The sequence below is a fragment of the Cannabis sativa genome, chromosome 6 (genome assembly GCF_029168945.1).
Source record: "Cannabis sativa cultivar Pink pepper isolate KNU-18-1 chromosome 6, ASM2916894v1, whole genome shotgun sequence".
NCBI classification, from domain to species: domain Eukaryota; kingdom Viridiplantae; phylum Streptophyta; class Magnoliopsida; order Rosales; family Cannabaceae; genus Cannabis; species Cannabis sativa.
Window position 1 is genome coordinate 49,323,168 of NC_083606.1, and position 72,089 is coordinate 49,395,256.

At 35.8% G+C, this 72,089-nt stretch overlaps 2 protein-coding genes across 2 annotated transcripts; both read left to right on the plus strand.

Annotated features, from left to right (window-relative positions):
* The first annotated feature begins 22,951 nt into the window (after positions 1 to 22,951).
* On the plus strand, positions 22,952 to 23,905 carry LOC115695300 (uncharacterized). The gene has a single exon (XM_030622375.1). The coding sequence runs from the start codon at positions 22,952 to 22,954 to the stop codon at positions 23,903 to 23,905; it is 954 nt and encodes a 317-aa protein (XP_030478235.1).
* Positions 23,906 to 24,188: 283 nt separating this feature from the next.
* Positions 24,189 to 25,190, plus strand: LOC133039280 (uncharacterized). Its single transcript, XM_061118138.1, has one exon. It carries the CDS (start codon positions 24,189 to 24,191, stop codon positions 25,188 to 25,190), a length of 1,002 nt encoding a protein of 333 aa, XP_060974121.1.
* The last annotated feature ends 46,899 nt before the right edge of the window (positions 25,191 to 72,089 follow it).

Here is a 72,089-nt window from a genome sequence, read left to right on the forward strand (position 1 = left end):
TGAGTTATTAAATGGAATTAATATTTATTTTAATTGATTTTTGGCTGAAATGAAATATTAAAAGTGACTTTATTTCTATTTTATTCATTTTCACAAAAAACACAAAGTTAGAAATTTTGAAGGAAAAACACTCTCTTTTTCTCTCTATTTTCGGCTGTGCATGGGGGTGCTTGGAGCTGGATTTTTGTGGTGATTCAAGCATTGGTTTGCAAACTCTAGTGATTTCTTGATTGTGGTAGGTGATTTCTAGCTTTTTCTCTTATTTTTCTTAGAATAAGTTTGATTAATTGGTGATGCATGCATGAGTTTGGTTGTTGTTGCTGCTGTATTTTGTGGTTATTTTCTGAGGTTAAAAGCATGATTTTTAGTTGGTAATTAAGCTATTTGTGAAGTATGATTCCTAGGTTGAGCATGCTAGAGTTTTATTATGCAAAAGTTTGGTTTTCAACATGAAAATTGTGTAATCTGTTTCTGTGATGTTGCTGTTGTTTTTAATAGTATTCAGAGATGATTTTATGCTAGTTTAAGTAGAATTAAGCTAGTGGAATGCATGATTAGGTGGTTTTGCTCAAGTTTGAGTTTAGAACTCAAAGCTTGAGCTCCAATGGCATTTTTCGTGTTTGAGGTTTCTGGGTTGTTTTGATGCCTTGGATATGTTCTAGGGAAGGTATAGAACAGGTCTGGAAAGTTTGAGGTGATTTGAGCAAAATATGAAAATTTGATGTTGCTGCCTGCAAGGAACCGGAATTCTGGTTGTGCATCCGGAATTCCGGATGGGGGTCCTGAATTTCCCAGAACCGGAATTCCGGTTGGGCAACCGGTCTACCGGTTGGGGAATTTTCAGAACCCGTGTTTTTCCTCGTTTTTATGTTTTAAGGGGTATTGCCATGTTTTTTATCGATAGGGAAACTTTTAGTTCCTAGTTTTAGTCCCCGGGAAGTGATTTAGCGTATCACTTATAGTGTTGTGATTTTTATGGTTTAGGAGCCTGTAATCCGCCGCTCAGCTAAAAGTTCCAGTCAGGTTGACCGGCACACCTGAATTCGGAATCCAGGTAAGATTAGTATAACAGTATGCATATGTAGATTACATGTTTAGCGTGCATGTAGGAAGCCTATTAGATTACATTAGTTATGTATGTTGGCTTCGAACCATCCAACCCTGTCACGTCGTGTAAAGCCCGCTTAGTTAATTTGGAAATTAGCAGTTATTTATGATTAATCAGGAAATTATTTATAGCTATTTAAATAATTTATCATTGTTATTTATGGAATTCAGATATGCATAATTATGTCATCAGCAGTTTTTATATTTCGCATTTCCGGTGTCCGGTATTTTGGAACTCGGCGTTTGGCTCAGTAGAAATCACAACTTAGTATGTTAGTATTTTGGGGACGGGTTTTAGACATTGGGAATGTCGGGAATGGCCGGGAATTTAGAATGTCCCAAAAATACCCCTTTAGTATGAATTATGTGAGTTTATGGTGGAGGGGCAAAATGGTCTTTTTGCCCCATTAGTGTTTTGTTTTATGTGATTTATTAAATGGAAAAATAAGTGTTTATTTTATTAAATGTTAGCTGAAATGAGTTTAGTTAAATGGCATTTTCATTTTAAGTCTTTCATTTTTCAACACTTAGAAAAAAAAAAAAATAGAAATTTTCAAGGAAAGCTCTCTTTTCCTCTTCACTTTCGGCTGGGAACTTTGGGGTGCAAAGCTGGGTTTTTCTTCATTTCTCTAAGCTAAATTCATCATATTTGTGAACTCTAGGTTGTGGTATGTAAATTCTAACTCTTTCTCTTTAAATTGCTTGAGAAAAATGATGAAAATGGATGAAATGCATGTGATTTTTGAGTGATGTTTCTGCTGTGTTTTGTTGTTGATTTAGGTTGATTCAAAGCATGATTTTTGATGTTAAATGAGCTGTGTTGAGAGCATATTAGTTAGGTTGTTCAAGCTTTTAAATTATATGTGAAAATAGGTGATTTTTGTGAGAAAATGCTATGTTTATGTTCTGTGTTGTTGCTGTTGTTCTTGTTAGTTTGCAGAGGTTATATGATGCTTAGTTATGTTGTTTTATGCTATTGGATTGCTTGTTTAAGTGGTTTTGCTCAAGCTTGAGTTTGGAACTCAAAGCTTGAGCTCCAATGGTGAATTTTGCATGTGGGATTTCTGGGTAGGTTTGATACTCTAGAATTGTTATTTGGGACCTATAGAGCAGGTCTGGAAAGTTTGGGATCAATTGGGTTCGAATTGGTCAAGATATGTGAATTTTTGGTTGCTGCCTGCGAGGAACCGGAATTCCGGTTGAGCATCCGGAATTCCGGATGGGGGTTCAGATTTTTTCCAGAACCGGAATTCCGGTTGGGCAACCGGTCTTCCGGTTGGGGATTTTTCAGAACCCTAGTTTTCCTCGTTTTTGGGTTTTTAGGGGTATTGCCATGCTTTTTATCGATAGGGAAACTTTTAGTTTCGAGTTTTAGTCCCCGGGAAGTGATTTAGCGTGTCACTTATAGCGTTGTGATTTTTATGGTTTAGGAGCCAGTAATCCGCCGTTCAGCTTCGGTCCAAATCGGGTTGACCGCACACCCGAAATCGGAATCCGTAAGATTAGTATAACGGTATGCATATGTAGATTACATGTTTAGCGTGCATGTAGGAAGCCCGTTAGTTTACATTAGATATGTATTTAGGCTTCGAACCACCCAACCCCGTCACGTCGGTACAGCCGGAGTATGACCAAGAACGGCGGAGTATGACCGGTTCGACCGATCAGCCGACACCGGTTGGTGGTTCGGCTTATTGACCTATCCCGTCGGTACGAGGCCGGAGTATGACCAGGCCGGAGTATGACCGGCTCGACCGATCGGGAGGATACTTGTCAATAGTACCGTCCCCCGAACGTTCAAAACTCGGCACCATGTTGGACATGGCGGTAGTGCTCGCACCATGTTGGACATGGCGCATGGCGGGACCCGCATCGTGTTGGACACGACAGTCAGTTTTATGTATGATATTAGTATGCTTTTCTTACTGAGTCTGTCGACTCACAGTTTACGTTCATGTGTAGGTAAAGGCAAGGCAGTTGCTGATGGACCGTGAGCGAGCTTATGGGATTGTACATGTCGGGGCGGTTAGGCCTGGAGCGTACGATCCTCGGGACGACAGTGGCCGAGATTTTTGTAACGGTCGTTAGATGACCTTTTTTTGATGTAAAAGTTGAATAGTAAAAACGTTTGTAAATATTTTTATAAATCGGGATCCCGAAACTTTTTGGTAAAATGGTTTATAAGTTTAATGAAAAAGCAAAATTTTAATTAATCACGTTTTTCCATAAACCTCGTTGATTAGCAACGAGCTGCACAGTACGTTTAAAAATCACGTAATACGCCTAAATTAGTTAGGGTGTATCAACTTGGTATCCGAGCCGCCAGGTTGTCTTCCGAAGATCGTCACGACATGTACAATCATCATCGGCGCCTAGCTCGGTTCACGGTTCGGTAAGCCTTTATTGCTTTAGTAGTTTATTTTATTCGGCTATGAAAAAGAAAAGCCTCGTTAGGAAGCATGTTAGTAGCCCGATAGTAGAATAGGCGCATGTTTCATTTCTAATTTCCAAATTAAGCGGCATTAGTAAGCTCGCCTTGAATACGACCTGATATGCCAACTCTTGGTTTCGCAGGCGGTTCTAACTAGATGGACGCCAGGCGGACTACCAGGAGTCGAGGCAAGTCGGTGGGGTCGAATCAGGGAGAGGGAGCTCGGTTTCCCCCACCTGCTAGGGGCCGAGGTAGAGGTCCCCGAGGCAGGGCTCGTGGTCGGGGTGATGAGAACCCGCCACAGGCTGCCCAGGCTCCCCGGCCCGATCGGGGAGCCCCGAACCGGGAGTTACGGTTTGCGGAGATGCAAGCCAGATCGAAGAGCAAGACCTCGAGATTCGCAGGTTGAGACGAGCAGGTGCTCCCCGGTTCCGGTGCCGCAGTTCCGGCGGCACCGGCCCCGCCGCCTGTGCCGAGATGGTAGTGGCGGCCCACGTATTGGAACCTTTATATGAGCGGTTCCGAAGCAAGCACCTCCGTATTCCCGGGAGGTCCGGATGTGTCGAAAGCCGAGCAAAGGGCTTACGGTGATCACTCGTAATCTTGAACTTTATGGGTGTCACCGGCAACGACAGAGTGGTGTGCGCCACATTTCAGTTCCAGGAGGACGCCCTGGTATGGTGGGACATGGTGTCTCAGATCCATGACGTCACCACCATGACTTGGGAGAGGTTCCAAGAATTCTTCAACGCGAAGTACTACAATGAGGCGGTTAGAAGCGCCAAGAGGAAAGAGTTCGTTCACCTGACCCAGCGGGAGAACATGAGTGTCACTGAGTATACTACTCAGTTTGACCGGTTGGCGAGGTTAGCCTCGGGAATTGTGCCAACCGACTTCAGCAGAAAGGAGAAGTATCTGGACGGGTTGAATCCCAAGATCGTGCATGACCCGATGATTACCATCGACGACGGCACCACCTACGCTCGGATGGTGGAGAAGGCACCGCGAGCCGAGGGCGCGGTGGGGTGTATGTCGGATTCGGCCCGGTACTCGGTTGGTGGCGGAGCTCCTACCCCTCCCGCATCGGGATTTAGCAGGGGAGTAGTGGTTCGGCCATTGATCGCAGGAAGAGGGCACCCATCGCTTCCGCGGCTCGAGTCGAACAAGAGGTTCCGGGGAACCGAACGAGAGGAGTCGTCCTGGTGGTAATGAGACTCGCTTCTCCTATCCAGAGTGCCCTAGCTGCAAGAGGCACCATCGGGGTGAGTGCAAGGGGCAGGGATGCTTTCATTGTGGCATGCCCGGGCACTTCAAGAGGGAATGTCCCCAGCTCCGGCCAGAGGCACCGAGAGCTCTAGCGATACCCACTCCAGCCCGGGGTATTCGCGATCACGCAGCCGATGCGGATGCCGGCCCATCGCCTGTTACGGGTCGGATTCTTATTAACGACTCGCTTTATTCAAAGGTCGTTTGATTCGGGGCTACACGTTCTTATGTGGCGGCCGAGTCTTTAGTAAGTTGGGTAGACCCTTTGATAGATATGAATCGGGGTTTGGAACCCCGTTACACAGCGGAGAATTGGTTATCTCCAATAGGTGGATTAGGTCTATGCCGATCAGGATAGATGGTAGAGAGTTGAGCGCTGATCTGATAGAGATGAGCTTAGTCGAATTTGATATTATTTTAGGAATGGATTTCCTATCTAAATATTCGGCGAGCATTGATTGTAAGAGGAAGATGGTGGTCTTCCAACCGGAAAGTGAAGAACCGTTCGTATTTGTGGGTTCGGTTCAGGGATCTCGGATCCCGGTGATCTCGGCTATGTCAGCGAGAGAATTATTGCACGGTGGGTGCTTAGGGTTTCTGGCCGTGGTGGTGGACACCACTCGGCCAGACACCATTCGGCCAGAGGACATCAGTGTGGTTCGGGAATTTTTGGACGTTTTTCCCGAAGAACTTCCAGGGTTACCACCTCAACGGGAGATTGACTTCGTGATTGACTTGGCACCAGGGGTGGATCCGGTTTCTAAAGCCCCGTATAGGATGGCTCCAGCTGAACTTAAGGAATTGAAGATTCAGCTCCAAGGGTTGCTTGACATAGGGTTCATTCGGCCCAGTGTGTCACCCTGGGGAGCCCCGGTTTTGTTCGTGAAGAAGAAGGATGGATCTATGAGGATGTGCATCGACTACAGGGAGTTGAACAAGCTGACGGTGAAGAATAGATATCCATTACCTAGGATCGATGACTTGTTCGATCAGCTTCAGGGGAAGACGGTCTTTTCTAAGATTGATCTCCGTTCGGGTTATCATCAGTTGAGGATCCGAGAGGAGGACATTCCAAAGACGGCTTTCCGCACTAGGTATGGACACTACGAGTTCCTGGTTATGTCATTCGGACTAACCAACGCTCCTGCAGCATTCATGGACCTGATGAATAGAGTATTCAAGGATTTCCTCGATATCTGTGTGATTGTGTTTATCGACGACATCCTCGTGTACTCTCAGTCAGAAGAGGAGCATGAGTTACATCTTCAGATGGTACTGCAACGACTTCGAGAACATAGACTCTACGCCAAGTTCAAGAAATGTGAGTTCTGGTTGTCTCAGGTGTCCTTCCTAGGACACATTGTGGGTAAGGACGGGATCAAGGTGGATCCCGGGAAGATCGAATCCGTTAGGGATTGGCCGAGGCCGAAGACAGTGACAGAGATCAGAAGCTTTTTGGGATTAGCTGGGTACTACCGTAGGTTCGTGGAGGGGTTCTCCAAAATTTCTATGCCCCTAACCGAGCTTACAAAGAAGAATCAGCGATTTATCTGGACAGATAAATGCGAAGCTAGTTTTCAGGAACTGAAACAGAGATTGATTACTGCACCGGTACTAGCTTTGCCTTCGGACGAGGAGAAGTTCGTGGTCTACTGTGACGCATCCAAACAAGGTTTGGGGTGCGTATTGATGCAAGCCGATCGGGTTATCGCTTACGCCTCCCGTCAGCTAAAGGATTATGAACAGCGATACCCGACTCATGATTTAGAATTGGCCGCGGTGGTTTTTGCACTGAAGATTTGGCGGCATTACTTGTATGGGGAGAAGTGCGAGATCTATACCGACCATAAAAGTCTCAAGTATTTCTTTACTCAGAAAGATTTGAACATGAGACAAAGGCGTTGGTTGGAATTAGTGAAGGATTATGATTGTGAGATCCTTTACCATCCCGGGAAAGCCAATGTTGTGGCCGATGCCCTGAGCAGAAAGGGTCCCGGGCAAGTAGCTAGCATGGTTCAGATCTCTCCTCGGCCTAGCGAGTAGGATATGGTTAGATCCGCATTGAGTTTGTGGTAGGTCGGCTTCACAACTTAACGCCGCAATCCGATCCGTTAGAAAGAATAAAGGTTGCTCGGTACGACAGATCCGGAGTTAGTGAAGATCCGAGATGAGGTATTGGCTGGTCAAGCCAAAGACTTTTCAGTGTCAGCTAGTGGAATGCTTTTGTATAAAGCCAGGGTTTGTGTCCCGAACAGTGTGGACTTGAGGAACGAGATCTTTGAGGAGGCTCATTCTACTCCATATTCTCTACATCCCGGCACCACCAAGATGTACCAAGATTTGAAACCGTACTTCTGGTGGAGCGGTATGAAGAAGAATTTGGTAGAATTCGTTTCGAGATGCCTCACGTGTCAGCAGATCAAGGCTGAACATCAGAGACCAGCAGGGTTGCTGCAGCCTCTAACCCTACCGTAATGGAAATGGGAGGACATTACGATGGATTTTGTGGTCGGGTTACCTAGGCCCACGGGTATGTATGATTCCATCCGGGTAGTGGTGGATCGATTTACGAAATCGCTCATTTTCACGGCCGAACAACATTTACAAAGTGGATCGGTTGGCGTAACCGTACGTCAAAGAGATAGTGAGACTTCACGGGGTACCGAAGTCTATAGTTTCGGACAGGGATCCGAAATTCACCTCCAAATTTTGGCAAAGTTTGCAACGGGCAATGGGTACGAAGCTAAAATTCAGCACAGCATTCCATCCTCAGACAGATGGTCAGTCCGAAAGGACAATTCAGATATTGGAGGATATGCTGAGAGCCTGTGTTATGGACTTTGAGGGTTCATGGAGTAAATACCTACCGTTAGTGGAATTTTCTTACAACAACAGTTACCAGAGTACGATAGGGATGGCACCCTACGAACTGTTGTACGGTAGGAAATGTAGATCCCCTATCCACTGGGATGAGACAGGGGAGAGGAAATACCTAGGTCCGCAGTCGGTTCGGCGGACCAATGAGGCAATAGAAAAGATCAAAGCTAGAATGCTTGCCTCCCAGAAAGTGCATGTAAGAGTTACGCAGATCCGAAACGTAGGGATGTTGAGTTCCGAGTAGGGGACCATGTGGTTTTGCGAGTGTCTCCGATGAAGGGGATTAAACGTTTCGGGAAAAGAGGCAAGTTATGCCCTAGGTTTACAGGACCTTTCGAGATTCTCGAGAAGATAGGTCAAGTGGCATATCGGTTAGCATTGCCTCCAGCTTTATCGAGGCACAACGTATTTCATGTCTCAATGTTGAAAAAATACGTTTCGTACCCCTCTCATATACTCGCTATGAGAGCCTTCACTTTCGCCGTATATGTCTTATGAGGAACAACCAGTGCAGATCCTGGATAGAAAGGATAAAGTCCTTCGGAATAAGACCATAGCGTTGGTCAAGGTTCTCTGGAGAAGCAGTAAGGTGGAAGAAGCCACCTGGGAGCTAGAATCAGATATGCGAGCTCAATATCCAGAGTTATTCAGGTTAGATTTCGGGGACGAAATCCTTTTAAGGGGGGAATAGTTGTAAAGCCCGCTTAGTTAATTTGGAAATTAGCAGTTATTTATGATTAATCAGGAAATTATTTATAGCTATTTAAATAATTTATCATTGTTATTTATGGAATTCAGATATGCATAATTATGTCATCGGCTTTTATATTTCGCATTTCCGGTGTCCGGTATTTTGGAACTCGGCGTTTGGCTCAGTAGAAATCACAACTTAGTATGTTAGTATTTTGGGGACGGGTTTTAGACATTGGGAATGTCGGGAATGGCCGGGAATTTAGAATGTCCCAAAAATACCCCTTTAGTATGAATTATGTGAGTTTATGGTGGAGGGGCAAAATGGTCTTTTTGCCCCATTAGTGTTTTGTTTTATGTGATTTATTAAATGGAAAAATAAGTGTTTATTTTATTAAATGTTAGCTGAAATGAGTTTAGTTAAATGGCATTTTCATTTTAAGTCTTTCATTTTTCAACACTTAGAAAAAAAAAAAAAATAGAAATTTTCAAGGAAAGCTCTCTCTTTTGCTCTTCACTTTCGGCTGGGAACTTTGGGGTGCAAAGCTGGGTTTTTCTTCATTTCTCTAAGCTAAATTCATCATATTTGTGAACTCTAGGTTGTGGTATGTAAATTCTAACTCTTTCTCTTTAAATTGCTTGAGAAAAATGATGAAAATGGATGAAATGCATGTGATTTTTGAGTGATGTTTCTGCTGTGTTTTGTTGTTGATTTAGGTTGATTCAAAGCATGATTTTTGATGTTAAATGAGCTGTGTTGAGAGCATATTAGTTAGGTTGTTCAAGCTTTTAAATTATATGTGAAAATAGGTGATTTTTGTGAGAAAATGCTATGTTTATGTTCTGTGTTGTTGCTGTTGTTCTTGTTAGTTTGCAGAGGTTATATGATGCTTAGTTATGTTGTTTTATGCTATTGGATTGCTTGTTTAAGTGGTTTGCTCAAGCTTGAGTTTGGAACTCAAAGCTTGAGCTCCAATGGTGAATTTTGCATGTGGGATTTCTGGGTAGGTTTGATACTCTAGAATTGTTATTTGGGACCTATAGAGCAGGTCTGGAAAGTTTGGGATCAATTGGGTTCGAATTGGTCAAGATATGTGAATTTTTGGTTGCTGCCTGCGAGGAACCGGAATTCCGGTTGAGCATCCGGAATTCCGGATGGGGGTTCAGATTTTTTCCAGAACCGGAATTCCGGTTGGGCAACCGGTCTTTCGGTTGGGGATTTTTCAGAACCCTAGTTTTCCTCGTTTTTGGGTTTTTAGGGGTATTGCCATGCTTTTTATCGATAGGGAAACTTTTAGTTTCGAGTTTTAGTCCCCGGGAAGTGATTTAGCGTGTCACTTATAGCGTTGTGATTTTTATGGTTTAGGAGCCGCAATCCGCCGTTCTTCGGCCTCCCAGTCGAGTTGACCGGCACACACGGAAATCGGAATCCGTGTAAGATTAGTATAACAAGATGCATATGTAGATTACATGTTTAGCGTGCATGTAGGAAGCCCGTTAGTTTACATTAGATATGTATTTAGGCTTCGAACCACCCAACCCCGTCACGTCGGTACAGCCGGAGTATGACCAAGAATGAGTATGACCGGTTCGACCGATCAGCCGACACTGGTTGGTGGTTCAGTGCTATTGACCTATCCCGTCGGTACAGGCTGGAGTATGACCAGCAGCCGGAGTATGACCGGTTCGACCGATCAGGAGGATACTTGTCAATAGTACCGTCCCCTGAACGTTCAAAACTCAGTACCATGTTGGACATGGCAGTAGTGCTTAGTACCATGTTGGACATGGCAGTAGCGGGACCCAGTATCGTGTTGGACACGGCAGTCAGTTTTATGTATGATATTAGTATGCTTTTCTTACTGAGTCTGTCGACTCACAGTTTACGTTCATGTGTAGGTAAAGGCAAGGCAGTTGCTGATGGACCGTGAGCGAGCTTATGGGATTGTACATGTCGGGGCGGTTAGGCCTGGAGCGTACGATCCTCGGGACAGCAGGGCTGAGATTTTTGTAACGGTCGTTAGATGACCTTTTTTTGATGTAAAAGTTGAATAGTAAAAACGTTTGTAAATATTTTTATAAATCGGGATCCCGAAACTTTTTGGTAAAATGGTTTATAAGTTTAATGAAAAAGCAAAATTTTAATTAATCACGTTTTTCCATAAACCTCGTTGATTAGCAACGAGCTGCACAGTACGTTTAAAAATCACGTAATACGCCTAAATTAGTTAGGGTGTATCACGTCGGTACAGGCTGGAGTATGACCAGCAGCCGGAGTATGACCGGTTTGACCGATCAGGCTGACACTTGGTTGGTGGTTCCGTACTATTGACGTATCCCGTCGGTACAGGCTGGAGTATGACCAGCAGCCGGAGTATGACCGGTTCGACCGATCAGGAGGATATAGTAACACGTCGGTACAGGCTGGAGTATGACCAGCAGCCGGAGTATGACCGGTTCGACCGATCAGGTTGTTACGTGTCAATAGTACCGTCCCTATGAACGTTCAGAACTCAGTACCATGTTGGACATGGCAGTAGTGGCTCAGTACCATGTTGGACATGGCAGTAGCGGGACTCAGTATCGTGTTGGACACGGCAGTTAGAATTATGTATGAGTATTATTATGCTTTTCTTACTGAGTCTGTCGACTCACAGATCTACGTTTATGTGTAGGTAAAGGCAAGGCTAAAGCTGATGGACCGTGAGCGAGCTTGTGAAGATTGTACATGTCGGGGCGGTTAGGCCTGGAGCGTACGATCCTCGGGACAGCGAGGCTGATTTTGTAATTGGTCGTTAGACGACTTTTATTTTATGTATCAGTTAATCAGTTAAAACTTTTTGTAAATGATTTTATAATCGGGATCCCGAGTCTTTTGTAATATTATTTTATAAGTTTAATTAAAAAGCAAAATTTTAATTAATCACGTTTTCCATAAACCTCGTTGATTAGCAACGAGCTGCACAGTATGTTTAAAAATCACGTAATACGCCTATGCTAGTTAGGGTGTTACAATTTGGTATCAGAGCCGCCAGGTTGTCTTCTGAAGATCGTCACGACATGTACAATCATCATCAGCAGTTAGCTCGTTTCATGGTTCAGTAAGCCTTTATTGCTTTAGTAGTTTATTTTATTCAGTTATGGAAAAAAAAAGAAAAGCCTGTTAGGAAGCATGTTAGTAGCCTGATAGTAGAATAGGCGCATGTTTCGTTTTTAATTTCCAAATTAAGCGGCATTAGTAAGCTCTCCTTGAATACGACCTGATATGTCAACTCTTGGTTTCGCAGGCGGTTCTAATCAGATGGACGCCAGGCGGACTACCAGGAGTCAGGGCAACTCCGTAGGGTCGAACCAAGGACAGGGAGCTCAGTTTCCCCCACCTGCTAGGGGCCGAGGTAGAGGTCCCCGAGGCAGGGCTCGTGGTCGGGGTGATGAGAACCCGCCACAGGCTGCCCAGGCTCCCCCAACCGATCAGGGAGCCCAGAACTGGGAGTTACGGTTTGCGGAGATGCAAGCCCGGATAGAAGAACAAGACCTCGAGATTCAGAGGTTGAGACAGCAGGGTGCTCCTGCAGTTCCAGTGCCTGTAGTTCCAGTGGCACCTGCCCCTGCTGCCTAGGCCGAGATAGTGGTGGCGGCCCATAGATTGGAACCTCTGTATGAGCGGTTCCGGAAGCAAGCACCTCCGGTTTTCCTGGGAGGTCCGGACGTGATGAAAGCCGAGCAATGGCTAACGGTGATTACCAAGATACTGAATTTCATGGGTGTCACCAGTAACGACAGAGTGGTGTGCGCCACATTCCAGGTGATCCATAAACCTCGTTGATTAGCAACGAGCTGCACAATATGCTTAAAAATCACGTAATACGCCTATGCTAGTTAGGGTGTTACAAGTGAGTTCCTAGAAACTCTCCCACTACGACAAGGCACCGTGAATTATGTCTAAGAAAACTAAATGGTATTGATCTCTTCGGTTGTGACAAGACAACAGAGGCAGTGGGATCATCATATGTTATATAAGATGATAGAACACTTTTGGAATCAATAATTAAATATCTCCTTTATTTGCTACTTGTTTTTCAGACTTAGTCATTTTCTTAGAAAAGTAGTATTTGTTTGAACAAACACTTTCTTATCTATTGACAATGGGATGGTCCACCCCTAATCACTTAGAAAAGCTAACAAACCATGGTTAACAGTTCTAGCTTTTCTTAAGATTTTGATTAGGTCATTCATGAATCTAGTAATGATTTACATTAAGTACCCAACCATTACATCATTCTGAAATTGTATTACCATAGAAGGATTTAGGCAACGACTAGTAACTAATCATCAATATGCAAATCAAAATTTCTGGGGAGGTAAGTTTGGATATAATTCAAAAATCAATTTAATGATCATTGAACTGCATATCTACTAACTATTTCTCCACCCCTATCAGTTCGCAAGATCTTTAACCACTTACCTTAATGGTTTTAACCATTGCTAGAAATTAATGAAATTTTTCAAACATTTTAAATTTCTTTGCTAAAAGGTATAATCTAGAGTTATCGTTTTAAGAATACAACGAAAAACTCATATCCACCCCTGAATGTACATCCATCTGCGAATGAGATGAACTACTTTCATTGGATATAGGCATATTAACTCTTTGCAGAGATTGATCTTGTCAAATCCACTATGAACAAGATACAAATGCCATAGATTAAAAAAAATGTGGTAGTGTCTATGATGACATAGGTTTAGTTACATCAAAGAGTTCTTAGAATACTGCAAGTGGATCTTGGTCACAGAATACCTAACTCATATTCCATACAGTTTGAATCCATTAATAATAGATGGATATTAAACACTTCAGAAAGAGTAACTGTATTGTATCTGGAATTAGAAATATAAGAAAATTTCTGTTTGGATTCTAAAATTAAAGTCAAAGACTTTAATTCAACCAAATATAATGAGTAATTCTTTCTTGGACCACCACTACTATTTAAACTCTAAGTTAGATTTGCCCATACAAGTAGGAGATTTCTAAGATTGAGGATTTATATCAATTGGGAATAGAATTTTGGGATTATAATCATATGCGTCATATAAAATGACATGTAATGATTTATAGAACATTCATCCAATGATATGTTTTTAAAGCTAATTCGAAATGAATAAGCTAAGAGGAATTAGGATAATTTCGTTTAAAATAAGAATCCAACGATGCTTCGATTAGCGAAAGTCAAAGTAATCTTATTTATACAATCTTCTTGTTTCATACCGTAAAAATACTAGTCTAAGGTGTCATCAATTGATGAACAGCTAGATGTCGCAGATACAATATTTATCTTTCGAGATCTAACACTATTATGAATGTCTAATGGTGAAAATCTACTAGGGATTTATCTCATTAGATAAACAAGCCAAGTTAGACCAACAATGAAGATTCGAAATTAAACTACAACTTAATAACAGAAAATAACATGGTTCAATATAAATTCATACACAATTCAGAAATTATAAGCGTATAGCAAGTAGGAATGACAAGTGAAAATACTAAAACATACAATCCTAAATAATTTCTAAGGTTTTCAACAAACTGATATCAGTGTCCCGTTTAGGCGAGAGTCAAAGCTACCATTCATTGAATAGAGTTGTCAGCTCGTCTAAAATGTTAAACATTCTAGCAACCTTTTATTCGATCAAGATTGGAATTCAGCGTTGTCCCGTTTAGGCGAGAGTCAAGGCAATTCTATCTTATGAGCTTCCACCATTGTTTCATAATTTGCAAGTCAAGTATGGTCGCCACCATTAGGGTGATCCATACCATACAAAACACTTACAAACTACTTATCATGCGAGGTTAAACGGTGCGAAATTGCTAATGAACGTTCCTCCATTAGGGAGGATTACTCACTAAAACAAACGCGGTGTAAAACCCACAATGGAGATCGAATATCTTAATAATAAAGCTCATTATTTAAAAAGAGTTGTATTTTCTTTGATTCTCTTTATTTAATCTATTTATTTTAAATATATATTTATTTAATTAAAATTTCCAATTTAAAATGAAAAATTCTAAATATAAATTTTAATTTAATATTTATAAATTTTACTTAGATGGTTATGTAAATAACATGAATTATTTCCATCTTAGTAATAATTTCTAATAAATATTTAGAAAAATATTCAATTTAAGTTGTTACAAAATTAATTTAAATTAATTTACAACTCAAATTTAATTTTCTATAAATATATATTGCATTTCGAAAAATTAAAGTATTTAAGAATACAATTTTCGAAAATGCATGTTAAAATAAAAAATTAATCCTGGAAAAATTATTCTAATTTAATGTTGGCCCAAAATTAATTAATAAAATTAATTTACAACAAAAAATATAATTTTCCTATTTAATTAAATATATAAGAAAAATTTTAAATATTTAAGTATGATGATGAAAATCAACTTAAATATTAATTTTCTATTTAATTATATACACTAGAAAAATACTTCAAGCAAAAATATCATCTATCTAGATTTTCCTTTGACTAATTAATTCAATTTCTAATAATATACTTTAATTCAATTTATTTTAAATTAATCAATAAATGAAAAAATCATTGATTTAAGTTGATCCAAGAATTAATTAAAATAAATAATTAATTTACAACTTAATCTATTTTTCAAGATAAAATTCGAAATTCTAGCATTTAAGAAATGCAATTTCGAAAATTGATTAATAAAATAAAGAAAAAATATATTTTGACAATTATTTAAATTTAGTTGAAAAAATAAATTTCAACTAAAATTAATTTTCTATTTAATTAAATGTCATGAAAAAGAAATATTTAAGTATGATGATAAAAATCAACTTAGATATTTAATTTTCAAATTAATTAAATGTATTAAATTCAAGAAATAAATAATTAAGTGTAGAGAAGGCTTAATTATTAATCTCTAGTTTAATACTAGGAAAAATATACTTAAAATAAATTGTACCAAAATTAATTAATAAATAATTAATTTCACAATGTATAATATTTCCTATTTAATATTAGAAATATTAAGTAGTCTAGAAATAACTATCTAGAAAATATCTTATTTGACTAAGTATCTTTTCCACAAAATTTGAAAAAATATCTAATTTAAGTTGTATTAGAAAAAAAAAAATAGAACTTAAATATTTTCAAATTTAAATTTAATTAAATATCAAAAATTAAGTTGTAACCACTTAATTCAAAAATATTCCATTTTAAGTTAATATTTGAAAAGATATTAACTTAAAAAATATCTAAAGAATCTTAATAACCAATGCCTAAAATTCCTCAACTTAATTTTGAAAATTGAAATTCAAAAGATATTCAGATTTAAGTTGGTTAGTTGTAGATAACTAAATATCAACTTAAATAGGAATATTTAATGAAAAAATTTAAATTAAGTTCCAGAAAGAATCTAGATGGTTATAATTCTATATTTAATTAAATACAAGAAAATACATATAGTTTAGCTTAGAATAAAAAATTCTTTAAACTATAATTTTCTTAAATTAATTTCAAAATAAATGAAATTAATTATGTTGCTAATCAATTTTATTAGGTTAAACTAGTGTAATTAACCTAGTACAGTTGTTCAAATCAGGCAAATGTGCCTTCACAATTGGGGTGGTTCATGTGAGGGGGTGCTGGGTTCAGTATGTCGTACCCACTTCTATGGCTCCCAACTCTCACACAAGGCCCAAAAGAGAGGAACTTAACCTTAATAAGAACAACTGTTATTAATTGAATAGGCCCAAAAACTAAATGGGCCTAAATAAATTCTATCAAGAACTATGATAATTTATTTTAGCAACAACAACCTATATGCATCTATAATAAAATTAAACACATAGGCTCACACAGGCACACTTTGGATGGGTCCTATCATGTTGCTAGGTCATACACAGATGAAAGAAGATTGTAAATATACCTGTTACAAATTATTATCTTGACCAAGGGAGCCATCAGATCATTAGATCTGGCAAAAAGTAACCATGGCTATTTGCAATCAAGTAATAATAGGTTTTGAAAACTTACACATAAGGTAAAACACATACTCCTGCAACAAGGTTAGTTGGATAGTTGGATGTAGGATTTATTTAATTTTAAATTAAATATTTAATTTCGAAAATAATTAATTAAATAATAAAAAAAATTTCGAAAATTTAAAAAAAATTTGAAAAATTCGAAATTTAAAAAAAAAATTAAATTTAAAATTAAACCTACAATTTTTAAAAAACAAAGGTTTTTTCTCTCTGCTAGGTCGAAGAGAGGGGGGAAACTGAAATCTGATGCTAAGAAGTCGAAGAATCAGGGAAAGCGTGGTATCCAACTGGAGAGGCAACCTCAAATCTGTTAGCCCAAGATATGTTTCCAAGAGGGGGGGTGAATTGGAAATTTAAACTAATTTCGGAAAATTAAAACTTTTAACACAAAATTATGCAATTAGTCAATTAATCAAGTAAAAGCAAGTAGTATGGCAAGCAATATATTAAGACAAATAATTAAACTTGTAAAGTAAAGAGTTTAAGGATTAGAAAATGCAAACTCTCGATTTTTACAAGGTTCGGTAGAACTATGCCACCTACGTCCTTGGTCTTCAAAGCTATGGACCTAGCTTTGAGTTCCAATATCGAGCCAAGTTAACGGGCTTGACTAACCCTTACAACCGGGAAATTTTCACCAAGGTATTTCCAAACCTCTTACAATAGTTTCGCACCCCCGAGGACTATTAACCTCTTTCTCGGATTGTTAAAGTGCCAATCTCACTATTTCCGGGTTGTTTACAAAACCTAAGGCCAACCTCACCTCAATCACAATATGGAAATGTGTTTGATATACAAGCTAAAATCACTCTAGAAATATGATGATACAATGGAAACCTAGAGTGAAAAGCAAGCACACTTAAGATGAATAAAATCAAATTTTGGCTCAAAGTGTGTGAAAAGTGTTGGTTTGGATTTCAAACTTAGAAGCTCCTTAATCTCACTTAGATAGGTTAGATATATGTAATAAATGCTCAACCAACTTATTTTTTGAAAGAAAAATCGAGTTTATATAGTGTTTGATGAAAAACTAGCCGTTTATAGCCGTTAGCACGTTTCCCGAGGTGGGGTCAGCCATGAACCGGAAGTCCGGATGGGAACCGGAATTCCGGATTGATTGCAACCGGAATTCCGGATGACTGACCAGTGGCAAAAGTGCCATTTTTCGGGACTTAAACGCGCATAACTTCTTACTCGATTATCCGATTTCAGAAATTCCAACTTTGTTCTCTTAGTTAAACAAAATGTAATTTAGAAATTCAATCAAAAAATTTTTTGAACTATCGTGTGAGAAAACTTGTTGCACAAGTTAATGAATGGGCCAAAATTCAAATTTATAAAAACTTAGTGTGCTATGCAAATCACTTTAACAAGACTAAAGTAGATTTATACCATTTAATTTTGAGTAGTCTTGACGTAGAAGAGCCTCCTAGCTTGATTTGCATGTTTTTGATCCCAAGTTGATTTTTCCCGAGAGTTGACCTTGACTTTGACTTTGACTTTGACTTTCGGGTTGACTTTTTGACTTTGGGATTTTGAAGACCTCTTTTGAATAGGGTCTTGAGTTGTTGATCCCTTGATGAATCTTTTGCTCTTGACATGCTTGTTGAGTCCATTTAGTGTTGCTTTTAAAAGTTTGGTAAAAATACCAAAATATTTATTTTCTCTTTTAAATTTGCTACAAAATCAATAAATCATTAGTAACAAATAATAATCAAATATTTGCTAATCATCAAAACAAGGAGATCGAAAAGTTTGAGTTAACAATCTCCCCCTTTTTGATGATATCAAATATTTGATTATTTTGAAAGGGAAAGAAAAAATTTAAGCAAAGTAAGTTGGATTAGCTCCCCCTTAATGTGTGCAAAAAAAAATTTACCTTTTAATTTTACCTTGCATGAATTTGTAAACTCCCCCTCAATTTTTACTTATGATAAAAGGATTAGATACCAAAAAAAAATTGAGGTGATGCCAAAAATTAATCAATAGTTGTTCTCCCCCTTTTGATTCATCAAAAAGGATGGCAAGGAATTCACAAAATATAAAAGAAAAGAGAGAAAAAAAAAATAATAAAAATAAAAACAAAGCAACATGCCAATGCATTAAAAAAAACATAACATCCAAAATAACATTCAACACACCAAACAAACAACAAATAAAAAAAAAAAAGACCAACTAACACAAAGTCAAAAGGCATGAAGCCTTTGCACACAACCAAAAAAAATAAAATAAAAGGAAACTAAATAAGCCAAAAAAAAAAAAAAATAATGCAAGAACTAGTTTGGTGGGGGGCCAAAGCGATCCATGTATGCCCTCCATTGTGCCATCTCCTCTTGCACATTAGCAAAATTTGACAAAGTTTTCCAAAACATCACTTTTAAGAGTCAAGAAAATAACCCAAGTAAATCTTGAAAAATCATCAACAATTACAAATGCATAGTATTTACCACCAAGACTAGCAATTCTAGAAGGACCAAATAAATCAATATGAAGCAATTGCAAAGGTCTAGTAGTTGAAATTTCTTTCTTGGAATGAAAAGATGTTTTAATTTGTTTTCCAAATTGGCATGCATCACAAAGTTTATCTTTAACAAACGGAATAGATGGCAAACCAATAACAAGATCTTTTCTAACCAATTTTGAAATAGAATCCATACTAGCATGTCCTAATCTTCTATGCCACAACCAAGAATTATCATTCATAACGGTTAAACATTTATTTTTACTATCAAAAGAGTCAACATCAATAACATACACATTATCCTTCCTTACTCCAAGGAAAATAACTTCATTGGTTGAAACATTTTCAATGGAGCATTTTGAGGATTCAAACACAACACGAAAACCTATATCACATAATTGACTAATACTAAGCAAGTTATGTTTAAGATTATCAACAAGAAGCACATTTTTAATACATGGAGAGTATATGTTACCGATATCACCAATGCCCAAGATTTTTCCTTTTGAATTGTCTCCAAAAGTGACAAAGCCACTTTCCTTGCTTTTAAAGTTTGAAAATCTTGATGGATCACCGGTCATATGCTTTGAACATCCACTATCCAAGAACCATAAGCTTTGGCTCTTTCTTGTTGATTCCTACAAAAACAAATTCATTTGTTGGCTTTTGGTACCCATATAACTTTGGGTCCATTCATGTTAGTTCTAGAACCCTTTGGTACCCATTTAGTCTTGCCTAGATATGCAAATTTCTTTACATGACAATAGGAAATAGTATGACCATCTCGGTTACAATATGTGCATGTAAAGTGAGGTAGACTAGATGATTTCACAAAAAAGTTTCTCAAAAATTTTTGTTTCTTACTAGGATCATAGCCAATACCATTTTTTGAAAAACCACATGATTGGTTTCCCACCATGAGATCATAGCCTTCCTTACCTCTAGTGAAGGTATATATGTCATTTTTTAGGCTTCTCACATGGGCTTTCAAATCAATAATTTCTTTCTTATGTGAAGCACATGTAGCACATTGAGATTTAGCTATAAGTTCTTTTTCATTTATTTTCAAAATCTCAATTTCTTTTAAAAGCATGTTGGTCTTCTCTCTAAGGGTTTGGTTTTTAACAAGCAATTTACCAAAATCATCAAATAGTTCCTTAAATGAATTAGACAACTCATCATATGACATATCTAAGTTATCATCATCATTTTCACTATCACAATCATTTTGGTTAGAAATGCTTACCCCATCATCAAGTGCCATCATGCACATGTTTGCCACTTCATTCTTTCCTTCTTCTTCGGAGTCCTCTTCGTCACTATTGAGCCAATCCGCCAACATTGCCCTTCCTTTGTATTTGTTCTTCTTTCTCATTGGACAATCCATCTTCATATGTCCGGGCTTCTTGCACTCAAAGCAAATTGGTGGATCATCTTTGCTTTTTCTTTCTTTTGAGTCACTCCCTCTTTGTGGCTTCTTCCCAAAGTTCTTTTTGAATTTCATGAACTTTTTGTATTTCTTAGAGAAGAGTGCCAAGTCCTCCATGTCACCACATAAGCTTTCCTCATCTTCTTCACTAATGGCATGGGAGGAGGAAGACTTGAATGCAATAGTCTTCTTTTTCTTCTCAACTTCCTCTTCTTCTTGAGCACTCATGAAAATTTCATGGTTCATGAGTGAGCCAATTAGTTCTTCCAAGGGAAGTGTTGAGAGATCCTTAGCTTCTTGAATGGCAACCACCTTTCCTTGATAAGCCTTGGTGAGACTTCTCAAAATCTTGGTCACCATATCCTTTTGAGTAAGTACCTTGCCAAGAGAGTTCAAACCATTAGTAATTGTAGTGAAGCGAGTATACATATTAGCAATGGTTTCATCCGATTTCATCTTAAAGTTCTCATATTGAGTGGAATAAATTTGAATTTTAGTTTCCTTCATAGCACTAGTTCCTTGATGAGTAACTTCAAGCATTTTCCACATATCATAAGCGGTAGAGGCTTGTTCAATATTTTTAAAAATATCTCTATCCAAACCACATATAAGAGCATATTTAGCTTTAGCATTTTTAGAAAGCATTTTCTTATCATTTTCATCATATGCTTCATAAGTCTTAATTACTTCAACACCATTTATGACATGTTTAGCAACATAAGGACCACTAGACACAATATGCCACAAATCATAGTCAATAGATTGAAGGTAAGTTTCCATTCTAATTTTCCAATAAGGAAAATCTACTCCATTGAAGTATGGTGCTCTATTTGTGCTAAAACCTTCTAACATGTTATTTTGTGAATTACTTGGAAACGCCATGCTCTAGATTGTGAAATCTAATCAAATAATTTGAGCCCTTGCTCGATACCAATTGTTAGCCCAAGTATATGTTTTCAAGAAGGGGTGAATTGGAAATTTAAACTAATTTCGGAAAATTAAAACTTTTAACACAAAATTATGCAATTAGTCAATTAATCAAGTAAAAGCAAGTAGTATGGCAAGCAATATATTAAGACAAATAATTAAACTTGTAAAGTAAAGAGTTTAAGGATTAGAAAATGCAAACTCTCGATTTTTACAAGGTTCGGTAGAACTATGCCACCTACGTCCTTGGTCTTCAAAGCTATGGACCTAGCTTTGAGTTCCAATATCGAGCCAAGTTAACGGGCTTGACTAACCCTTACAACCGGGAAATTTTCACCAAGGTATTTCCAAACCTCTTACAATAGTTTCGCACCCCCGAGGACTATTAACCTCTTTCTCGGATTGTTAAAGTGCCAATCTCACTATTTCCGGGTTGTTTACAAAACCGGTGCCAACCTCACCTCAATCACAATATGGAAATGTGTTTGATATACAAGCTAAAATCACTCTAGAAATATGATGATACAATGGAAACCTAGAGTGAAAAGCAAGCACACTTAAGATGAATAAAATCAAATTTTGGCTCAAAGTGTGTGAAAAGTGTTGGTTTGGATTTCAAACTTAGAAGCTCCTTAATCTCACTTAGATAGGTTAGATATATGTAATAAATGCTCAACCAACTTATTTTTTGAAAGAAAAATCGAGTTTATATAGTGTTTGATGAAAAACTAGCCGTTTATAGCCGTTAGCACGTTTCCCGAGGTGGGGTCAGCCATGAACCGGAATTCCGGATTGATTGCAACCGGAATTCCGGTTGCCATCCGGAATTCCGGATGACTGACCAGTGGCAAAAGTGCCATTTTTCGGGACTTAAACGCGCATAACTTCTTACTCGATTATCCGATTTCAGAAATTCCAACTTTCTTCTCTTAGTTAAACAAAATGTAATTTAGAAATTCAATCAAAAAATTTTTTGAACTATCGTGTGAGAAAACTTGTTGCACAAGTTAATGAATGGGCCAAAATTCAAATTTATAAAAACTTAGTGTGCTATGCAAATCACTTTAACAAGACTAAAGTAGATTTATACCATTTAATTTTGAGTAGTCTTGACGTAGAAGAGCCTCCTAGCTTGATTTGCATGTTTTTGATCCCAAGTTGATTTTTCCCGAGAGTTGACCTTGACTTTGACTTTGACTTTGACTTTCGGGTTGACTTTTTGACTTTGGGATTTTGAAGACCTCTTTTGAATAGGGTCTTGAGTTGTTGATCCCTTGATGAATCTTTTGCTCTTGACATGCTTGTTGAGTCCATTTAGTGTTGCTTTTAAAAGTTTGGTAAAAATACCAAAATATTTATTTTCTCTTTTAAATTTGCTACAAAATCAATAAATCATTAGTAACAAATAATAATCAAATATTTGCTAATCATCAAAACAAGGAGATCGAAAAGTTTGAGTTAACAAAATCAATCTTCCTGATGAGATTGAACCGCTCGAGCTAACTGAAAGTGAGGATGAACCAGATGAAATCGCCCAGGGGAGAAGGTGTTCGAGCTTGAATCAGGCAGCCATTTTTCCAGAACCTTTGTCTCCTCGAAGCTCACTCAGAGAAATTCAACGGCAGGAGGATGTACAACGTGACTTCGTGAGTTTTCTCAGAGCTACGGAGCAATGCAACAGTAACCTAGCCAAAGGTATGAATTCTACTCCTCCTATTCTGAGATCTGCAACTGTTGTGAGGAATTTAGAAAACTCTTTTAAAAATTCACAGCAAGATAGGATGGTGAAGATTGAATTAGAGGATATAGAAGATGAGGTTAATTACTGGAAACCTTCATTGGTGTGTTATGTTCTTGGAGCCAATCCACCTTTACATGTATTAGAAGGCTTTGCAAAACGTAAATGGAATGACAATGTGGATAAAGTAAAATTGCTAGCCTATGGAGTGTTCTTGATTAGATTTCATTCGGTTGGACAAAGAGATGAAGTTTTGAATGGGGGTTATATTTTCTTCAATCGAAAACCGGTCATTATGAAACCATGGGACCCGAATGTTAGTATTAAGAAAGAAGATGTGAAAATGGTGCCAATTTGGATACAATTAGAGGACTTAGACCTCAAATATTGGGGGGAAAAGTCTTTGTTCAAAATAGTTGGGCAATTGGGGAAACCTATTATGGTGGATGCGATTACAAGGGAACGAGAAAGGCTTATGTTTCCAAGGGTGTTGATAGAGGTTAGTATTGAGCAAGAACTTCCAGGCTTGATTGAATTTGTGAATGAGTATGGAAGTACCACTACTGTTATTGTACAGTATGAATGGAAGCCTACCTTATGTCAACAATGCCATGGCATGGGACATGTGACAGCCGAATGTAAGAAGATGATTCAGCCTAAGAAAGAATGGATAGTGAAGAAGGATAACAGGGGAGTCAACAAAAAAATTATACTCGATGAGGAGGGATTTCAACCGGTTTCTGGAGGGAAGAAAAGCAGATTACAAGAAGCACCTGCTGAAACCGAATTGCAGAACACTTTTAGTGTGCTAATAGCAGCAGGTGGTGAGAAACAGGACTACCAAGAAGTGGAAATTGGGGCAAAACAGAATAATACAAGAGAGGGGGGAGATCCCTCTCTTGGAAATGGATAAGTTTCTTTGCTGGAATGTCCGAGGGGCCAACAACACTCAAAAGCAAAGAACTATCAAGCAATTCATTCAAAATCAGGGTGTTGGTTTTGTGGGGCTCCTTGAGACAAGGATCAAGGTTCACAAATTGGGGACCTTGTATCTTAATGTGTTTGATGGATGGTGTTTTTCAACAAATATTGCGTGGCATCGTGGAGGAAGAATTGTCATTGCTTGGAATCCGGTAAGATATATTGTAGATATTATTAAATGTACAAGTCAATTAATGCATTTAAAAATTTCTACAATGGATCATACCTTTAGTAGTTTTGCTACTATCATATATGCCTTCAATGATAAAAATGGGAGAGAGATGCTCTGGAATGACTTGTCTGCGTTAGCAACCAATGATAATTGGTTTTTAATGGGGGACTTTAATGATATTCTTTCAAAGGAGGAGAGAATAGGCCTTAAAGTCAAGTATTATCCAGACATAGCTTTTGCAAATTGTGTTGAACAGTGTCATTTGGAAGATGTGAAGTCAACTGGGAACTTTTTTACATGGTCGAATAAACAACAGGGGCAAGATAGAATTTGGTCTAAAATTGATAGAGTCATGGCTAATCAAGCATGGCTAGATCAATACCGAACAGCAGAGGTAAATTTCTTGAATGAAGGGACCTTTGATCACTCTCCTTGTGTACTGTCCTTGTATCCAAAGAGAGCTGAGGGGAGGAAGCCATTTAGATACTTCAAGATGTGGAGTAGTTACCCGAGCTTCAGGAGCAAAGTGTATGAAATGTGGAACAAGCAGATATATGGGACTAAGATGTACCAGGTGGTCTCCAAACTTAAATCTCTTAAACCGATCCTAAAAGAGATTAACAAAGCTGGTTTTTCTGATATACATTCGGCTGTCCAGAGAGCTAAGGATGAACTTGAAAGTGTGCAGCAACAATTACAGCATGATCCTCTTGATGTTGGGATGCTTGATAGAGAAATAACTGCTAGAGCTAAGCTCGTTCAAGTGCAGCAGGACTACTCAGCCTTTTTACAGCAGAAGGCCAAGGTTACTTGGGTACAAAATGGTGATCTAAATACTGCAATTTTTCATGCAAGTATTAAGCAAAGGGCTCGACACAATCAGATATTCTCCATAGAAAGCAAGAATGGCACCAGAATCACTGATCCAAATTTGATCTCTGCAGCTTTTGTTGATTACTATAAGGAGTTGTTGGGAACAAGTTTGGCTAACAGAAGACCAAAGGTCTTAGAGAAGCTTGTCGGCGAGAGGTGTGGTTGTATCTAAACAACAAGCTGAGAACCTGATGATGCATTTCACTAAAGATGAGGTTAAAACTGCACTTTTTGACATTCCTGGGAACAAAGCTCCAGGACCGGATGGTTACTCGAGTTTCTTTTTCCAAGATTGCTGGGAGATAGTGGGAGATGACATATTTCAAGCTGTGACATCTTTCCTCGAATCAGGTAACATCCTTAAAGAGATTAATTCTACAATCTTGACATTAGTGCCTAAAATGAAATGTCCTAACACAGTTAAAGATTTTAGACCAATAGCTTGTTGCAATGTGATTTACAAGATTGCAACAAAGCTGTTGTGCTCTAGAATCAAGCTCATCCTCCCAAATCTAGTCTCCTTGAATCAAGGAGGCTTCATCAAAGGGAGATTCATAGGGCATAATATAATGATTTGTCAGGATTTGCTGAGACACTATGGGAGAAAGAATAATAAGCCTTCTTGTATTATAAAGCTAGATCTGCAGAAGGCTTATGACACTATAGAATGGGATTTCATTGAGGAAATGTTGCAGGGTCTCTTATTCCCACCTAAGTTCATTAAACTGGTCATGAATTGTGTGAGAACTCCTCGGTTTTCTCTAATGTTTAATGGTACTTTGCATGGTTATTTTGAGTCGAAAAGAGGTCTTAGACAGGGCGATCCAATGTCTCCTCTGTTATTTGTGCTGGGAATGGAATATCTTTCTCGAATAATGAGGAGGATAGGAGACAAAGAAGACTTCCACTATCATGACAGATGTGCAGATATATCACTAAACCATCTCGCATTTGCAGATGATGTGTTACTATTCTGCAATGGGGATGCCAAAAGTGTTCACTATTTACTTCAGGGCCTTAAACGTTTCTCTGTGACATCTGGTTTGATTCCAAATGCTACAAAAACAGCCATGTACACAAGTAATATGCCTGATGATCAAGTAAGGAGAATTATGACTATCTCTGGTTTCCAGCATCAATCCTTGCCCTTCACTTACTTGGGAGTCCCAATTGGTGCTAAAAGAATATCAGGGAAAGATTGTGAGATCCTGGCTGAGAAAATGACAGCAAGAATCAAAGTGTGGAGTTCTAGAAATCTTTCTTTTGCAGGGAGAGTGGTTCTCATTAACTCTGTATTGATGGCCATTCACTCTTATTGGTGTCAAGTACTGATTTTGCCTAAAAAAGTTGTGTCCAATATTGAAGCAATCTGCAGGAACTTCTTATGGAATGCCAAAGCTGTGTATTATGGGCCAGGTGCAATAGCTTGGGACTTCATATGTCAACCGAAAGCTGCTAGGGGTATAGGTTTCAAGAATATTGGTATGTGGAATAGAGCGGCAATGGGGAAATATATTTGGGCGATTGCTAACAAAGAAGATAGCTTGTGGATGAGATGGATCAACAGTGTTTACATTCATGATGGTGATTGGTGGGCCTATGAAACACCAAACCAAACCAGCTGGTATTGGAGGTGTCTAGTGAGGCTCAAGGATCAGTTCAAAGAAAAAAATCAGTCCATTGCACTACAACAATACAATATCTCGGCTGGGTACAAGATGTTGGTACAAACCCCACCAAAAATTCAATGGACAAGGCAAGTTTGGAGTCGGTTTAATGCTCCAAAACATAGTTTCATTCTCTGGATTGCTATGCATCAAAGACTAAAGACTAGAGACCGATTATGCAAAATGAAGATCACCACCGATTCAAGTTGCTTGTTGTGTTGTAATGGAGATGAAACTTCAGAGCACCTTTTCTTTGATTGTTTGAGAACTAAGGAATGTTTGCAGGAAATCAAAAGGTGGCTGGATTGGAGAACAATACACACAAGTCTTCCCAACCTCATTAAATGGCTTGGAAGATCAAAGGAGTCAAAGTTCAAGCTGCAAGTTTACACAGCAGCTGTAGCCGGCCTGGTTTACAGCATTTGGCGGCTGAGAAATACGGTTCTATGGACCAAAGAGGAACAACTAATCCCAGCTTTACTCAAGGAATTAAAAGCCAACTTGAAGCTTAGAATTGAGATGTTTTGGCCAAAAAAAGTTTCAAAGAGAGATACACAATGGTTTCAAAGTTTGTAAATATATATCATTGTATAGTTGTTTTTATTTAGGCCCTCCTTTGGGTGCTATTTGGGTGTAATCAATTGTTTTTGAGCTAATACAATTTCTGATTCATCAAAAAAAAAAAAAAAAAAAAAAAACCTACAATTTTTGAAAAATTAGGTTTCAACCAACCTAAATATCATTTCAAAAATTCGCTAACTACTTTTAAATTTTAAATGTTATTTTATAAATAAAAATTAAATAAAAAATTAGAAAAGATAAATAAATATCTTTTTCAAATTTTAAATGTAATTTAAATAAATAAAATAACAAAATTTAGAAAATTAGCAAAATATCTTATATCATTTAAAAATTACATGATTATAAATATCTTATTTTTAAATTTAAAATAAGATAAGATATAATCAAATTTGCAAATAAGATAGATTTTTAAGCAAGAAGATAGATACTAATTCTATTCAAATTCCAATTACACTAATATCTTGAATTAAATTTAAAAAATATTAAATTAATTCAAAATGATAATTAGAATTGAATTAGGAATAGTAATAGTATAAATACAAAACTATACAAAAAATCGGAAGTTAATTCCATGAAAAAGCATGAAAAATCGAAGAAAAACGAAAAAATTGTGAACTGTACGGACAGTTATCGCGATCGCAGGAAAATTTCAGCACAACTACGATTTTTTCGAATCTTCAAAAAATCATAACTAATTCAAATAAAATGGAAATTGAGTTCTGTAAAATGCTAACTTGCTTAATTTTTTTCATACTATCCAATAAAAATTATTCCAGAAACAGAATCGCAATTAGTTTTCACGAAAATTTACAAATATCAATCAATCATCAAATAACACTCAATACAACATGATACCATCCAAAAACATACAAACAATCGTTTTAAAGTCCAAATTTCTTGCAAGTAAATCAATTACCATGGCTCTGAGGCCAGTTGTTGGAAATTATTTTACCAGGATCTTAGATCTACTCACAAGTATGTTTATTAACATCCTAAATAAGAACTTTCTAAAACGATAAATTAAACACATATAAAGTTTAAGAAACCTTACATTGGGTGCAGCGGAATAATACGACTCCTTCCGTTCAGATATCTAGCCCTTGATTCCATTCTGTAGCAGAGCATTATCAATATCTGAACCTGGATCTCTTTCTCGGAATCTTTGATGCTGAAACTCCTTTTGCTGAATGTCTTTCTTCACGATCTTCCTCACTATGATTGAGGTATCACTTGATGTGTGTGGGCACTACTCATACACTAAGGTAGTTCGAAATTCAAAGGAAGAGAAAGAAGAAGTGGCAGCTAAAGATAGGGAGAGAGAAGGCTCAGTTTTTTCTGATTCAGAAAGTCTCAGGAAAAAGTCTTATTTTTCTGAAGCCTTCACTATCTATTTATAGCATTCCACTAGGGTTAGATTTGAATTATATGGCATTAAAATAATGAAAAAATCAACTTAAAATACACACTAAGGTGGCCAGCCATACACTTAGTGGATTGGGCCTTGCTTTTTGCAATTTTGCAATTTCAACACCTTTTGTATCTGATTTTCTCAAAAATGCCAATTTCCTAATTCAACCATTTAAATGCCAATTCTAACTATTTAATAACTATAAATAATTGTTAAATAATATTGTCGTTTATCATATTTATTAATTGAACCATACAAAGTAGCATAATTAACAAATATGCCCCTATAAACTCTTTCTTTACAATTTCGCCCTTACTTAGTGAAAATTTCACAAATAGACATAGTCTAATTTGTGAATTATAATTGATTAATCAAAACCAATTATATGAGTCTTACAAGCAATATTATCTCAACTAGTGGGGGGACCATGGGTCTATATAACCGAGCTTCTAATAAGTAGATCAAGAATTTAGCACTAAAATTCACTAACTTATTAATTCTTCGTTGAATCCACGCATAGAACTTAGAATTGCACTCTCAGTATATAGAATGCTCTATATGTTCCACCATATAGACACATCATTAGTTATCCATTGTTATAATCCTAATTTGATCAATTATCCTCTATATGAATGATCTACACAGTAAAGGGATTAAATTACCGTAACACCCTACTATGTATTTTATCCTTAAAACACTTGACCCCGTATAAATGATATTTCAGCTTATGTGAAATGAGATCTCCACCATTTATTTTCGTTTGGTCAAGCTCGAAGGTGATCATCCTTTGCTTACTATTCGCCAGATAGAAGCTATAGATTCCATGTTTATGCTAGCGCTCCCACTCAATTGCACTACCGTGTTCCCAAAATGTACGTATCACCCTGACCTAAAAGTAGGCTTAACTAACAAATCAAAGAACACGAATAGCCTTTCAAGATTGAGCCTAATCATAACAGGATTAAGATCATTTGATCTAGGATCAACTAGGCGATATTGACTTGAATAGATTTTACGGTAAGTTTAATTAAATCTAAGTCAAAGTTCAATATCGGTCCCTTCCGATGCATACTCCATGCATCCAACCTGAGCTTTACTTAACCAATGCTCTGGAAAGAACATAGCACTTCTCCAAATGCAAGTAAACTCTGTTGTAGATTATCATATCAGTAAAACCCTGTGTCTGATAAATCTAGGAAACTTTATTCACATAGTCATGTTTACTTTCCAATGTGTTGATGGCACAATAAACAGGATCAAGTATGTGAAAAGGGTTTCAGATGAATTTATACATTATGTACATATAATCATGAAATAAATCATGTGAACCATGCAACTTTAAATGTTATTTCTGATCTATATTAATAAGTAAATCTGATTATATTGAAATGAGTTTTATTTAGGGCATAAAACCCAACAGATTGGGGTGTGGGTTAATAAATAGAATAAATTATTGGTTCAATAAATTCATACACAAGCTCGGAATATAACAAGTAAAGCAAATATGTTTGTAAAAATACCAAAAACTACACATATTTATTATTTTCCAAGGTTTCCAACATAATAAAATATAGTGTCCCGGTAGGTGAGAATCAAAGATAACATTAGTTGAATAGAGTAGTCAGCACATCTAAAATGGACACCATTTTAGCAACCTTTCATTCGATCAAAATGAGAAGCTAACGTTGTCCCGGTAGGCGAGAGTCAAGGTTATTCTCATTTTATGAGCTTCCACCATTGTTTCATATTCTGTAAGTTTATTTCTAAGTAGTCACCGTAGGGGAGAGTCTAATAGAAATTAAAACTTACAAAATACTTATCATATGAGATCTTACTGTGTTAAGTGCTTTCAACGAATAACCATCCATAAGGGGGACGAAGTCTAGCGTCTAGAGGTTATAGTGAAAATAATTAACCATTGTAAGACCAATAATGGAGATCGAATATCTCTTTGATTAAAGCTCATTATTTAAAATAATGTATTTTTAATTAATCATTTATTTTAATCTATATATTTTAATAATGAAAATTACTTAATTTAAGTTGATCCAAAATTAATTTTCAACTTTAATTTAATTTTCAAAGATTAATTTCAAAAATTCATTTATAAATAATTATAAAATTTTGAAATTATATAAAATACAATTAAATAAATACTTGAAAAAATATCTAATTTAAGTTGTTTTAAAATAACAAAATTTTCAACTTAAATAATTTTTCAAAATTTAATTAAATATCAAATTAAGTATCTTGAACTAATCACCTTAATTTGAAAAATATCCCTATTTAAGTTGATCCAGATTTAATAAATTTTCAACTTAAAGAATATTTTAAAGAATATCTGAATAACTAATTTTCTAGAAGATTCTACTTAATTATTAATTTCAAAATATTCTAATTTAAGTTGATCCAAAATTAGTTTAAAAAACTAATTTTCAACTTAAATATATTTTCTATGAAAATTCAAATAACTAAGTATCCAGAAGAATCTAATTAGTTATAACTTCTTTTATTTAATTAAATACAGAAAAATACATCTAGTTTATCTTGAATTTGAATTTCACTAAACTAAGTGTGTTTTTCTTAAATTAATTTCAAAATAATTTGATGAAAAATTAATTTCATATATTTCAAAATTAATTATGTTGCTAATCAATTTTAATAGGTTAAACTAGTTTAATTAACCTATTACAGTTATTCAAATTTGGCAAATGGGCCTTCACAATTGGGGTTGTTCATGTGAGGGAGGGCTGGGTTCAATATGTCGTACGCACTACTAATGGCCCCCTAAATCTCACACAAGGCCCAAAGGAGAGGAATTTAACCTTAATTTAAATAACTGTTATTAATTGAATAAGCCTAATACTAATTGGGCCTAAATAAAATATATCAAATGTGACAAATGTACTTAGTAACCTAGTCCATTTTAATTACAAAAATTAAATGGGCTTCTTATATGCATCTAGGTTTATACACAGGCACACTGATTTGGATAGTTCCTATCATGTTACTAGGTTTATACACAGATGAAAGAAGATTGCAAAATTTACCTATTACAAATTATTTATTTAAGCTATTGACAATGGAACCATTAGTTAAAATTAGATCATTGGATCTGTCAACAAGTTAACCATGGAAATTTAGATCAAACAATAATAGGTTTTATAAAAACAAGTTTAATAACTAAACAATATATAAAACACACACATGCAACAAATTGGATAGTTCGATATAGGATTTATTTAATTTAAATTAATTAAATAATTAAATAATTTTTGAAAAATCTAAATAATAAAATATTATTTTCGAAGATTATAAAATTAAATTAAATAATTAATTTCAAAATTAAGCTTATACATTTAAAAAATTAGGTTTTCAAGAAACCTAAATATCTATTCAAAAATATGCTAACAACTTTTCAAATTTTATGTTATTTTAAAAATAAAATTAAATATTCAATAAAATAAAATGATAAATAAATGTCATTTATCTAATTTTATAATTTAATTTAAATAAAATAACAAAATTTTGAAAGTTAGCAAAATATCTGGTTACATTTTAAAATTTCTAGATTAAAATAATCTTATTTTAAATTTCAAATAAGGTCATTTTATCAAATTAATTAAATAATCTAAAATATAAAATATCTGACCTTAAATTTAAAAATAAGATAAAATAATCAAATTTTAAAAATAAAGGTAACCAATTAAGCAAAATATCAAATTTTATCATTTTTCTAGTCAAAATCTACTAATATCTAAAATTAATTAATTTTATTCTCATAATTAGATTTGAAATTTGAAAAATAAAAATCAAAATACAAAATTATACAAAAAATTCGAAATTAATCCATGCAAAAGCATGAAAAAAATGAAAAAATTGAAAAAAAAAAACGGAAAAATTGAAAAAAAAAATGAAAAAATTGAAAAAAAAAATGAAAAAATTGAAAAAAAAATTGCATTTGGTGCGGATGCCATCCGCGCGCGCAGGGGGAGGTGACTGGCCGAGATTTGCCAAACAAGGATGCTGCACGTAGCATTTCCGCCCGCGGAATGGGGCTATTCAAACATCCTGGGCGTGTTCCTTCAGACATGCCCTGTCTGAACGCGCGTGACACCTGAGTGATCACTCGTGTCTGTGCGCGCACGTGGTGCACTCGATTCTTGATTTTTTTTTCTTTCAAATTTTACAAAAAATCATAACTAATTCAAATAAAATTGAAATTGAGTTCTATAAAAAAGTGAATTGCTTAATTTTTCCCATACTATCCAGTAAAAATAATTTAAGAACGGAAATTTAATTATTTTACGTAAAAAATTTACAAACATCAATCATTCACCAATAAACACATAGATGAACATGAATTACATCCAAATCACACATACATCGTTTTAAATCCATATTTCTTGAAAGTAAATCAATTACCATGGCTCTGAGGCCAGTTATTGGAATATCTTTTATCGGGATCTACATTTACTTACAAGTATGTTTTTAACATCCTAAATATGAATCTCTAAAACGATGAAAGTAAATACATAAAAGGTATGAGAAACCTTACATTGGTTGCAGCGGAATTAAATGACTCATTCCACTCAGATTTTTAACCCTTGTATCCTTTCCGTCGCATAGTATCACCAAGATCTGAGCCCGAAACTCCTTTAGTTATTTGGGTTCTTCACAGTCTTACACACTATGATTGAGGACTAACTTGCTATGTGTGGGCATGTACTCAATTACTAAAGGCTTGAATTTGATTTGTGAAGAAGGCTATGGAATTCGAAATTAGTAGAAGAAAGGAAGAAGTCTCATAAACCTAGAGAGAAAGAAAACTAGGTTTTTAGCTTTAGAAGCATTAGTTGGATAATGAGACCATAGCTTTCCTTTTATACTGATTTCTCTTAGGGTTAGGGTTGATTTATTTGGAATAAAAAAGTTATAAAAGTGGAGCAAAAATATCACTAAGTGGCCCACCATGAAGTGGGCCCAACACTAGTTAGATTTTTGCCATTTTTCTCAACAATTTATCTATTTTTCACAAATACCACTTTTTGTAATTTCAATCATATAAATGCAAAAACTATTTATTTTATAATTAAAATAATTATCAAATAAAATTGTCAATTATTATATTTGTTAATTAGACTCCACAAAGTCTCTTTATTAATAAATTAACCCTAAAATCCTATTTCTTCACAATCAAGCCATAACATAGTGAAAATTTATAAACTAGACATAGTCTAATTTTAGAATTAAAATTGATTAACTAAAATCAATTAATTGAGTCTTACAAGCAGTTTGTCTCAACTAGTATGGGGACCATGGGCCTATATAACCGTGCTTCCAATAAGTAGATCTAGAATTTAGCAAGTAAATTCTTTAACTTAGTAATTCCTCATTGCACCACTATAGAATTTGGAATTACACTCTCAATTATATAGAACACTCTATATCTTTCACGATATAGATACGCTATTAGTTATCCATTGTTATAATCCCAATAATCAATGATCCTCTATAGATGATTTACATTTCATAGGAATTAATTTACCGTTACACCCTTCAATGTATTTTATCCTTAAAACACTTAGCAACCTATAAATGATATCTAAGTGAACTGATATAATCACTAAAATGAGCACTCTATCATTTATCTTTATTTAGCCAGTTCGAAGGAAATCATCGTTTTATTTCAATGTTTGGGTAGAAGCTATAGATTTTGTATCTATGATTAGCGCTGCCACTCAATTAAACTACCATGTTCTTAATCTATACGTCACGGGAAGAACCCTTATAGATTAAAGAACAAAAATAATGCAATTGAACTAGAACCTAACCATCTCAGGATTGAGATCATTTGATCTAGGATCAACTAGGTGATATTGAATTGAATAGATATTATGGTAAGTTTATCATATCTAATCCAAGTTCAATATCGGTCCCTTCTGATGCATACTCAATACATCCAACCCAAGCTTACTTTGACCAATGCCCTAGAAAGGACAAAGCACTTATCCAATGTGCAAGTAAACTACATTGTAGATTATCATATCAGTTAAACCCTGTGTACTGATAAATCATAGGAATACATTTAATCACACAATCTTGATTACTTTCCACTATGTTGACAACACAATAAACAAGAATATTAGTGTGATAAGGATTTAGATAAATTTATAAATCAAATAAATAAATACATGATCACATGAACCAAATAACACATTAAATAAGTTATGAAATTAAATTTTTTCTTTATTGATAATTGAATAGAAAAAATTACATTGAAATAGAGTTTTATTTAGGGCACAAAGCCCAACAAAGATATCATAAACTTACCGTTATATCTTTCGAAGTTAATATAAATGGTTGATCTTTGGTCTATGGATCTTTATGCTAATATGGTTAGGTTCACCTTAGTTGTATTTTTATATTCTTCAAGTTGTTCGTGGAAGCTAATTTATAGTTCTGGTGGATATTTATATCTTGGGAACATGGTAGTTCAATTGAGTGGGTGCGGTAAACATAGATATAGAATTTATAGCTTCTGTAAGTATTTAGAAGTGAAATGATGATTTCCTTCGAGCTTGGCTGAATAGAGATAAATGCTTGAGGCCTCGTTTCAGTAATTATATTAGTTTATAGAAGTATCATTTATAGGTAGCTTACTATTTTATGCATAACATACATTGAAGGGTAGAACAGTAAATTTGTCCATATTCAGTGTAAATCATCTATAAAGGATCTTTGACTATTAGGATTATAACAATGGATAATCATAACCTATTTATATCGTCGTACATATAGAGCATTCTATATAATTGAGACTGCTATTCAATTCTAAATCTATAGTAGCGCAAGGTAGAATTAATAAGTTAGAGAATTTACTTGGTGAATTCTAGATCTACTTATTAAACACTCAATTATATAGGCCCATGGTTCCCTCACTAGTTGAGATAATACTGCTTGCAGACTCAGTTAATTGATTTTAATTAATCAATTATGATTCTAAAATTAGACTATGTCTCACTTATGAATTTTCAGTAAGCAATTGGGCCTCAACACTTTCTATTTATAGAATGCCCTCTAAGTTAGAATTGTGTGGCATTAAAATAATGGAAAAAATAAAATGGTAAACCTCTTGCATAGTGGGCGGCCCATATAAGGAAATTGGGCCTAACTTTGCAACTTTCCCATTTTGTTATTTTTCATTCCCATTTTCTCAAAAATACCAATTTTTCAATTTAACCTTTTAAATGCCAATTCTAATTATTTAATAACTTAAAAATAATTATTAAATAATATTGCTATTTAATATATTTATTAATTTAGACATATAAAGTCTCTTAATTAATAAATAAACCTACAATCTCTTTTCTTTACAATTTCACCCTTGCTTAGTGAAAATTCATAAAGTAGACATAGTCTAACTTTTAGAATTATAATTGATTAATTAAAATCAATTAACTGAGTCTTACAAGCAGTATGGTCTCAACTAGCATGGGAACCATGGGTCTATATAACCGAGCTTCCAATAAGTCAAACCGAATTTACCAAGTAAATTCCCTAACTTATTAATTCCTTATTGAATCCACTCTTAGAAATTGGAATTGCATTCTCAGTCATATAAAACGCTCTATATGTTCCACGATATACATACGTTATTAGTTATCCATTGTTATAATCCTAATTTGATCAATGATCCTCTATATAGATGATTTACACTGTAAAGGGATTAAATTACCGTAACACCCTACTATTGGGTTTTATGCCCTAAATAAAACTCTTTACAATCTGAATAGTTATCAATATAAGAAATTTGAAGTGATTTATGTTTGCATGAATTTTTCATGCTAATGGTTTAATATTTTTATTATATTTACACTCAAAATCAGTTAAATCCAGATCATATGTTTATTCACAATTACAGTATTGTCAACACAGTGGAATGTGATTGTGATCATATGAATCAAAAGACTTAGTCCCTGTTTCATCAGTGTTTTGGATTTACACTAATGTGATAATCAGCGATGATGTGTACTTACACTTGGAGTAAGTGTTATGTTCTTTCCAGGACATTAGTAAAGTATACTAGTTTCGAATGTATGGAGTATACATTGGACTTGACCGATATTGCAACTTAGTTAAGATATTATAAACTTACCGTTATATCTTTCCAAGTCAATATCAGTAGTTTATCTTAAGATTAAAAGAATCTAAATCCTGATATGCTTAGGCTCAACTCAGGAGTACTATTCATGTTCTTTGATTTATTAGTTAAGCCTAATTTTGGGTCAGGGTGATACGTATATTTTGGGAACATGATAGTATGATTGAGTGGGAGTGCTGAACATAAATATGGAATCTATAGCTTCTACTGGTGTATAGAAGTCAAGTGATGATTCCCTTCGAGCTTAGCAAATAGAAGTAAATGGATGAGCTCTTGTTTAAGTGACTAATTCTTAGATTACTAAACACCATTTACAGGTAGCAAAGTGTTTTAAGGGGCAAAATACATTGAGGGGTGAGAACGGTAAAATTATCCCATCTCGATGTAAATCATCTATATAGAGGATCTTTGATCACAATAAGATTCTAACAATGGTTAAATGAGATAGCATATCTATATCGTGGAACATATAATATGCTCTATATAAGTCTGAGAGTGCAATTCTAAGTTCTAAGAGTGGATTTAACGAAGAATTAATAAGTAGGAATTTACCTAGTAAATTCGGTTCACTTATTGGAAGCTCAGCATATAGATCCATGGTCCCCATTCTTGTTGAGAACATACTGCTTGTAAGACTCAATAATTGATTTGTGATTAATCAATTATAATTCTAAAGTTAGACTATGTCTAATTTATGAATTTTCACTAAGCAGGGGCGAAATTGTAAAGAAAAGAGATTCCAGGTTTATTTATTTATTAATAGACTTTATATGTCTAATTAATAATTAAATTAAATGAAAATAGTTTTTAATAATCCATTTTAGTTATTAAATAATTAGTTTTGGCATTTAAATGGTTAGAATTAGAAAATTGGCATTTTTGAGAAAATAGAAATAAAATTTATGAAAACTGCAAAACCAAGTGGGGCCCATTACACACACCATGGCCGACCACTTTATGTGGATTTTCAAATTGATATTTTCATTATTTTAATGCCAAATAATTCATAACCTAAACCTTGTAGTTGCCTATAAATAGAAAGTGATGGCTCAGTCAAAATCATAACTCTGAATAATCTTGTGACAGAAAATTCTCTCTTCAGAAAATTGAGCCTTTCCCTTTTCTCTTCTTTGGCCGAAATCTCTCTCTCTCTTTTCTTCTTCTAAATTTCGAACCTTAGTGATAGAGTAAGTGCCCACACACACCAAGTGGTAACTCAATCATAGATTGGAAGACTGTGAAGGATCACAAACAAAGAGAAGGACATTCGGGCTCAGATCTTGATAATACTCTGCGACAGAAAGGATACAAGGGTTAGAGATCTGAGTGGAAGGAGACATTAATTCCGCTGCATCAATGTAAGGTTTTCTTAACTTTATATGTGTTTATTTTATCGTTTTAGAAAGTTCATATTTAGGGTGTTAAACAATATACTTGTGAGTAGATCAAAGATCCTGGTAAAATAATTTCCAACACCTACAATGTATTTTATCCTTAAAACACTTAACCTTGTATAAATGATATTTCAGCTAAGTGAAATGAGTACTCCACCATTTATTTTTGTTTGGTTAAGCTCAAAGGAAATCATCCTTTACTTTCTATTCGCCAGATAGAAGCTATAGATTCCATATTTATGTTAGCGCTCCCACTCAATTACACTACCGTGTTCCCAAAATGTACGTATCACCCTGACCCAAAAGTAGGCTTAACTAACAAATCAAAGAACACGAATAACACTCTTGAGATTGAACCTAATCATATCAGGATTAAGATCATTTGATCTAGGATCAACAGGTGATATTGAATTGAATAGATATTACGGTAAATTCTAATATATCTAATCAAAGTTCAATATCGGTCCCTTCCGATGTATACTCCATACATCCGATACTGGTAAACTTTGCCAATGTCCTACAAAGGACATAACACTTTTCCAAGGTGTAAGAATACCTATCGCTGATTATACTATGTCAGTCTAAATCCAGTGTTCTGACAAATCAGGGAATAAACTTTCGAACATATAATTAAGATTATATTCCACTGTGCTCATAACACTATAATCTTTAACAAATTCATATGTTCTGGACTTAAATAGAATTCATACATTATATATACATAATCATGAAATAAATCATGTGAACCATGCAACATAAAATGTTATATCTGATATTTATTAATAAGTAAATCTGATTATATTGAAATGGATTTTATTTAGGGCATAAAACCCAATAGGGATGTGTGCCTAGTCGGGTGCTCATGCTAAACAAGGGGCTCTACTGCCTTTGCACCCGTACTTTAGGAAGGTGGCAGACTTCTTCCGTCTCTGTCCGACCCAATTCACTCCCATGGGCATCAAGTATCTATCTGCCCTGTTCATTCTGTACGCCACCCAGAAGTGGGATATGCCTTCTCCTCATGAGGTTAGTTGGTTCTTCGACTTAAAGTCTACTCCCAAATAAGGTAGGTCGGGATACTTCTACTTTTCTCAACCAGACTTCAAGTGGTTGACGGACACCGCGAACAAGGGTGTTAGCAAAATTGGGCATTTTGCTGACGAAGACTATATGGTGGAAGGTATGGGCACCACCTATACTCAGTTCCAGCAGATTCCTGTATATAACCCTCCACCCCTCACGCTTGCTCTCAGGGATAGAGCTCAAAAGCTCACTCAGCTACCGAGTGATGCTCGCAACATCATTTTGGTTACCTCTGAGGACAACTTTATGGAGTACGGGCTTTACCAGAAGGATTTCATTCCCTGGCCTATGAAGGAGAAGAAGAGGAAATCCAATGCTGGACGAGCTGATAGAGCTCATCAGGAGGATGAGCTTATTCAACTTAAGCGTGAAGCTAAGTTGAAGGGAGGTGCGAGGGCCCAACAATATGCTGATGAGCCTTTGGATCCTGAAGATGATGCTGAGGAAGAGCAGGTGACTCCGCTCAAAAGGAGGAAGAAACTTCCGGCCAAGCCCAGACCTGTTGAACATTCAATTCGAATCAGAGAGCCCAGTTTACCTTGTAACACCCTAACTAGCATAGGCGTATTACGTGATTTTTAAACATATTGTGCAGCTCGTTGCTAATCAACGAGGTTTATGGAAATCGTGATTAATTAAAAATTTTGCTTTTTAATTAAACTTATAAGATATTTATACAAAAATCCTCGGGATCCCGATTACAAAACACTTTACAAAAGTTTACTGACTAAAACAAAATACTTGTCGCCTAGCGACTAATTACAAAAAGCACTGCTGTCCCGAGGATCGTACGCTCCAGGCCTAACCGCCCCGACATGTACAATCTTCATCGGCTCGTTCTCACTGTTCCTCAGCTTTGGCCTTGCCCTTACCTGCACATGAACATAACACTGTGAGTCGACAGATTCAGTAAGAAAAGCATAAACATAATCATACATAAATCCCGGGTTAGGATCAAACGCCCATACCCCTGATCACAACCCTAACTGCCGTGTCCCACACGATTCTGAGTCCCGAACGTTCATAAGACGGTACTATTGACAAGTAACAGCCTATACTGGGTACACTGGTCATACTCCAGCTGCTAGTCATACTCTACCCTGTACCGATGTGATACGTCAAATAGTACAGAACCATCAACCCTAGTATCAGCCTATACTCGGTACAATGGTCATACTCCATCTGCTAGTCATACTCTAGCCTTTACCGATGTGATACAGTGTCAGCCTATACTCGGTGCACTGGTCATACTCCAGCTGCTAGTCATACTCTAGCCCGTACCGATGTGACACAGTCGGATGGTTCGAAGCCAACATACATATCTAATGTAATCTAACAGGCTTCCTTACATGCACGCTAAACATGTAATACATATGCATACTGTTATACTAATCTTACCTCGATTCCGAATTCAGGTGTGCCGGTCAACCTGAGTGGAATGAACTGCACGGCGGTTTAAAGGCTCCTAAACCATAACAATCACAACACTATTAAGTGATACGCTAAATCACTACCCGGGGATTTAAACTATAAACAAAAAGTTTCCCTATCAATAAAAAGCATGGCAATACCCCAAATAACATAAAAACGAGAAAAACTAGGGTTCCTGAAAATCCCCCAACCCGCAGACCGGTTCTGCAACCGGAATTCCGGTTCTGGTAATTCCTGAACCCTCATCCGGAATTCCGGTTGCACATCCAGAATTCCGGTTCCTCGCAGGATTCAACCAAAAATTCATAACTCACTTAAATCAAATCCAATTGATCCCAAACCTTCCAGACCTATTCTAAATACCCCAAAGAACAAAACCAAAGCATCAAAACAGCCCAGAACACACAGATACTAAAAATGCCATGTGAGCTCCAAGCTTTGAGTTTCAAAATCAAACTTGGCTAAAGCTCACCTACAAGCATCAAAACCCGAATAAAACTACATATTCATGCATATAAAAACTGCAGAAACTGAACTCAAGCACAACCAAACTTTACAGCAACTATTTTCACATTTTTTATTTGAAAACCATAGCTTTTGAATAACAATTCCATAACAAGGTTAAATCCCATTAACTAACAACAAAACTAGCATGAATTCACTCAATTAAACACATAGAAACCTCTGCATACAACAACAATTAACCACAACCACCATTTCTTAAACATGCAACTATCAAACTTTCTCAAAACATCATAAAACTAAAAAGAAAGCTAAGGGAAACATACCAACAACTTGAGATCAGTATCTCTTGCTAAAATTAACTTAAAATCAAAGAAAAATGCCAAAGATCCTTGCTGCACAAGGAGGCCGAAAGAGAGAGAGAGGCTAGAGAGAAAAATGGTTTTGATTTTCTTTTCTAATTAATTCTAATTTGAACATAATGGATAAATGTAAACAATAAACCTGTATTTCAGCCACAAAGAAGCCACATAAAACACATATTCAATTCACTTAGTCCACTAAAGGACAAAATAACATTGGGACAAACTGACCATTTTGCCCCTCCATACTAAAATCACATAAAGGGTACTAAAAGGGGTATTTTAGGAAATTCTAAATTCCCAGCCAATCCCGACATTCCCAATGTCTACTAAACCGTCCCGATACACTAACCTACAAAGTTGTGATTTTACTGAGCCAAACACCGAGTTCCATGTTACCGGGCACTGGAAATGCAAAATTATGAAATTTACTATATGACAGAAAATGCATTTCAGAATTCAATAATTACAGCATAAATAATTATTTAAATATCTATAAATAATTTTCCATAATTAAACATAATTAACTGCTAATTCCCAAATTAAACTAAGCGGTCTTTACAACTATTCCCCCCTTAAAAGGATTTCGTCCCCGAAATCTTACCTGAACAACTCTGGATATTGAGCCCTCATATCTGAGTACAGCTCCTAGGTTGCTTCCTCCACCTTGCTATTTCTCCAGAGCACCTTGACCAATGCTCTGGTCTTATTCTGAAGGACTTATCCTTTCTATCCGGGATCTGCACTGGCTGTTCTTTGTAAGTCATATCTGGCTGCAGTTCAAGGCTCTCATAACTGAGTATATGAGAAGGATCTGAAACGTATTTTCTCAACATAGAGACATGGGATACGTTGTGAACTGCTGATAAAGCTGGAGGCAACGCTAATCGGTATGCCACTTGACCTATCTTCTCGAGAATCTCGAAAGGTCCTGTAAATCTAGGCCATAACTTGCCTCTTTTCCCGAAACGTTTGATCCCCTTCATTGGAGATACCCGTAAAAACACATGGTCCCATACTCGGAACTCAACATCTCTACGTTTTGGATCTGCGTAACTTTTCTGTCTACTCTGTGAGGCAAGCATTCTAGCTTTTATTTTCTCAATTGCCTCATTGGTCCGCTGCACTGACTCCAGACCTAGATACTTCCTCTCCCCTGTCTCATCCCAGTGGATGGGAGATCCACACTTTCTACCATATAGTAGTTCATAGGGAGCCATCCTTATAGTACTCTGATAACTGTTGTTGTAAGAAAATTCTATCAACGGTAGGTACTTATTCCAAGAGCCTTCAAAATCCATAACAAAGGCTCGTAACATGTCCTCCAATATCTGAATTGTCCTTTCGGACTGACCATCTGTCTGAGGATGGAATGCTGTACTGAATTTCAGTTTTGTACCCATTGCTCGTTGCAAACTCTGCCAAAACTTGGAGGTGAACTTCGGATCTCTATCCGAAACTATAGACTTCGGTACCTCGTGAAGTCTTACAATCTCTCTAACATACAATTCTGCCAACTGATCCACTGAATAAGTTGTTCTAACAAGCAGAAAATGAGTAGATTTCGTGAATCGACCCACCACAACCCAGATGGAATCGAACAAACCCGTGGTTCTAGGTAACCCAACCACAAAATCCATCGCGATAGCCTCCCACTTCCATTCAGGTAGGGTTAAAGGCTGCAACAACCCTGCTGGTCTCTGATGTTCAACCTTAATCTGCTGACAGGTGAGGCATCTCGTCACAAATTCTACCAAATTCTTCTTCATACCGCTCCACCAGAAGTACGGTTTTAGGTCCTGGTACATCTTAGTGGTCCCGGGATGCAGAGATTAAGGGGTAGAATGAGCCTCCTCAAAGATCTCGTTCCTGAGTTCCACACTACTCGGAACACAAACCCTAGCTTTATACAGAAGCATCCCGTTGTCTAACACTGAGAAATCCCTGGCTTGACCAGCCAAAACCTCATCTCTGATTTTCACTAACTCTGGATTAGTCATCCGAGTGGCTTTAATTCTTTCCAACAGATCAGATTGCAGCGTTAAGTTGTGAAGCTGACCTACCACAAACTCAATGCTGGATCTAACCATGTCCTCTGCTATCTGAGGTGAGATCTGAATCATGCTAGCTACCTGCCCGGGACCCTTCCTGCTCAGGGCATCGGCCACTACATTGGCCTTCCCAGGGTGATAGAGAATCTCACAGTCGTAATCTTTTACTAACTCCAACCAACGTCTCTGTCTCATGTTCAAATCTTTCTGAGTAAAGAAATATTTGAGACTTTTATGGTCAGTATAGATTTCACACCTTTCTCCGTAAAGGTAATGCCACCAGATCCTCAACGCAAAAACTACCGCGGCCACCTCTAGATCATGAGTCAGGTATCGCTGTTCATAATCCTTTAACTGACGAGAGGCATAAGCGATAACCCGATCGGTTTGCATCAACACACACCCCAGACCCTGTCTGGATGCATCGCAATAAACTACAAATTTCTCTTTGTCCGAAGGCAAAGCTAGCACTGGAGCTGTAATCAACCTCTGTTTTAGCTCCTGAAAACTAGCTTCGCACTTATCTGACCAGACAAACTGCTGATTCTTCTTCGTAAGTTCGGTTAAGGGTATTGAAATCTTAGAAAACCCTTCCACAAACCGACGATAATAACCGGCTAAACCCAAGAAGCTTCTAATTTCTGTCACTGTCTTCGGTCGTGGCAAATCCCTGACGGATTCTATTTTCCCGGGATCCACCTTGATCCCATCTTTACTAACTATGTGTCCTAAGAAAGACACCCGAGATAGCCAAAATTCACATTTCTTGAATTTTGCATAAAGCTTGTGTTCCCGAAGCCGCTGCAAAACCATCTGAAGATGTAACTCATGTTCCTCTTCTGATTGAGAGTACACAAGGATGTCGTCGATAAACACAATTACCCAGATATGGAAGAAATCCTTGAATACTCTATTCATCAAATCCATAAATGTTGCAGGAGCATTGGTTAGTCCAAACGACATAAGCAAAAATTCGTATGTCCATACGTAGTACGGAAAGCCGTCTTTAGAATGTCCTCCTCTCGGATTTTCAACTGATTATAACCCGATCGGAGATCAATCTTGGAAAAGACAGTCTTCCCCTGAAGTTGATCGAACAGATCATCGATCGTAGGTAGTGGATATTTATTCTTCACTGGTAGCTTGTTTAATTCTAGATAATCGATGCACATTCTCATAGTTCCATCTTTCTTCTTGACGAATAAAACCGGAGCTCCCCAAGGTGACACACTCGGCTGGATAAACCCTATGTCAAGTAACCCTTGAAGCTGAATCTTTAATTCCTTAAGCTCAGCTGGAGCCATTCTATACGGAGCTTTGGAAACCGGTTCCACTCCTGGTGCCAAATCTATAACGAAATCAATCTCCCGCTGAGGTGGTAACCCTGGAAGTTCTTCGGGAAAAACATCTAAAAATTCCCGAACCACCTTGATGTCCTCTGGCCGAGTGGTGTCCATCACTGCTGCCAGAAACCCTAAACAACCGCCATGCAATAATTCCCTAACTGACATGGCCGAAATCACCGGGATCCGAGATCCCCGAACCGAACCAACAAACACAAATGGTTCTTCACTTTCCGGTTGGAAGACCACCATCTTCCTCTTGCAATCAATACTGGCTGAGTATTTAGATAGGAAATCCATTCCTAAAATAATATTGAAATCTACTAGGCTCGTCTCTATCAAGTCAACACTTAACTCTCTACCATCTATTCTGATTGGCATAGACTTAATCCACCTTTTGGAGATAATTAACTCTCCGCCAGGTAATAGGGTTCCAAACCCTGATTCATAACTATCACGCGGTCTATCCAATTTACTAAAGATTCTGGCTGCCACATAAGAATGTGTGGCCCCAAAATTAAACAGCACTGAGCAAAATGAGTTATTAACTTAGAGCTGACCTGTTACAACAGAGGGGCTGGCTTCTGCATCAGCCTGAGTAATGGAGAACACCCTAGCTGGAGTGGGTCTCGCTGGAGCCCTAGGTGCCTCTTGTCTGAGCTGGGGACAATCTCTCTTGTAATGTCCAAGCATGCCACACTGAAAGCATCCCTGACCTCTGCACTCACCCAGATGGTGCCTTTTGCCACTGGGGCACTCTGGATAAGAAAACCGGGTCTCAGCACCACCCTGACGACTACCTCTACTCTGGTTCCCTTGGAACCTCTTGTTCTGCCCCGAGCCACCGGATGCAGTGGATGTTTTCCTCTTCTGGTCCATGGCCAAACCACTACCTTCCCTGCTAAAACCTGATGCAGGAGGGGTAGGAGCCCCGCCACTCACTGGAGCCCTAACTGACTCCGACATACATCCAACTGCGCCCTCAGCTCGTAGTGCCTTCTCCACCATCTCAGCATAGGTGGTCTTGTCGTCGGTGGTGATCATAAGGTTATGCTTGATCTTCACATTAAGTCCATCAAGATATTTTTCCTTCTTACTGAAATTGGTTGGGACAAATCCCGAGGCCAACCTCGCCAATCGATCAAACTGAGTTGTGTACTCGGTCACACTCATAAAATTCAATATTCTCGTAATCACTGATAGCGACTGTTCGGCTTTCATGACATCCGAACCTCCCAGAAACACCGGAGGTGCCTGCTTGCGGAACCTTTCATACAAGGGTTCCATTCTATTCGCCGCTACTACTGGTTCGGCCTGGACAACAGGGGCAGGTGCCACTGGAACTTCTGGCACAGGCACTGCAAGAGCAACCTGCTGTCATAATCTCTGAATCTCACTGTCTTGCTCCTCTATTCTGGCTTGCATTTCAGCAAACCTAGTTTCCCGATTCTGGGCTTCCTGATTCGCTTGGGCAGCCTGTGGCGGATTATCATCACCCCGACCACGAGCCCTGCCCCTGGGACCTCTACCGCGTCCCCTAACATTCGGGGGAAACTGAGCTCCTTAGCCCTGATTTGACCCGACCGAGTTTCCCTGACTCTTGGTATTTCGCCTGGCGTCCATCTAGTTTGAACAGCCTTGAAGCCCAGAGTTGGCACATCAGGTCATGATCAATGAGAGCTTACTACTGCCGCTTAATTTGGAAATTAAAAATATGCGCCTATTCTACTATCAGGCTACTAACATGCTTCCTAACAGGCTTTTCTTATTCATAATAATTAAATAAACTGCGAAAGCAATAAAAGCTTACTAAACCGTAGAACGAGCTAACTGCTGATGATGATTGTACATGTCGTGACGATCTTCGGAAGACAACTTGGCGGCTCTGATACCAAATTGTAACACCATAACTAGCATAGGCGTATTACGTGATTTTTAAACATATTGTGCAGCTCGTTGCTAATCAACGAGGTTTATGGAAATCGTGATTAATTAAAATTTTTGCTTTTTAATTAAACTTATAAAATATTTATACAAAAATACTCAGGATCCCGATTACAAAACACTTTACAAAAGTTTACTGACTAAAACAAAATACTTGTCGCCTAGCGACTAATTACAAAAAGCACTACTGTCCCGAAGATCGTACGCTGCAGGCCTAACCGCCCCGACATGTACAATCTTCATCGGCTCGTTCTCACGGTTCCTCAGCTTTGGCCTTGCCCTTACCTACACATGAACGTAGCACTGTGAGTCGACAGACTCAGTAAGAAAAGCATAAACATAATCATACATAAATCCCGGGTTAGGATCAGACGCCCATACCCCTGCTCAAAACCCTAACTGTCGTGTCCCACACAATACTGAGTCCCGAACGTTCATAAGACGGTACTATTGACAAGTAACAGCCTATACTCGGTACACTGGTCATACTCCAGCTGCTAGTCATACTCTAGCCCGTACCGATGTGTTACAGTATCAGCCTATACTCGGTACACTGGTCATACTCCAGCTGCTAGTCATACCCTAGCCTGTACCGATGTGATACGTCCAATAGTACAGAACCACCGACCCTAGTATCAGCCTATACTCAGTACACTGGTCATACTCCAGCTGCTAGTCATACTCTAGCCTGTACCAATGTGATACAGTGTCAGGCTATACTCGGTACACTGGTCATACTCCAGCTGCTAGTCATACTCTAGCCCGTACCGATGTGACACAGTCGGATGGTTCGAAGCCAACATACATATCTAATGTAATCTAACAAGCTTCCTAACATGCACGCTAAACATGTAATACATATGCATACTGTTATACTAATCTTACCTCGATTCCGAATTCAGGTGTGCCGGTCAACCTGAGTGGAACGAACTGCACAGCGGTTTACAGGCTCCTAAACCATAACAATCACAACACTATTAAGTGATACGCTAAATTACTTCGCGGGGACTTAAACTAGAAACTAAAAGTTTCCCTATCGATGAAAACATGGCAATACCGCAAATAACATAAAAACGAGAAAAACTAGGGTTCCTGAAAATCCCCCAACCGGCAGACCGGTTCTGCAACCGGAATTCCGGTTCTGGTAATTCCTGGACCCTCATCCGGAATTCCGGCTGCACATCCGGAATTCCGGTTCCTCGCAGGATTCAACCAAAAATTCATAACTCACTTAAATCAAATCCAATTCATCCCAAACCTTCCAGACCTGTTCTAAATAACCCAAAGAACAAAACCAAAGCATCAAAACAGCCCAGAACACACAGATACTAAAAATGCCATGTGAGCTCCAAGCTTTGAGTTTCAAAATCAAACTTGGCTAAAGCTCACCTACAAGCATCAAAACCTAAATAAAACTACATATTCATGCATATAAAAACTGCAGAAACTGAACTCAAGCACAACCAAACTGTACAACAACTATTTTCACATTTTCTCTTTGAAAACCATAGCTTTAGAATAAAAATTCGATAACAAGGTTAAATCCCATTAACTAACAACAAAACTAGCATGAATTCACTCAATTAAACACATAGAAACCTCTGCATACAACATCAATTAACCACATCCACCATTTCTTAAACATGCAACTATCAAACTTTCTCAAAACATCATAAAACTAAAAAGAAAGCTAAAGGAAACATATCGACAAATTGAGATCACTATCTCTTGCTAAAATTAACTTGAAATCCAAGAAAAATGCCAAAGATCCTTGCTGCACAAGGAGGTCCAAAGAGAGAGAGAGGCTAGAGAGAAAAATTGTTTTGATTTTCTTTTCTAATTAACTCTAATTTGAACATAATGGATAAATGTAAATAATAAACCTTTATTTTAGCCACAAAGAAGCCACATAAAACACATATTCAATTCACTTAGTCCACTAAAGGAAAAAATAACATTGGGGCAAAATGACCATTTTGCCCCTCCACACTAAAATCACATAAAGGGTACTAATAGGGGTATTTTAGGAAATTATAAATTCCCGGCCAATCCCGACATTCCCAATGTCTACTAAACCGTCCCGATACACTAACATACTAAGTTGTGATTTTACTGAGCCAAACACCGAGTTCCATGTTACCGGGCACCGAAAATGCAAAATTATGAAATTTACTATATGACATAAAATGCATTTCAGAATTCAATAATAACAGCATAAATAATTATTTAAATATCTATAAATAATTTTCCATAATTAAACATAATTAATTGCTAATTTCCAAATTAAACTAAGCGGTCTTTACATACCTGCTCGACCATCCTCTCCTGTACTAGGAAAGCGGAAAGCCGTCCTGACAGAGATAAGAGACTTGTCAGGTGATGATGAACCTTCGAGTCTTGCTGGGGCAAACGCTTCCCGTGAAGCGGAAGATACTCCACCTTGTTTTTAAGCTTCTTGATTATCATGCTTTTATACTTCTGATGCCTTTTTTCTTCTAACCATGTTGTTTTTATTCCACGCAAACATGTCTTAGAAGATGCCCGACGCTCTGAAGAAGAGAGTTGGGGGAAGCTCAAGCTCATCTCCTCCAGCCAAGAAATCTAGGGGCAGTGAGGTGACTCCCTCTAGGGAAAAGGTACCGGCCGAGGCGGTTATCGATCTTTCTGAGGAGCTAACTGTCGTAGACCCTTCTGCTCCGAAAGCTGCTAAGTCCAAAGATTCTCGAGGAGGAAGCTCGGACAGGCCTGAACAGTCAAAGGGCAGATCTGAGCTGGCCAAGAGCGGTTCTGAGCAGATGCAGGCTCCTACCCCACCTCTGCCATTGCATCCAGAAGCCAAAAGAGGCAAGGATATGCTCACTCACTACATGAGCCGGTTGGTTCCTGAGGTGAATGAGCAGTTGGCCGGAGCTAACAAAAAATCTTCCCTGGAGCTATTGATGGGAGGAGTTCAGAAGGAATTTACAAGGGTGAGTATTTCTTGACAGTTTCCTTTAATCCTTTTTTACTTGGCTCAGACTCTAATGTTTTTTCTCTGTGCAGACTGGTCTGAAGATGGCTTACACCTATTCCCGAGCTAAGTCTGCTGCCTCTAAGAACACTGCAATGTCCAACACCATGAGGGCGAAAGTGGACTTGGCCAGGAAGGATGCTGATGATGCCAGGGTGGAACTCGGAGCTATCCGAATGGAACTGGGTGAAGTCAACAAGAAACTTTTTGCTGCCGAGAGGAAGGTAGTCGAGTTGACTAAGGACCTCGAGGCTTCCGACCAACTTGAATCTACCATCGCCACCTTGTCAGCAGAAGTGAACAATCTTCAAGAGGAAAGGGGAGTTTTTTGGACTGTCTTCCGTCAGTTGGAAGCAGAGAAGAAGTTTAAGGAGGAGGAGCTTACAACTGAGGTCGAGAAGTACAAATCGGAGGCTGAACAACAGAGAGGAGAAGCAGAGCAGCAGAGAGCGGAGGTGACGAGGCTTGGAGAAAAGGTACATGCCTTGGAGACAGAGGGTCTCAAGATTTTTTATGACTTCTGGAAAGCTAATCTCGAGGCAAATTTTGATTACTTAGGTGATTCCAAAGACATGTTTCTCGAGTATTGCAGTTCTCAGGTGGCTTATGGTGAACCCGAGGCGACCACTTCTATCTCTGGCTAGAACGTTGGCATGCCCCCGGCTCAGACAACAGATCCTCCAGCTCCTACCAGCCCAGAAGACCCATACAAAGAGCCTGGGACTCCAGCTGTCTAAATACTTCTCTTTTATCTTTCTATTTTTTTATATATCTGTCCGGCCATAAGGCCTTTTTTAAGACATCATGACCGGCCAAGCGGTCTTTAAACTTGGAATTATTTTTCATTTTACAGACAACAGGCTGATCGGGCAGCTTTTAATCCCAGTATTACATGCTTTTGTTATCTTTAATGAATTTCATTCTCTGTTTATAATCATCGTGCAACTTTGTTTGTTTTATCTTTACCAAATGCTTTGTACAGGTATAAGTGCCCCCAAGTGACCGAGAAGACTTATGACTCTTGGTCACTTGTTTCTTGCAAGTATACTTTTTTGTCTGTTTGGGGTTTTGGGTTCAACCAAACCTTTTTTACGCACTGGATGGTAAATTAACAACATGTTAGTAATTTCGACTCAATTTGAATTTTGAAATAAACATCTTTATTCATTTATTGATCAAAAATGTGTTTGTTACCATAGTAACTTACATCTGAGCTATTTGATCTAATCCGATCTTTTAGCTTAACATGAAATAAAACAAATTGCAGAAATTAGAAATTGTACTTTATATGATGGTCATCTGACCTGAGTACTTTCCAATTTTGTCCGAACCTTTGAGCGTGGTCCGCCCAGCAGGCCATTCACTTAAAAAGTAAATGTTCTTTTAGTACATAATGTGGTCACCCGACCTGGTACTTTATTGGTAGTATTTTCTTAAATGTTCCCCATTCCAATACCGTGGTACTAGAAAAAGCTGCATTTTTTCATCATACTTACCCAATTTGTATGCTCCTGATTCGAGAACTTCGACCACTTGATATGGTCCTTCCCAATTTGGTCTGATTACACCTTCCGTACTGTCTTTAGTGTTTAGAAATACTCTTCTTAGGACCATATCTCCCACAAAGAATTTCCGAGCCTTCACTTGCTTGTTGACATATCGAGCTACTTTTTGTTGATGGGCCATCAACTTTAAATTTGCTGTGGTTCGTTTCTCTTCGATTTCGTCAAGTGATTCGGCAAGTAGTACGTGATTTTCCTGATGGCTGTACTGTTGGAAATTAATTTACCAGGATCTAGATTTACTAACAAGTATGTTGGATTAACAACCTAATATGAATTCTAAAACAATGAAAATAAACACATATAAAGTTAGAAAACCTTACAGTGGGTGCAGTGGAATAATATGACTCCTTCCGTTCAGATCTCTAGCCCTTGATTCCTTTCTGTAGCAGAGCATCACCAAGATCTGAACCTGCATCTTCTTTTCTCCTTGTTTGATGCAGAAATTCCATAGTCTTCCATACTATGATTGAGATACCACTTGATGTGTGTGGGCACTACTCATCTCACAAGGATTTCGAAATTTCTCTCTATTTTTCTCTCTCAATTTCGTGGCTGATAGCATATGATGTGCAAGAGAAGAGAACAAGGGCTGCTATATATAGGGAGAAGGGAGAGCACAATTTTCCAAATAAAACAGTTTCCTTAATTACTGTGTAATCAATTAACTGCCTTATTTAGTGTGATCCACCACTTTCCTATTATAGCTAGGCTTTGATTAGCAATTACATGACAATTAAAAAATAAAAATAATAATTGGGAAACACAAAGGAAGTGCTCGGCCATAGAGGGAAATGAGCCTCACTTGGATTTTGCAGTTTCCTCAATTTTATTTCTATTTCTCCAAAAATGCCATTTTTCCAATTCTAATCATTTAAATGCCAAAACTAATTATTTAATAACTAAAATAGATTATTAAATAATATTGTAATTTAAAATAATTATTAATTAGACATACAAAGTCTCTTAATTAATAATTAAACCTAGAAACCCTTTTCTTTACGATTTCATCCTTAAACTGTGAGAATTCATAAAGTAGACATAGTCTAACTTTTAGAATTATAATTGATTAATTAAAATCAATTAACTGAGTCTTACAAGCAGTATGGCCTCAACTAGTATGGGGACCATGGGTCTATATAACTGAGCTTCCAATAAGTCGAACCGAATTTACTAAGTAAATTCCCTAACTTATTAATTCCTCATTGAATCCACACTTAGAACTTGGAATTGCACTCTCAGTCATATAGAAACGCTCTATATGTTCCACGATATAGACACGTCATTAGTTATCCATTGTTATAACCCTAATGTGATCAATGATCCTCTATATGGATGATCTACACTGTAAAGGGACTTAAATTACCGTAACACCCTACAATGTATTTTATCCTTAAAACACTTAACCCTGTATAAATGATATTTCAACTAAGTGAAATGAGTACTCAATCATTTATCTCGTTTGGTTAAGCTCGAAGGAAATCACCCTTTGCTTACTATTGGCCAGATAGAAGTTATAGATTCCATATTTATGTTAGCGCTCCCACTCAATGGCACTACCGTATTCCCAAAATGTATGTATTGCCCAGACTAAAGATTTAGGCTTAACTAACAAATCAAAGAACACGAATAACACTCTTGAAATTAAGCCTAACCATATTAGGATTTAGATCATGTGATCTAGGATCAACTTATGATATTGACTTGAATAGATGTTTACGGTAAGTTTCAAAATCTAATTTAAAGTTCAATATCGGTCCATTCCAATGCATACTCCATGCATCCAACCTGAGCTTTACTTTAACCTATGTTCTGAAAAGAACATAACATTTCTCCAAATGTAAGTAAACTCTGTTGTAGATTGCCAAATAGAAGCTATAGATTCCATATTTATGTTAGCACTCCCCCACTCAATTGTATTACTGTGTTCCCAAAATGTACGTACTGCCCAGACTAAAGATTAGGCTTAACTAACAAATCAAAGAACACAAATAATACTCTTGAAATTGAGCCTAACTATATCAGGATTTCGATCATGTGATCTAGGATCAACAGTTGATATTGAATTGAATAGATATTACGGTAAATTTAAAATCTAATTCAAAGTTCAATATCAGTACATTCCAATGCATACTCCATGCATCCGATACTGGTAAACTTTGCCAATGTCCTGGAAAGGACAAAACACTTTTCCAAGGTGTAAGAATACCTATCGCTGATTATACCATGTCAGTCTAAATCCAGTGTTCTGACAAATCAGGGAATCAACTTTTGAACATATAATAAAGATTATATTCCACTGTGCTGACAACACTATAATCTTTAACCAACCCATATGTTCTGGACTTAAAAAGAATTCATACATTATATACACATATAATCATGAAATAAATCATGTGAACCATGCAACATAAAATGTTATTTCTGATCTTTATTAATAAGTAAATCTGATTATATGAAATGAGTTTTATTTAGGGCATAAAACCCAACAAACTCCCACTTGCACTAATATAAAACAAAAAGTGCATTTCAAATAATCATTAACACCTTGATATACCAATCAAGTGTAGTAGTAGTATACTCCTCGTAATGGGATCTGACAGGTTGAATTAAACACAACCTCTTCTCCACCATTACTCTTCCTTAATCACAAAATCCTTGATAATGTGAAATTCCTCTCTATATGTCTACTCTTTTGGGATACTGGATTCTATACTTTTGGGCAACTACTCTTTCGTTATTCAGGAAGTAACCCTAGTAGTTAAGGCAAGTTGGAACACTGCCACAAATGTATAGAACTTTCCTTAGACTGAATAAGTATCTTTCCTGCAACTTTTAACATTCAGTCTCTCTCTGGTAGACTAAGAGATTTTAGATAGGTTTCTACACTTCTCCAAAATCACTACTCCACCCCCAAAGTAGTCACCATCTCATCAGCAGACTTTCTAGAACAAAGACAAGTCTCAAAATCTGATGTGGTGTAGTCTAAGAGTTTCAAAACACACCCTTATTGACTAACATATAGTTCCTCTTCTTAATCTTAAGATTTAATTGATTGTCTTCCAATGTTCCTCTCCTGGATTAATCTAATACTTACTCATTGCTCCCACTCAACAGCAGGTGTCTGGTCTAAGGCATACTAAAGCATATCTGAGACCTCTCACTGTTGATTTAAGAAATTCTTTCATGGCTTTATCTTCTCTGGAATAGTTGAAACTTTTCCTTAGATAAATCAAATCTATATCTAAGAAGTTGTGAACCTTCTATAGATTGCCATTGGAAAGAAAATGCTTCAGCATCTTACTAAAGTAAGTTGCTTGCATTAGAGTAAGTAATTTTCAGGTATACCACAAGCCATAGGTTTAGATAAACTCAAACCTACAATACTAGGAACAGGAAGTTTTGTTAAGTACATTGAATAGACTTATTAACGAAAATTTCCTTTAATGTCCTTGTAATAGAAAACTTTAGGTTACTCCATGTGAATGGATCAAACCATAGTTCTATTGGCTTTCTTCTTAGTTTCTTATCTTGACAATCCATTACTTGTTTAAACTCACAATGGATTTTAATCACTAGTGTCTTCCAAGTTATAAGAAGATGAGTTCCTAGAAACTCTCCCACTACAACAAGGTACTGTGAACTATGTCTAAGAAAACTAAATGGTATTGACCTCTTCGGTTGTGTTAAGACAACAAAGGCAGTGGGATCATCTTGTAACGAATAAGATGATAGAACACTTATGGAATCAAGAAAAATTATCTCCTTTATTTGCTACTTTATTTTCAGACTTAGTCATTTTTCTTAGAAAAGTAGTATTTGTTTAAACAAACACTTTCTTATCTAATGACTATGGGATGCTCCACCCCTAATCACTTAGAATAGCTAACAAACATGCAAACCAGGGTTAGCAGTTCTAGCTTTTCTTAAGATTTCGATTAGGTCATCCATGAATCTAGTAATGATTTACATTAAGTATACAACCATTACATCATTCTGAAATTTTATTATAATAGAAGGATTTAGGCAACGACTAGTAACTAATCATCAATATGCAACTCGAATTTCTGGGGAGGTAAGTTTGGATATTATTCAAAATCAAATTAATGATCTTTGAACTGCATATCTACTAACTTTTTCTCCACCCCTATCAGTTCGAAAGATCTTTAACCACTTACCTTCACCATTGCTAGAAATTCATGAAATTTTTCAAACATTTCAAATTTCTTTTGCGTAAGGTAAAATCTAGAGTGATCGTTTTAAGAATACAACGAAAACTCATATCCACCCCTGAATGTACATCCATCTGCGAATGAGATGAAATTACTTTCAGTGGATATAGGCATATTAACTCTTTGCAGAGAATGATCTTGTCAAAACCACTATGAACAAGATACAAATGCCATAGATTTATAAAATATGTGGTTGTATCTTTTGATGACTTAAGTTTAGTTACATCAAAGAGTTCTTAGAATAGTGCAAGTGGATTCTGGTCACAAAATACTAAACTCATACAGTTTAGATCCATTGATAGAAAATGGTTATGAAACACTTGTGAAAGTGTAACTGTATAATGAGTAATTCTTTCTTGGACCACCACTACTAATCTAACTCTATGATTTGCCTATACAAGTAGGAGATATCTAAGACTGAGGAGTTATATCATTTAGGGATAGAATTTCGGGAATATAATCATATGCGTCATCTAATTTCTTAAGAGAAAATAAGACTTTATATGATTTATAGACCATTCATCCAATGATATGTCATTAAGCTAATTCGAAATGAATAAGCTAAGAGGAATTAGGATAATTTCGTTTTAAATAAGAATCCAACGATGCTCCGATTAGCGAGAGTCAAAGTAATCTTATTTATACAATCTTCTTGTTTCATATTGTAAAACACTAGTCTAAGGTGTCATCAATTGATGAACAGCTAGATGTTGCATATACAATATTTATCTTTCGAGATCTAACACTATTATGTTAGTCTAATGGTAAAAATCCATTAAGGATTTATCTCATTAGAAAAACAAATCAAGTTAGACCAACAATGAAGATTCGAAATTAAACTACAATTTAATAACAGAAAATAACATGGTTCAATACAAATTCATACACAATTCAGAAATTATGAAGCACATAGCAAGTAGGAATGACATGTGAAAATACTAAAACATACAATCCTAAATAATTTCCAAGGTTTTCAACAAACTGATATCAGTGTCCCGTTTAGGCGAGAGTCAAAGCTACCAATCGTTGAATAGAGTTGTCAGCTCATCTAAAATGTCAAACATTCTAGCAACCTTTTATTCGATCAAGATGTGAATCCGCGTTGTCCCGTTTAGGCGAGAGTCAAGGCTATTCTATCTTATGAGCTTCCACCATTGTTTCATATTCTTGCAAGTCTTATACAGTCGCCACCATTAGGGTGGTCATAAACTATATAAAAAAACTTACAAGATTACTTATCTTTCGAGATTTAACGGTGCTAACTTGCTAATGAACGTTCCTCCATTAGGGAAGATTACTCACTAAAACAATAGCTATGTAAAACCAACAATGGAGATCGAATATCCTTATAATAAAGCTCATTATTTTAATGAAGGGTTTGTATTTTCTTCTAATATTTATTTTAATCCATTTATTTTAAATATATATTTATTTAATTAAAATTTCCAATTTAGAATGAAAAATTCCAAATATAAATTTTAATTTAATATTTATAAATTATACTTAGATGGATATGAAAATAACGTGAATTATTTCCATCTTAGTAATAATTTCCATAAATATTTAGAAAATTATTCAATTTAAGTTGTTTCAAAATTAATTTGAATTAATTTACAACTCAAATTTAATTTTCTATAAATATATATTGCATTTTCGAAAATGCTTTAAAATAAAATAAAATAAATCCTGGAAAATTACTCTAATTTTATGTTGTCCCAAAATTAATTAAAAAATTAATTTTCAACAAAAAATATAATTTCCCTATTTAATTAAATATCTAAGAAAAATTTTAAATATTTAAGTATCATGATTAAAAAATCAACTTAAATATTAATTTTCTATTTAATTAAATACATTAGAAAAATACTTCAAGCAAAACAGATAATATCTATCTAGACTTTTCATAGACTAATTAATTCAATTTCTAATTACAATATATTTTAGTTCATTTATTTTAATTAATCATTAAATGAAAAAGTCATTGATTTAAGTTGGTCTAAAATTAAATAAATAATTTTCAACTTTAATCTATTTTTCAAATAAAATTCGAAATTTCTACATTAAAGAAATGTAATTTCGAAATTTTGGGAAATGATTAATAAAATAAAATAAAATATATTCTGAAAATTATTCAAACTTAAGTTATTCTGAATTAAGATTCCAAACTTAAAATAATTTTCAACTTTAATTAAATAACATGAAAATAACAATATTTAAGTATCATGATGAAAATCAACTTAGATATTGAAATTTTCAATTTAATTAAATGTATTAAATTCAAGAAATAAATAATTAAGTAAAGAGGAAACTTAATTATTAATTCTAGTTTAATACTAGGAAAATATTCTAAACTTAGATTGTACCAAAATTAATTATGAGACAATTAATTTCACAATCAATGATATTTTCCTATTTAATATTCGATATAATAACTAGTACTAGAAATAACTATCTAGAATATATCATTGACTAAGTGTTTTTCTAAAATTAACTTTAAAATATTACATGAAAAATAAATTTCATATATTTTAAAAGTTAATTATGTTGCTAATTCAATTTTAATTAGGTTAGACTAATATAATTAACCTAATACAATTATTTAAATAAGGCAAATGGGCCTTCACAATTGGGGTAGTTCATGTGAGGGGGAGCTGGGTTCAGTATGTCGTACCCACTTCTATGGCCCCCAACTCTCACACAAGGCCCAAAAGAGAGGAATTTAACCTTAAAATAAACAATTGTTATTCATTGAATAAGCCCAAATCTAATCGGGCCTAAATAAATTTCCTTATGTCAAAATTTATTTTAGCAACCTAGTCCATTTACTTAGTAAAAACTTAAATGGGCTCCCTATATGTATCTAAGCCCAAAAGTAAACATATAGGCTCACACAGGTCAAATGATTTGGATGGACCCTATCATGTTACTAGGTTTACACAGATGAAAGAAGTACAAAATTTACCTGTTACAAATTATTTATAAGATCTATCGTCAATTGGACTATGATTAAAATCAGATCATTGGATCATGATCTCTCAACAAGTTAATCATAGCAATTTAGATCAGATAAATAATAGGTTTGTTAAAAAAGTTTTTAATAAACAATATAAACAAACAAACATTGTCCATGTAACAGATGTGAATCAAGATATTAATATAATTAAATTATTATTCTTAAACTAACCAAATAAAGGAAACTAATTTTAAAATATCTAGGTTTATTTGAATCAAATTAAATATCTAATAAGATCAATGATTTGAAAGGAAAGAATCTCCAATATCACTTTCAGATCTTATAATTTAATAAAATAAACCAATTTTAAAATAGATTTGGTTAAATAACAATTACCATAATTATATGTCAAAATATCTCAAATTAAGCAATATTCAAATCTCTACAAAAATATCTATGTTATTTAATTATTTAAGATATGATTTATAAATTTCTAATAAGGAAAAAATGATATATATAGAAAAAATATTATTTTTATACTTATAATTTATAAATGTAACACCCTAACTAATTTAGGCGTATTACGTGATTTTTAAACGTACTGTGCAGCTCGTTGCTAATCAACGAGGTTTATGGAAAAACGTGATTAATTAAAATTTTGCTTTTTCATTAAACTTATAAACCATTTTACCAAAAAGTCTCGGGATCCCGATTTATAAAAATATTTACAAACGTTTTTACTATTCAACTTTTACATCAAAATAAGGTCATCTAACGACCGTTACAAAAATCTCACCCTGTCGTCCCGAGGATCGTACGCTCCAGCCTAACCGCCCCGACATGTACAATCCCATAAGCTCGCTCACGGTCCATCAAGAATCGCCTTGCCTTTACCTACACATGAACGTAAACTGTGAGTCGACAGACTCAGTAAGAAAAGCATACTAATATCATACATAAAACTGACTGCCGTGTCCAACACGATACTGAGTCCCGCTACTGCCATGTCCAACATGGTACTGAGCACTACTGCCATGTCCAACATGGTACTGAGTTTTGAACGTTCAGGGGACGGTACTATTGACAAGTATCCTCCTGATCGGTCGAACCGGTCATACTCCGGCTGCTGGTCATACTCCAGCCTGTACCGACGGGATAGGTCAATAGCATTGAACCACCAACCGGTGTCACTGATCGGCCGAACCGGTCATACTCCGCCGTCTTGGTCATACTCCACTCGTACCGACGTGACAGGTTGGGTGGTTCGAAGCCTAAATACATATCTAATGTAATCTAACAAGCTTCCTACATGCACGCTAAACATGTAATCTACATATGCATACTGTTATACTAATCTTACTCCGGATTCCGATTTCAGTGTGCTTGGTCAACCCGACCGGAACCGAAGCCGAAACGGCGGACATCGGCTCCTAAACCATAAAAATCACAACGCTATAAGTGACACGCTAAATCACTTCCCGGACTAAAACTTGAAACTAAAAGTTTCCCTATCGATAAAAAGCATGGCAATACCCCTAAAAACCCAAAAACGAGGAAAACTAGGGTTCTGAAAAATCCCCAACCGGAAGACCGGTTGCCCAACCGGAATTCCGGTTCTGGGAAAAATCTGAACCCCCATCCGGAATTCCGGATGCTCAACCGGAATTCCGGTTCCTCGCAGGCAGCAACCAAAAATTCACATATCTCGACCAATTTAACCCCAATTGATCCCAAACTTTCCAGACCTGCTATTTAGACCCTAATAAACATTTCCAAGGCATCAAACCTACCCAGAAACTTCATACACAAATTTTGCCATTGGAGCTCAAGCTTTGAGTTCCAAACTCAAGCTTGAGCAAACCATCAACACAAGCAATCAAACCCATCCAAACCTACTTAGACAAGCTTAATTAAGCCTCTGAAAACAACCCAAAACACCAACAAAAACCCAGCAACAGATTACACAAATCATCTTCAAAATCACATATTTAGCATAGAAAATTTCCAAGCTTGCACAACCTATCTAGCATGCATTCCAACCTAACTAAACATAATTAATCCAGCATTTGAACATAAAAATAACAACAATCACAAGCAGCAGCAACACATTCAAAATTAACATGCATTATCATCCATTTTCATCATTTTTCTTGAATAAAACACAAAGGAAATAAAAGGGATCAAACCTACTTGAATTACACTTAGAGGAGGAGAAAATCACAAGCTTTGAAGAGGAAAAATCTCTGCCCTAGCAGCCCAAGATTCAGCCGAAATGAGGGAGAAAGAGAGAGCTTTGAGTGAGTGTGTGTGTTGGAATTTCTTTTCAAAAAATGGCTAAGTGTTGGAAAAAGAAATTAATATCATAATATACCATCTTTTTAAATCCATTTCAGCCAAATAATCACATAATTAATTATTCATTTTCCATTTAATAAATCACTAAAAGACAAAACACTAATGGGGCAAAAAGACCATTTTGCCCCTCCACCATAAAATCACATAATTCATACTAAAGGGGTATTTTTGGGACATTCTAAATTCCCGGCCATTCCCGACATTCCCAATGTCTAAAACCCGACCCCAAAATACTAACATACTAAGTTGTGATTTCTACTGAGCCAAACGCCGCGTTCCAAAATACCGGACACCGGAAATACGAAACATAAAAGCTACTGATGACATAATTATGCATATCTGAATTCCATAAATATCAATACTAAATTATTTAAATAGCTATAAATAATTTCATGATTAACATAAATAACTGCTAATTTCCAAATTAACTAAGCGGGCTTTACAACTATTTAAATAGTCCCGTGATCCGTAAGGGGGGGTGATTGTGACAGTCAGTAGTCTCGTGATCCGTAAGGGGAAACACCGGGTAAGCTGTGCAATCCCACACCGCCTGGGGAAGGTCAAGTGGGATGATTCTGAGACTGTGTAGGTATGGGACTACACAGTTGAAGAGGGCTTAAATGGATTGATTGGTACTACCTATATCAACAAGGTGCATCTTGTTTTTCGGTAGCCCATCTTGAAAGAACTCCACAGTTAAGCGTGCTTGGCTTGGAGCAATTTCAAGGATGGGTGACCTCCTGGGAAGTTTTCCCAGGATGCGTGTGAGTGAGGACAAAGCACGCTGAAAACACTCGTGTTGGTCTGTAGGGTCAGTCATCAATCCGGGAAGCAGCCAGAGTGACGTACTCGTGTATAAGAGCCATTTATTCCGTGGGTGTAAGGACCCAATGGAGGCTTGAAGCGGCGACGTTACAAATGGTATCAGAGCCTTGACCCAGCCGGAAGTGTGGTCGACGAGGACGTCGGACCCCGTAAGGGGGGGTGATTGTGACAGTCAGTAGTCCCGTGATCCGTAAGGGGAAACACCGGGTAAGCTGTGCAATCCCACACCGCCTGGGGAAGTTCAAGTGGGATGATTCTGAGACTGTGTAGGTATGGGACTACACAGTTGAAGAGGGCTTAAATGGATTGATTGGTACTACCTATATCAACAAGGTGCATCTTGTTTTTCGGTAGCCCATCTTGAAAGAACTCCACAGTTAAGCGTGCTTGGCTTGGAGCAATTTCAAGGATGGGTGACCTCCTGGGAAGTTTTCCCAGGATGCGTGTGAGTGAGGACAAAGCACGCTGAAAACACTCGTGTTGGTCTGTAGGGTCAGTCATCAATCCGGGAAGCAGCCAGAGTGACGTACTCGTGTATAAGAGCCATTTATTCCGTGGGTGTAAGGACCCAATGGAGGCTTGAAGCGGCGACGTTACAATAAATAATTAAATATTTAACAAAATAACAAATTTTTGAATTTGAAAACATAATGGTAAGTATATCTATAAAAATATCTATGTTAATTTCAAATTTATTAATTATTTAATTTGCCATATAAGATAATTTTAATATAATATTTTAAATAAAAAGACAAAGTTATCTTTTAATTTAAAATATCTTAAATATCAAAATATCTAATCTTATAATTAAATAATAAATAAATATTAAAGAACTTAACAAATTTTTAAATCTGACCATAATAGGAAATATTTAAAAATTGGAAACAATCCAAAATAGAAATATTTAAAATTGGAAAAATTCTAAATTGAAAATATTTAAAATTGGAAACATTTCAATTTAGAAATATTTAAAATTAGAAAAATAAACTTTGGGAAACAATCCCATGAAAAAATTGGAGTTTTGGGGAAAAACCCCAAAAATCACAACTTTTTGGGAAACTGCCCAGGAGGCTGCACGTGGAGCCCAGGAAGGCTGCCAGCAGCCCCTTACGCGCGCGGAGGAGGGGGTGACGCCGAGGAACTTCGGCGCCTGCAGCATGCCTGACCGAGAAAACTCGGTCAGCTGCAGGGTGCTTCACGGAGTTGTTGCAGCATATACGCGCGCGGATGTGCCTGGCTCGTCTGAGTGCCTGGTGCACTCGATGCACCCACTTGACAGCCATGGCACCCAAATTTCAAAAATTCATAACTTTTCCAATTTTTATGGGAATCGAGTTTCGTAAAAAACAAAATTGCTTAATTTTTCACAAGGAATCCAAATAAAATATTTTCAAAAATTGAAAAAATATTTTTCATGGAAAAATTTCGTACAACATCAACATTCATCATAAAAGCACATAAACCAACATGAAACCATCCAAATCAACACAGAAACATGCAATCATCGTTTTAATTCATATTACATGAAAGTAAATCATTACCATGGCTCTGATGCCATTTGTTGGAAATTATTTTACCAGGATCTAGATTTACTAACAACTATGCTGGATTAACAACCTAATATGAATTCTAAAACAATGAAAATAAACACATATAAAGTTAGAAAACCTTACAGTGGGTGCAGCGGAATAATATGACTCCTTCCGTTCAGATCTCTAGCCCTTGATTCCTTTCTGTAGCAGAGCATTACCAAGATCTGAACCTGGATCTTCTTTTCTCCTTGTTTGATGCAGAAATTCCATAGTCTTCCATACTATGATTGAGATACCACTTGATGTGTGTGGGCACTACTCATCTCACAAGGATTTCGAAATTTCTCTCTATTTTTCTCTCTCAATTTCGTGGCTGATAGCATATGATGTGCAAGAGAAGAGAACAAGGGCTGCTATATATAGGGAGAAGGGAGAGCACAATTTTCCAAATAAAACAGTTTCCTTAATTACTGTGTAATCAATTAACTGCCTTATTTAGTGTGATCCACCACTTTCCTATTATAGCTAGGCTTTGATTAGCAATTACATGACAATTAAAAAATAAAAATAATAATTGGGAAACACAAAGGAAGTGCTCGGCCATAGAGGGAAATGAGCCTCACTTGGATTTTGCAGTTTCCTCAATTTTATTTCTATTTCTCAAAAAATGCCATTTTTCCAATTCTAATCATTTAAATGCCAAAACTAATTATTTAATAACTAAAATAGATTATTAAATAATATTGTCATTTAAAATAATTATTAATTAGACATACAAAGTCTCTTAATTAATAATTCCCTAACTTATTAATTCCTCATTGAATCCACACTTAGAACTTGGAATTTCACTCTCAGTCATATAGAAACGCTCTATATGTTCCACGATATAGACACGTCATTAGTTATCCATTGTTATAACCCTAATGTGATCAATGATCCTCTATATAGATGATTTACACTGTACAGGGATTAAATTACCGTAACACCCTACAATGTATTTTATCCTTAAAACACTTAACCCTGTATAAATGATATTTCACCTAAGTGAAATGAGATCTCCACCATTTATCTTCGTTTGGTTAAGCTCGAAGGAAATCATCCTTTACTTCTATTTGCAAAATAGAAGCTATAGATTCCATATTTATGTTAGCGCTCTCCCACTCAATTGTATTACCGTGTTCCCAAAATGTACGTATTGCCCAGACTAAAGATTAGGCTTAACTAACAAATCAAAGAACACAAATAATACTCTTGAAATTGAGCCTAACCATATCAGGATTTCGATCATGTGATCTAGGATCAACAATTGATATTGAATTGAATAGATATTTCGGTAAGTTTTAAAATCTAATTCAAAGTTCAATATCGGTCCATTCCAATGCATACTCCATGCATCCGATACTGGTAAACTTTGCCAATGTCCTGGAGAGGACATAACACTTTTCCAAGGTGTAAGAATACCTATCGCTGATTATACCATGTCAGTCTAAATCCAGTGTTCTGACAAATCAGGGAATCAACTTTTGAACATATAATAAAGATTATATTCCACTGTGCTGACAACACTATAATCTTTAACCAACCCATATGTTCTGGACTTAAAAAGAATTCATACATTATATACACATATAATCATGAAATAAATCATGTGAACCATGCAACATAAAATGTTATTTCTGATCTTTATTAATAAGTAAATCTGATTATATGAAATGAGTTTTATTTAGGGCATAAAACCCAACATGTACGTCAATCTTCTGTGGGATGGTGGCTCGAGTTCTACGGGCAGCACTGCTTCATATCCATATGCCATGGCAAATGGAGTCTGTCCGATTGCCATTTTCTCAGTTGTTCGGTACGACCATAGAACTTCAGGAAGTTCCTCCGACCAGTTTCCTTTAGCATCATCGATTATTTTCTTTAGTGTATCCTTGAGGGTCTTGTTGACAGCTTCAACTTGACCATTCGCTTGAGGATGCTATTGGAAATATTTTACCAAGATCTAGATTTACTACCATGTATGTTTCATTAACATCCTAATATGAATTCTAAAACAATGAAATAAACACAAATAAAGTTTAGGAAATCTTACATTGGGTGCAACGGAATATAATGACTCCTTCCGTTCAGATCTCTAGCCCTTGATTCCTTTCTGTAGCAGAACATAATCAAGATCTGAACCTGGATCTCTTTCTCTCCTTCCTTTGATACTGATTCTCCTTCTTGTTGTTTGGATTCTTCACAATCTTCCACACTATGATTGAGATACCACTTGATGTGTGTGGGCACTACTCTATCACTAGGGTTCGAAATTGAGGAGGAAAAGAGAAGGGAAGTGGTGGCTAGAAAGTTTTCTCTGAAAGGAATGAGATACTTGTGCATTGTTTCCTGAAACCATAACTTTCTATTTATAGAATACCACATAGGGTTAGGTTTGAATTGTATGGCATTAAAATAATGAAAAAAAAATATAAATGGTAAAACACTTTGCATAGTGGCCAGCCATGATATGGATAATGGGCCTCACTTTGCAATTTTGCCATTTTGTCATTTTTCAATTCCATTTTCTCAAAAATGCAAATTTTCCAATTTAACCATTTAAATGCCAATTCTAATTATTTAATAACTAAAAATTAATTATTAAATAATATTGTCATTTAATATATTTATTAATTTAGACATATAAAGTCTCTTAATTAATAAATAAACCTAGAATCTCTTTTCTTTACAATTTCGCCCTTGCTTAGTGAAAATTCATAAACTAGACATAGTCTAACTTTAGAATTATAACTGATTAATCAAAATTAATTAACTGAGTCTTACAAGCAGTATGGTCTCAACTAGTATGGGGACCATGGGCCTATATAACCCAGTTTCCAATAAGTCGAACCAAATTTACCAAGTAAATTCCCTAACTTATTAATTCCTTATTGAATCCACACTTAGAACTTGGAATTGCACTCTCAGTCATATAGAACGCTCTACTTGTTCCACGATATAGATACGCTATTAGTTATCGATTGTTATAATCCTAATTTGATCAATGACCCTCTAATAGATGATCTACATTGAATAGGCACTAAATTACCGTTACACCTTCAATTAATTTTATCCTTAAAACACTTAGCTCCGTATAAATGATATTTCAGCGAAGTGAAATGAGATCTCGACCATTTATCTCTGTTTAGCCAAGCTCGAAGGATATCATCGTTTAACTTCCAAATTCCTATAGAAGTTATAGACTCCATATTTATGTTAGCGCTCCCACTCAATTATACTATCATGGTCCCAAAATGTACGTATCAACCTGACCCAAAAGTAGGGTTACCTAACAAATCAAATAACATGTATAATACTCTTGAGATCGAACCTAACCATATCAGGATTAAGATCATTTGATCTAGGATCAACATGTGATATTGAATTGAATAGATATTACGGTAAATTTTAACAAATCTAATCAAAGTTCAATATCGGTCCCTTCCGATGTATACTCCATACATCCGATACTGGTAATCTTTGCCAATGCCCTGGAAAGGACATAACACTTATCCAAGGTGTAAGAATACCTATAGATGATTATCATGTCAGTCTAAATCCAGTGAACTGACAAATCGGGGAATAAACTTTTGAACATATAATTAAGATTATATTCTACTGTGCTGACAACACTATAATCATTAACAAATTCATATGTTCTGGACTTAAATAGAATTCATACATTATATGTATATAATCATGTGAACCATGCAACATAAAATATTATTTTTGATCTTTATTAATATGTAAATCTGATTATATTGAAATGGGTTTAATTTAGGGCACAAAATCCAACAAACTCCCACTTGCACTAATATAAAACAAAATGTGCATTTCAAATAATCTCAACACATTGATATACAAATCAAGTGTAGTAGTAGTATACTCCTCGTAATAGGATCTGACAGGTTGAATTAAACACAACCTCTTCTCCACCATTACTCTTCCTTCATCACAAAATCCTTGATAATGTGAAATTCCTCTCTATATGTCTACTCTCTTGAGATACTGGATTCTATACTTTTGGCAACTACTTTTTGGTTTATGAGGAAATAAGACTAGTAGTTAAGATAAGTTGGAACGGTGCCACAAATGTATAGAACTTTCCTTAGACTGAATAAGTACCTTTCCTGCAACTTTAACATTCAGTCTCTCTCTGGTTGACCTAGAGACTTTAGATAGGTTTTTACATTTCTCCAAAATCACTATTCCACCCCCAGAGTAATCAACGTCTTATCAGCAGATTTTCTAGCACAAAGGCAAGTCTCGAAATCTGATGTGGTGTAGTCTAAGAGTTTTAAACACACCCTTATCGACTAACATATAGTTCCTCTTCTTAATCTTAAGATTTACTTGATTGTCTTCCAATGTTCCTTTCCTGGATTAATCTGATACCTACTCATTACTCCCACTCAACAGCAGGTGTCTGGTCTAAGGCATACTAAAGCATATATGAGACCTCTCACTGTTGATTCAACAAATCCTTTCATGGCTTTTATCTTTCTGGAATAGTTGAGACTTTTCCTTAGATAAATAAAATCTATGCGTAGAAGTCGAGAAGCTTCTATAGATTGCCAGTAGAAAGAAAATGCTTCAGTATCTTAGTAAAGTAAGTTGCTTGCATTAGAGTAAGTAATTACCAGGTATACCACAAGCCATAGGTTTAGATAAACTCAAACCTATAACACTAGGAACAGGAAGTCTTGTTAAGTCCATTGAATAGACTTATAAACAAAAATTTCCTTTCTTGTCCTTGTAATAGAAAACTTTAGGTTTTTCCATGTGAATGGATCAAACCATAGTTCTATTGGCTTTTCTTCTTAGTTTCTTATCTTGACAATCCATTACTTGTTTAAACTCACAATGGATTTTAATCACTAGTGTCTTCCAAGTCATAATAGGGTGAGTTCCTAGAAACCCTCCAACTACGACAAGGTACCGTGAATTATGTCTAAGAAAACTAAATGGTATTGACCTCTTCGGTTGTGTCAAGACAACAGCGGCAGTGGATCATCATATGTAGAATAAGATGATAGAACACTTTTGGAATCAAGAAAAAATTATCTCCTTTATTTGCTACATTATTTTCAGACTTAGTCATTTTCTTAGAAAAGTAGTATTTGTTTAAACAAACACTTTCTTATCTATTGACTATGGGATGTTCCACCCCTAATCACTTAGAGTAGCTATTAAACATGCAAACCATGGTTAGCAATTCTAGCTTTTCTTAAGATTTCGATTAGGTCATCCATGAATCTAGTAATGATTTATATTAAGTATACAACCATTGCATCATTCTAAAATTGTATTACCATAGAAGGACTTAGGCAACGACTAGTAACTAATCAATATGCAACTCGAATTTCTGGGGAGGTAAGTTTGGATATAATTCAAAATAAACTTAATGATCTTTGAACTGCATATCTACTAACTATTTCTCCACCCCTATCAGTTCTCAAGATCTTTAACCACTTCCCTTAATGGTTTATCACCATTGCTAGAAATTCATGAAATTTTTCAAACATTTCAAATTTCTTTTGCATAAGGTAAAATCTAGAGTGATCGTTTTAAGAATATAACAAAAAACTCATATCCACCCCTGAATGTACATCCATCTACGAATGAGATGATTATACTTTCAGTGGATATAGGCATATTAACTCTTTGCAGAGAATGATCTTGTCAAAACAACTATGAACTAGATACAAATGCCATAGATTTATAAAATACGTGGTTGTATCTTTTGATGACTCAGTTTTAGTTACATCAAAGAGTTCTTAGAATAGTGCAAGTGGATTCTGGTCACAGAATACTAAACTCATATTCCTTACTAACATACAGTTTGAATCCATTGATAGAAAATGGTTATTAAACACCTCTGAAAGTGTAACTATATAATGAGTAATTCTTTCTTGGACCACCCCTACTAATTTAACTCTAAGTCTGATTTGCCCATACAAGTAGGAGATTTTTAAGATTGAGGATTTATATCATTTTGTGATAGAATTTCGGGAATATAATCATAATGCGTCATTTAATTTCTTAAGAGAAAATATAGAATGACATTAAATGATTTATAGACCATTCATCCAATGATATGTTATTGAGCTAATTCTAAATGAATAAGCTAAGAGGAATTAGGATAATTTTGTTTTTAAATAAGAATCCAACGATGCTTCGATTAGCGAGACTCAAAGTAATCTTATTTATACAATCTTCTTCTTTCATACTGTAAATACTAGTGTAAGGTTTCATCAATTGATGAACACCTAGATGTTGCATTTACAATATTTATCTTTCGAGATCTAACACTATTATGTTTGTCTAATGGTTGACAATCCATTAGGGATTTGTGCCATTAGAACAACAAGCCTAGTTAGATCAACAATGAAGATTCAAAATTAAACTACAAATAATAATAGAAAATAACATGGTTCAACATAAATTCATACACAATCAAGAAATTATCAAACATATAGCAAATAACAAAGACACGTGAAAATAAAAAACAAGCATATCTTAAATAATTTCTAAGGTTTCCAACAAACTGATACAGTGTCCCGGTAGGCGAGAGTCAAAGTATCATTCATTGGATAGAGTTGTCAGCTCATCTAAAATGCAAATCATTCTAGCAACCTTTAATTCGATCAAAATAAGAATCCAACATTGTCCCGGTAGGCGAGAGTCAAGGTTATTCTCATTTGATGAGCTTCCACCGTTGTTTCATGTTTTATAAGTTTATCTCTAAGTAGTCACCGTAGGGGAGAGTCTAATAGAGACGAAAACTTACAAAACACTTATCAAAAGAGATCTTACGGTGTTAAATGCGTTCAACGAATAACCATCCATAAGGGGGACGAAGTCTAGCATCTCGAGGTTATATTGAAAACATTTAACTATTGTAAGACCAACAATGGAGATCCTTATAACTAAAAACCTCATTATTTTAGAGAGTTGTATTTTCTCTGATACTTACTTCAATCTATTTATTTTAAATATATATTTATTTAATTAAAATTTCCAATTTAAAATGAAAAATTCTAAATATAAATTTTAATTTAATATTTATAAATTATACTTAGATGGAGATGAAAATAACATGAATTATTTCCATCTTAGTAATAATTTCCAATAAATATTTAGAAAAATATTCAATTTAAGTTGTTTCAAAATTAATTTAAATTAACTTACAACTCAAATTTAATTTTCTATAAATATATATTGCATTTCGAAAAATTCAAGTATATAAGAATACAATTTTCGAAAAATGCTTTAAAATAAAATAAAAATAAATCTTGGAAAAATTATTCTAATTTTATGTTGGCCCAAAATTAATTAATAAAAATTAATTTTCAAAAAAATATATAATTTTCCTATTTAATTAAATATTTAAGAAAAATTTCAAATATTTAAGTATCATGATTAAGAATCAACTTAAATATTAATTTTCTATTTAATTAAATATCACTAGAAAAATACTTCAAGCAAAACAGATAATATCTTTCTAGACTTTCATTGACTAATTAATTCAATTTCTAATTATAATATATTTTAGTTCATTTATTTTAATTAATCATTAAATGAAAAAATCATTGATTTAAGTTGGTCCAAAATAAATAATTTTCAACTTTAATTTATTTTTCAAATAAAATTTGAAATTTTTGCATTTAAGAAATGCAATTTCGAAATTGTGGGAAAAAGATTAATAAAATAAAATAAAATATATTTTTAAAATTATTCAGATTTAAGTTATTCTGAAATAAGATTCCAAACGTAAGTTAATTTTAACCTTTAATTAAATAACATGAAAATAACAATATTTAAGTATCATGATGAAAATCAACATAGATATTTAGTTTTCAATTTAATTAAATGTATTAAACTCAAGAAATAAAAATTAAGTATAGAGGATACATAATTATTAATTCTAGTTGAATACTAGGAAAAAATATACTAAACTTAGATTGTACCAAAATTAATTATTAAAAAATTAATTTCACAATCTATGATATTTTCTTAATTAAATATTAGAAAATATAATTATTACTAGAAATAACTATCTAGAATATATATCATTAACTAAGTATCTTTTCGAAATTTGGAAAATATCTAATTTAAGTTGTTATAGAAAGAATCTAAAATAACCAACTTAAAAATTTCCAAATAAAATTTAATTAAATATCAAAATTAAGTTGTAACTACCTAATTTAAAAATATTCCAATTTACGTTTAACAACTTAAAAAATATCTCTAGAATCTTCAATAACCAATTCCTTGAATTCCTCAACTTAATTTTGAAATTCAAAAGATATTCAAATTTAAGTTGATAGATAAAATTAGTTAGAAATAACTAATTCACAACTTAAATAGGAATATTTAATGAAATAATTAAAATAAGCTTCAGAAAGAATCTAGTTAGTTATAATTGTATATTTAATTAAGTACAAGAAAAATACAATAGTTTATCTAGAAATTAATTCATTAAACTAAGTGTGTTTTTCCTAAATTAATTTCAATTTTTTTTTTTTGAAATTAATTATGTTGCTAATCAATTTTATTAGGTTAAACTAATTTAATTAACCTAGAACAGTTATCCAAATCAAGCAAATGGGGCTTCACAGTTGGGGTAGCTCGTGTGAGGGGGAGCTGGGTTCAGTATGTCGTACCCACTT

Bases quoted from the DNA above. Each gene is read 5' to 3' on its own strand.
- LOC115695300 (XM_030622375.1), top strand. From the start codon at position 22,952: ATGAATTCTACTCCTCCTATTCTGAGATCTGCAACTGTTGTGAGGAAT.
- LOC133039280 (XM_061118138.1), top strand. From the start codon at position 24,189: ATGGATCATACCTTTAGTAGTTTTGCTACTATCATATATGCCTTCAAT.